General features: G+C 37.6%; 1 protein-coding gene and 1 long non-coding RNA gene across 2 annotated transcripts; both read right to left on the bottom strand.

Annotated features, from left to right (window-relative positions):
• Window positions 1-1,885: 1,885 nt before the first annotated feature.
• LOC111197425 (induced myeloid leukemia cell differentiation protein Mcl-1) lies at window positions 1,886-17,455 on the bottom strand. Its single transcript, XM_049473548.1, has 5 exons — window positions 17,198-17,455; window positions 13,466-13,537; window positions 13,101-13,364; window positions 5,191-5,441; window positions 1,886-3,138 (listed from the first exon to the last, which is right to left on the bottom strand). Exons 1-5 carry the CDS (start codon window positions 17,319-17,321, stop codon window positions 3,025-3,027), a joined length of 825 nt encoding a protein of 274 aa, XP_049329505.1. The 5' UTR covers window positions 17,322-17,455; the 3' UTR covers window positions 1,886-3,024.
• Window positions 17,456-32,087: 14,632 nt separating this feature from the next.
• Window positions 32,088-40,161, bottom strand: LOC125794082 (uncharacterized). Its single transcript, XR_007433589.1, has 2 exons — window positions 40,072-40,161; window positions 32,088-32,175 (listed from the first exon to the last, which is right to left on the bottom strand). It is a non-coding gene; the product is annotated as an uncharacterized LOC125794082 (long non-coding RNA).
• Between the last annotated feature and the right edge of the window lie 22,052 nt (window positions 40,162-62,213).

Below are 62,213 nucleotides of genomic sequence, written 5' to 3'. Positions count from 1 at the left end.
TCTGCTTCCCTCTAGTGGTAAAAACCTCACAGATCAGATCAATAACCAGAATAATTATTACTTTAATTATTCAATACAAATTCACTTCAGAAAAAAAAAACATTATTATTATTGTATTTTTAATATTTTAAAATTTTGAATATTTAGGATATTCATTATTTAGTTCTCAATTTTCGTTAATAACAGAAAACATCAAACTAAAATCTAAACCTTTTCTTTATATATATATATCAGTCTTTACTGAACTAAACTTTTATATTAAATGTTATATAATCTGAGCAACACTGAGCGGCACTTTAGGGAGCGTAGAAAAATTACCAGACAAAATGAATAACGAATAAACCTTTTAACTTTCTTAATACAATATAAATATATTCACATTAAAGAGAATCACATTAAAGAGATTTACATCAAACAGATTTACATCAAACAGATTTACATCAAACAGATTTACATCAAACAGATTTACATCAAAAAGCTATTTGTAGCATTTTTTAATTAAACAATAAAAAAACGCATTGATAAATTACTCAGCATTTTTACATAAACAGACAGAATCAGTCAAAAGTTTGGACACAGCTTAAATTCAGGGATGTCAGTTAATGCCTTTTGTTAGTTTCGTTTTCGTTTTGTGCCCTCGCTAGGCCTGGACAATAATTCCATATCGGTATTTATCGCGATAAGAAATGTTTTAATAACGGTAATATCACTTTAGTGGCATATCGATATGTATTATTTACAGAATCTATCACAGACAGGCATTTTAGATGCAGAATGAGCGACCTGACGCTGCCACGAGTGATTAAACAGGAGAGATAGTTGAGGAATCAGGTTTAATTCAGTGGTTCGGCGTTCAAAGGTTTGATAAACTTCAGACTTCAGCTTGCTCCAAATTGTTCCGGAGAGTGGAGCCGACCAGCAACAGTAATACATCCATCCGTTCCTCCACCTCAAGCAGATTCACTACACACAATATCTTCCTTATTCTGGCTAAAACACTTGTAGTTTATGTTGTATGTAAGTTATTTATAGTTTATATAGGTTTGTTTATTTGACAGGGATATCATGTTCCCTTTATATATATAAAGGCTTTTTCTATTCCCTATTCTGGTTGAAGCACTTTTGTTTTGATCTGTTAAACATGTTTACAAAAGAATAAGAAGCTCTGCCTCTGTTGTAATGTAAAACCATGTAAATAAAAGTGAGCATTGATTTATTCTGATTATTTTTTATTTCTAAATTATTATATAGTTTTTGTGAGAGGAGGCTTTAAAGGCCTTCAAAGTATTAATATCGATATCGAAATTATATAATATCGACCAAAATCAAGAAATATATCGTGATATAAATTTTGGCCATATCGTCCAGCACTAGCCCTCACTATATCAAAGACACACCGACACGCCCCTTTCCTTAATACTACGAGATCAAACAACAAATACATTTCAGCTCTTATTATATTTATACGTTTATACTATCATTGGGATTAGACATTGTCTTGACATTGATACATTTTGGTATCAAACTACATTTAACTAGTACTATTCTTTTGATTTGATGAAGATATAATATAAAATTACTGTTGGTGATGTAATTCAGGTTTCATATAAAAATCCAACACTGACTTAACATCAGCCTTCAGTGTTTTTAAATATGAATTATCTAGTACCATGATTTAAAACAAAAACAAGAAATATCAACGTCTAAATTATGTTAGATTGTCATTTCAAGTAAAGCAGGATATTGCGATGTAGACCTGATTTTTAATATCGGTCCAACTTTATAATGTGTCTCTAAGTACTATGTAATTACACGGTAACAATCCGTGTAACTACAGTGTAACTACTGATGAAGTACACATTGTTACAGATTAACTACAGAGGAACAGATAATGTAATTACACATGTGTATTAAGGTTCATTTTTGACTTGTGTAATTAAACACGTGTACCAGGGTGAGTGTATTTACACATGTAATAGAGCACATGTACTTACAAATGTGTAACAATGTGTGTGTACTTACACATGTGTAATAGTGTGTGTGATAAGTTGAGTATAAACTTATCCAACAGCTATTGTCTAGTATGTAATTAGGGCTGATTGAGTACACACACATTGTTACACATGTGTAATTACATAACCTGTAACTGTGTAGTTAATCTGTAACAATGTGTACTTCATCAGTAGTTACACGGATTGTTACTGTGTAACTACATAGTACTTAGAGACACTTATTATAAAGTGAGACCTTAATATCTCATGAACGAGTGATATTGGCTGTGTGATCAGCAGTGTTGGGAGCGTTACTCTGAAAAAGTAATTAGTTATAGTTACTAGTTACTTCCCCAAAAAAGTAACAAACTGAGTTACTCCACTACAAAAGTAACTAGTTACCAGTAAAAGTAACTATTGCATTACTTTTGTGTTACTCGCCCCCGTCACATTCCCTATAGAACACAGTACAGATATAATATTATAGGATGTAATAAATTATTGTAGTATATAACGGTATGGAACAGAGTAGAGATGTGTAGAATAGAATTGTGTAAAAAAATAAAGGAATATCTGAGCTGATAAAAAACTTTTTTCTGCATTAAAATAACTTATTTATATTCTGAAAACTCTTAATAAACTTAAACTAAATAATTCTCGCGAAATCATAAAGAAACAACAGGTTTAAAAGAACCAAACGAATCGATTTGTATTTAGAAAATATATTGATATAAAAATAAAGCTCAGGAAAATGCTAATTTAATGATTTTATTCATTATATTTTAAGATCAGTTTCAGATTTGCTTCATCATCGCGACGTTGAGCAGATGTTGGGTTTTAGTTGTCGTATCTCATGAACACGTGACTTTTGGAAATTTGGAAAACGTTGGATTTTGATTTCCTGCTTTGGTTCCGAATAATAAATCAACATTACTGATGATGTCAGGAAGTCGGAAGCTGATTAGCATATTACGTGATAATTCTCTCAGATTAATGTAGTGTATTACTGGTGAGTGCGCCTGGCTCCGCCCCTTTACCAGTGCAGCAGGAACATACTGAACCCCAGCCCTGCAACTCTTGATACAGCCTTCAGAGATTTAACCAGCAGATTCTGACCTTTCACTTCAGAGAACTCCACAAATCCCTCCTGCAACACAAAAACACACACATTATACACACACACACACAAATATAAGTGATATAAGTGATGCAAAGTGATACAAGTGGTCTGTAATACACCACATTAGGCACTAATAGTCAAATTTAAATAATTTAATTAAGATATATATGTAATGCCATCTAGTGGCTTTTTTTGGTAGCAGCAGTGTGCACTATTAAAACAGCAATGTGCAACATAACAAATTAAATAATAAAAAAGTACAGGAACAGTCATGTACAAAATAATAGAACAATTAGAGCCTTAACAAACTGAACTCTATCCTACTATAACAGTTAAACATGAAAAATAAGACTTTAAGACTTTTTCGGACGCTGAAAATGACCGTTTGCGTAGCGCGAGTGCTTGCGTAGCCTAGAGGGAGGGATTGACTTTGAGGCTCGAGACCATGAAATAATTTCGATCGATTCTGATAAAATATCGAAATCGTGACACCCCTACTAATAACAGTCTTTACAATGTTATATATTACTTTACAACATGTGTAATAATGCCCTGCTAAGTGCAGTTCAGCCTATACTGACCTAGTCTTAGAGTCTCTGTAAAACACCAAATCCACCGGAGATCCTATTTAAAAATTTAAAAATTCCAACCTGGGGTGGATTTTTTTTTTAACCAGTGTAAACAGAACTGTTCTAAACATCTAAACACCTATCTATCTCAATTGTACTTGGCTGGTGGTGTTTTTCCTCCATAGACTAATTCTAACCATTTGTTTCTTAGCTCTGAATTACTGGGTAAAGTATATAAACACTGATGTGTTATTCGCACAAATAACACTGGAATGAACTGCATGCTGTTCCTAGAGCTGTTAGTTATCTCCTATCTGACGAGATGGCGTCGCCGCCCGGCTTCAGTTCTGTCTGTGGGCGGTCCCGAGCCGAGGTGGGCGGGGCCATGAATACTAATGATTCACGGGTTGATGTAGACAAGGTGCTTTTCCTGATCGACTCGTTTTGTTTCTGAATATTTTCTGCTGCAGAGAATGAATGTTTCATCATGTGCAGCATCATAAACAACTCATTTAAAGGCATTTTACTGAAAATTTAAGTAATAGATCAACACAAAGTAACATCATTTTTATGCATCTCTACTGATGTGTGTAATTTCGTTGTTTTTATCCACTTGTTTTTACATGTTTGCTTCTGATTTTTTACGCTGTAGCACTTTGAGATTTCTTTGAAATAAAATAAAATAAAATTACAAATAAAATGTATTGTTAACATTATTATTACATTATTGTAAAGTGGAATAGAAATGATACATGATACATTAGAGAACACTAGTGAACAAACAGCATCATGAAGGAACCAAGGAACTCTGTGGAGAAGCGCTATATGTAACAATACTCATCACCCTGAACACACCCTGATCCCCACTGTGAAACATGGTGGCGGCAGCATCATGCTGTGGGGAGAAGCTTTTCTTCAGCAGGGACAGATTTAGGAAGCTGGTCAGAGTTGATGGAGGGAAGATGGATGGAGATAAATAAATACAGAACAATCCTGGAAGAAGAAAAGCTGTTGGAGGCTGTAAAAGACTTGAGATCTTCCAGCAAGACGATGACCCTAAACATGCAGCCAGAGCTACAGTGGAGCTATAATGATTTAGATCAGAGAATATTCATGTGTTAGAATGATCCAGTTAAAGTCCTAAAGACCTAAATCTCATTGATCTTCTGTGGAGAGACATGAAAACTGCTGTTCACAGACCAATGCTCTCCATCCAACCTGACTGATCTTCAGCTGATTTATAAAGAAGAACGGAGGAAAATCTCTAGATAAAGTCTCTAGATGATCAAAGCTGGTAGAGACAAACCCCAAAAACCAAAGACCTGCAGCTGTAACTGCAGTGAGAGATGGATATAGGGAGGGATAAATACTTTTGCATGTCACATTTTAGTAAAATATTAGAAAATCATGTATTATTTTCACTCTACTTCACACTTATGTGGCGCTTTGTGTTGATCTATCATTTAAAATCTACTTTTGTTAGCTCCTGTAGACGCAGTGCAGAACTCACCCAGGCGTTGTTGTTGATGAGCCACTGGTGTTGGTGGGTGTTGAGGTAGGCGGAGATGTGATGGGCGACGTTCTCCACGCAGTGATCTCGACTCTTCTTCTTCAGCTGATCACACACCACCGCGCCGAACGCCACCAGGCCAACGATCCGCCCCCAGTCCGTGGTTCCGTCGCTAAACAGAGTCTCAGCTACGCTGCTAATAATGTTCATACTGTCGTCCTGCTCCTCCAAATTCAGCTTCTGGACCATACCTGTAGAAACACACAGGTGTTGTAGAATGAAACTGAAACACCTGGTTTTAGAGCACAATAATTGATTGTGGTGACGGACAGTTCTGGTGGAAACAGGAGAGTTGAGGTGCACATTGAATTCTGCGTGATTTGATCAGTCGTGGTTTTATGTTTTTTGGATACAATCCGGGTTAGCACCCGAACATCCCTTTCAGACAGCTTCCTCTTACAGCGTCCACAGTTAATCCTGTTGGATGTGGTTGGTTCTTCTTGGTGGTATGCTGACATTACCCTGGATACCGTGGCTCTTGATGCATCACAAAGACTTGCTGTCTTGGTCACAGATGCTCCAGCAAGACGTGCACCAACAATTTGTCCTCTTTTGAACTCTGGTATGTCTCCCATAATGTTGTGTGCATTGTAATATTTAGAGCAGAACTGTGCTCTTACCCTGCTAATTGAACCTTCACACTCTGCTCTTACTGGTGCAATGTGCAATTAATGAAGATTGAACACCAGGCTGCTCCAATTTAGCCATGAAACCTAAAATCCCACACTAAAATGATGACAGGTGTTTCAGTTTCATTGTTTAAACCCCTGTAGATCACACATTCTGTACATAATTTATAATAACTAGAAATACACATAATAACTACAAGCCTGAGAAGAAAAAAACATCAAGGTGTTGCATAAGCAACCCTACAGCAACACTGTAATGAAAGCGCAGCGAAAGTTCTACTAAAGACTCCAATGCTACGTCACCTAATTACCTATCCAATCAGCTGTTCCTTCTGCCTTTAAATAAGATCACTCATTCAGTACCTTTGCTGCCTTTCAGACGCTGATGGTCGTTCTTACTGACGTTGTCCGCAGTTCTCTCGCTTATGTCCCGTTCTCGCTTCTAGCGTGTCCGACCGGCGTCTCGTGTTGGCCTCCTGTTGCTAACCTCCTACTGCTGGCCGCTTTGTCGTCGGACGCCTCCCGCTCCTACTGACGGCTGCTGCTCCCCACGTCCGGTCGGCGGTGCACGGAAGACGCAATCTGATTGCCACGCGCCGCGCCGTTGGCTGGCGGCCCGCTTCTCTACCCCCTCCTGCTCTGTCCCGCCGCCGCCCCAGCCCACTGTCGCCGATGAGCCCCAGCTGTCCCGGTCCTTCAGGCGGTCGCTGTCTCGGCGTGGAGTTCGGACTCTGGTTTGGTCGCTGTCGAAGAGCGCTGTGGATCTGCTTCCAGGTTGCCTCTCCCTGTAACGCAGTGTTATGTCGTATTGTGCAACCCGTCGAGATGTGCTTCTCGGCGCCAGTGCCCATGCGCGGGACCATTGTTTGTTTTCTTATTTTGTGGTTTTCTGTTAAGTTGTGGTCTCCCTCCTTACTCTTAACTGTCCTCCGATATTTTGTTTCGGCTTCATTGTATTCCTGCTGAAGCATGTTTGAATATGGGGCTTTTTCTAGCGTTTTTACTTTTTATTTGTGTACTAGAGTAGCACGGTTCGAAAGGGTGGCAAGTTGCGACTGAGCACCGGTTCACCCGGCCCCTCTGCCTTCGCTCCGCCCCCCCTGGCCTCTGCTGCTGCTGGCGCGGACCTGCCCGTATCTTTCTCCTTCCGGCGCGCTCTCCCTGGAACTTTGACTTTTGCTGTGCTGCCTTGCGCGCTCCTGGTCCGTTCGCCGCTACTGCGCTGCTGGTGCGCTTCTGCTGGATCTGCTGCTACTGCTACTGCGCTGCTGGTGCGCTTCTTTCGGATCTGCTGCTGCTGCTACTGCGCGGCTGGTGCGCTTCTATCGGATCTGCTGCTGCTGCTCCTGCGCTGCTGGTGCCCTTCTGCCGGATCTGCTGCTGCTGCTGCTACTGCCCTGCCTGGCGCTTCTGCCGGATCTGCTGCTGCTGCTGCTGCTGCTGCCCTGCCTGGCGCTTCTGCCGGATCTGCTGCTGCTGCTGCTACTGCCCTGCCTGGCGCTTCTGCCGGATCTGCTGCTGCTGCTGCTGCTGCTGCTACTGCCCTACCTGGCGCTTCTGCCGGATCTGCTGCTGCTGCTGCTGCTGCCCTACCTGGCGCTTCTGTCGGGTCTGCTGCTGCTGCTGCTGCTACTGCCCTGGCGCTTCTGCCGGATCTGCTGCTGCTGCTGCTACTGCCCTGCCTGGCGCTTCTGCCGGATCTGCTGCTGCTGCTACTGCCCTACCTGGCGCTTCTGCCGGATCTGCTGCTGCTGCTGCCCTACCTGGCGCTTCTGCCGGATCTGCTGCTGCTGCTGCTGCTACTGCCCTACCTGGCGCTTCTGCCAGCTCTGCTGCTGCTGCTGCTACTGCCCTACCTGGCGCTTCTGCTGGATCTGCTGCTGCGCTGCCACGCATGTTTCTGCCTGGGTCCTCTGCTGCATGGCCTCTTCCTCCTCCTGTTTAGCTACTGCCGTGCCTGGCCCGGCTTTTGGTAGGCCGTTTGTTTCTCCTGATGCTGATATGGTTTTCCCCGTGCTTGCGTGCTGTCATCCCACAAGGTAAGGTTCTTCTTTTGCCTTCCTTCCGAAGCCCGTTTGCCCCCGGCGCGTGGATGGTCCTCTTCGCGGTCTTTTGACCTTATGGCTGGCCGCTCTTCTACCTCTTTTCTTTTTTTTTTCTGTTCTGTCTTCTGTTCGCTGTTCTGTTGATTTTTCCGGACTTTTAACTCCTTCCGTCGGGGGCGTGACGCTGCTGCTGCCTGCTTTTTGATTCAGTCGCACTTCTCGGACATTCTACCGCTCACTACTTCATTCTTCCGCCGTCTCTTCCCCGACCTCGCCTCCCTTACTGTCACATACAGTTACTCATGATTGGGTTTTCACGTATTCGCTTCTTCGACATATTTTGTATCATATGCATGTTTGTGTTTCTCAGTGCTTTCAGTCTCTTGCGATCCATGTCATTGCTCCTTGCACTTTGCTCCGTAAATTATTTGATGGCAGTTGGCAACATCTACTGCTCTGCCTAGTTTACGGTAATAATAATGATAATAGTAATAATAGTACTAATAGTGATAATGATAATAATAATGCCGATGTTACTCTTTATTTTGTAGCACCTTCATACATTACAATGCAGCTCAACGTGTGCTGTACATAGAATAAGCACGGAAAAATACATATATAATAGTTAATAATAATGCTGGTAATGCTAGTACTCTTAAGTAATAATACTAGAATACGAACTGATATAAAATAAATTGTCCAACTGTAATATTATTTATAAATATATTTATTTATATGATAATAATAATAATAATAATGATACTGCTGTTTCTCTTACGAATTATTGTACCTGTGAAATGGATTAGTTGTTAAAGCTTAGTTTAAAGATATATGTCTTACTCTGCGTTTTAAAACTGTTTGCTGCTGACCTGCTTCCCGACTTATCTTCTTATTACCTTTTCTGTTCTATTTTCTTATATCTTTTCTGTTCTTCTGTGTTTTGATCCGTATATAGTGTGTTTCTTTATTCTTACTGTTCTTTATTTCTTATGAATCGTGCTGTTGCTGCTGGATGTCTACATTTCCTTAGGGCTATTTACTATCTATGTATCTGTATCTTTATCTGTCTCTGGGTTCGTGATTTCGCTTGGGTGCTTTTCGTGTGTTCTCTGTTTGCTGTGTCGTTCGTGGCTTTTCTAGTCTCGCTTTCTTGGTTGTGGTCCGGTATTTCTCATTGTTCTCCTCGGCGCCGTTTCTTCGGCTGCGCTCGGTGCGAGCGCCGCTCTGTTTGTCGGTTTTGGGATTTATTTCCAAGGGCGATAGTTTGCCGACTGTTGGCTATTAATTTTGACCCTCGCCCCTGGATCTGCCTCTCAGTTCTGTACGAAATGATCGGTGGTGATCGCGTGCGTTTCATTACTTTTATTTATTAATAAATACATTGTGACCGCGAAGCTGTTATCACGATCCTCATTTAAGTTTTTCTTTCTGCACTCCGATCATGTCATTGCTCAATTTAATTACCTGGGAATCAGTAATTATAAATTAATTTCATAATTGGTAAACTTTATCTCATAAAAAATTATTGATGCCAATTAATAAGGAACGTCGTAATAGTCAGATTATCCGAGTTCGTTTTCTAATCCAGCTATATGCTTACTCCTCAAAGGCATTGCAAAAAATCCTCTTCCTCAATTTAATATAGCTTGCCATTTACAGAAATAAATCTAATTTACAAGTCTTATATATTCTCCCTATGTTTCCACTGCATACGGCAGCTTTTATGGATTTAAGCGCACAGGCATTTCACGAGCGCGCGCCGACAATATTTATTTGATCAGTTCAATGCCTCACGCTGTCTGATTTAAGCTCTACTCCTTCCTTCATTACTGTTTTCACGAAACATTCTGTTGCAGATAACAGGGCCCTGTTTTACAATTAAAATGCTAAAAGTGCACTCCGATTTCTGTCTTTACATTTCTGGGGCAGCTATCTGCTTTCACGCTCTTCTAAACTTTATGCGCCTCTGCTTGGTTTCACCTAATAGCTACCCTATGGCGAAACAGTGGTCAGATTTCACCTGTCAAATGTCAATTAGGAAACGCTGACCATCTCCATCCTGCTACGCTGGTCGCTCTCTTTAGGAACGACGCAGCCACATCCTCAGCGAAGCTGACGTCACCATTTTGCTACTTGAGAGACGGGTAATTTCAGCACACCTGTCCCACATTAGACCAGAACTGGACCTACTGCTGAACGCTCAGCAAGCTCATTCAACACTGTCTAAGTAAGTATTATTTATAAGCAAACACTGGAGGCGGTGGAAGTACTACATACTTTAGAGTATGTTAATTTGTGCATCAATCCGGCGATTTAAATGATCTATTATACATCATTTGCTTTTGTTTCAATGCTTCACTAACTAACACTAACACTGCTGATTATCACATGTCTATACCTATAGCTTAATGCATTATGGCCCGTGGTCATTTACATCAACACATGCCAGGAGACAATCTCCTCTTTATCTTGGGCTCACAGCCCAGACGACATGACATGAGGATTATTGCATGTTACTAACAGCATGTTTTCAGGGGTCGAACCCCACGCTTGTCAGGCGCAACGCCCAAGCGTTTTACAGGGCGCGCAGCCCGTTACTAACAGCAACGCATGCTTTGGGGGCGGTCCCCGCGCATGATGGGCTCGATGCCCAACCTAGATGCATGTTTTGGCCATGGCCCTCACTAACAGCAACGCATGCTTTGATTGGGCTCGACGCCCTTGTGTATGAATGTAGGGCCCGCGGCCCGTATGTTTGGGGGCGCACCCCTCGCCTAACACCATTTTCTTCCTGCTAACGTCTCTTCCTTCTTCCCCTTCTTCACTCCTCTGTCACACAACTTCCCTTTGATCTCCTTTAGGCCCTGTATTAAGTTTTTCTACCTTCTATTATTTCTGAACTTTACTATTTAAGTCGCTTTAGACAAAAGCGTCTGCAAAATGTTATGTATTGATCGGATGAATGCAGAACTAATTAAAGAACGAAAGAAATGAATGTTTGAATGTAGGCACATGGCCTGTATGTTTGGGGGCATTCCCCGCGCATGCTCTGATGAATAGATAATTGAATGAATATGTAATGATCTAATGAATAAATTAATGAATGAAGGGCTCGCCACCCGTACGCTTCGGGGGCGCACCCCGCTTAGGCTCGTAGCAAGCGAATGTATGAGTGAAGGGCATCGGCCCATACTAACAGCATGGAAAGTTGGCGCAATGCAAGCGCATCACTGGACACTACACCCACGTTAACTCTGCTTGTTACTGCACAGGTCACCCACATTTAGTTACATCAAGCATGTGCTCACTTAACACAATCCACGAGTTAAATGCTAATAAACTCACTCATGCATGGGGGTATCCAAGGTATAAAAGGTAATGCTTCACTGTCCACAGTCACCGGTGCTAAAGAGCTATCGTTCAAAAGTACGGTATCGTTTATTATTATGCTGATTATTAATCAAACGTTTCTTTTATTACAGGATGTAGGATAAAGTAAAGATCTACCGGTGGGTATATATATGTATATTAATTCTTTCACTTTTGGGGTTGGCTCCGCCCGTCTCCAATGTACGACAGGATCTGCAGAGCCCAGATGTATCAAGTCCTGGGCCGATGACGGGGCCTACGCCAAAGACTCTACTAGAAGACTGTTTCATTATAACCTCTTCATATATGTATCTTTGTTTTTGCTAAATATGTTAAAACATTAAATCGTGCAACTGACAACATTTCTTCCGGAGTCGTAATAGTAGAAATGCTGTTCTAACAAATATTGTAAATGATCTAGATCAAATTTACACAGACATCCCACAGGATTCATCACATCCTATTACAACTATTAGCATCAGGCAGGAGATACAGGGCTCTAAAAACCAGGACAGACCGCCCTAAAAACGTTTATAAAACCTTTTTATCCCCAAGCCATCATGGCCTTAAACTCACATTAATCACTGCTGAAATCAACGTTCTGGTCTAGTGTCAGTTTGGCTATTGTTTATTGGTTGAATCTTTTTCTATCTGCATAATTCTGCACAATTGCCAATTGTGTTTTCAAAAGATGTTTTGACATTTTTTGCAATTCTGTATATAGATATAGCTTTATTCTTTTCTTGCACATCTTTTAAGTTGAAAACACTGTAATTCCGTTGTTCTTGTTAAAGTGTCAATGACAAAGATCTATCTATCTATCTATCTATCTATCTATCTATCTATCTATTTTACTAAAGAAACAAGTAGTCAGAAATACACAAGAGGTTCGACAACAGAATAAACAACAGAAAGGGCAAGTCGGAAACAAATTGTTCACAAAAAGCAATCAACAAAGGAAATGCATTGTAGAAAAGTTAGATTATTACATTCAGTACTTGGCCAGGGAACAGAGAAAACAGAGGGGTATTTATACTAGTAAGGACAGGTGGAACCAATATGTGGGGGAGCGGGAACACCGTAGCGTCACGTGATCAGTAAAGATCAGAGGGCTGTACATACAGAGAGGTAATCAGAATAAAAAGAAAACATTGGAAAAGAAAAAAACAGTAAAAGTAAAATACAATTAACTATTAAGATGAGACATAATAGAAAATAACATATAATAATAAATATTGCGAAACTGTAAAAAGGGCAAATCAAATAATAATAGCAGGTTAAAAACATACAAAAGGTTGAGACTATGATATTAAAATAAATCAATTCAAACCAAAGGTAATATAAAAATGTAAATTGATACATATATCGTTGTTTAATAATACAAATGGCTCAATTATTAAAACGTTTATAAAAATATGTGTCTGCAGACGCTTTTTTGAAACTGTTTACTGATGCTGCTTGCCTGATCTTAACTCTTTCTGATTTCTATGGAGCATGAAAATTAAAAAAACTGCTTCCCCTCTTCTCTTCTTAACTGATGATAATCACAGCAGCCCTGTAACAGATCATGAGCAGAAAATGCTCCTTTCTGTCCCTCAGTGATCTGCTCTTAAACTGCAGCCCGAGCAGGCAGAAATACATTTCCTCAAAATATTCTACGACTTCATTCCTGTAATATTACGATTTTAATTACGACTAATAGATAAAGGAGTGATAAATCAGTAACTGCTTTGGTAAATCTGCATTTACAGTATATATGAGGAACATGAACAGTGCGGAGAACTGAAGATAACCGGACTGAACTCACCCCTGAAAGCCATGCTGTGCTTCTCGATGAGTGATTGGATCAGACTGTTCATTGTCCTCTGGGTTCTGTACTGGGTTCTATACTGGTTCTGGTTCTGATGGTCTATATAAACCCAGAGAACATCTCTGATGATTCTGGAGGTCTCCTCCACCAGGGTTCCTCCACCCGCTGGTCTGGGTCTAATCAGAACCGTCACCAGGCCGTCACACAGGCTGATGGAGGTGCAGTCTTTACTGCTGCTGATGCTGATGCTGCTCATTTCAACTGCAAATAAAACACATATTAAATATATATATAATATAGTGTACGAGGGGATTCTAGAGAAGATCAGCTGCAGAACCGGTGGAACCCAGGAGTTACTGTACCTTCAGTCAGAGCTGGAACTACAGGAGAACCTCCTGCATCGACTGCTGTGTTAACACTGGAAACTCCAGAACCTGCAGAGGAAATAAACAATATAAATAGATATATAAATATATATATATAACAATAATACTAACATCTTTCTTCAACTTTAATTATTCTAATATATCTTATTCTTACTAATATATCTTTAACCCAAGCATTAGCTCCTAGTGGTCCAATAATTTAGTTCTAGAACCCTTCTCTTAAGGGTCTAATAATTTAGTTCTAGAACCCTTCTCTTAATAGTCTAAGAATTTAGTTCTAGAACCCTTCTCTTAATAGTCTAAGAATTTAGTTCTAGAACCGTAATTTAGTTCTACATCCTTTCTCTTAATAGTCTAAGAATTTAGTTCTAGAACCCTTCTCTTAATAGTCTAAGAATTTAGTTCTAGAACCCTTCTCTTAAGGATCTAAGAATTTAGTTCTAGAACCCTCCTCTTAAGGGTCTAAGAATTTAGTTCTACATCCCTTCTCTTAATAGTCTAAGAATTTAGTTCTAGAACCCTTCTCTTAAGGATCTAAGAATTTAGTTCTAGAACCCTTCTCTTAAGGATCTAAGAATTTAGTTCTAGAACCCTTCTCTTAAGGATCTAAGAATTTAATTCTAGAACCCTTCTCTTAAGGGTCTAAGAATTTAGTTCTAGAACCGTAATTTAGTTCTACAACCCTTCTCTTAAGGGTCTAAGAATTTAGTTCTACATCCCTTCTCTTAATAGTCTAAGAATTTAGTTCTAGAACCCTTCTCTTAAGGATCTAAGAATTTAGTTCTAGAACCCTTCTCTTAAGGATCTAAGAATTTAGTTCTAGAACCCTCCTCTTAAGGGTCTAAGAATTTAGTTCTACATCCCTTCTCTTAATAGTCTAAGAATTTAGTTCTAGAACCCTTCTCTTAAGGATCTAAGAATTTAGTTCTAGAACCCTTCTCTTAAGGATCTAAGAATTTAGTTCTAGAACCCTCCTCTTAAGGGTCTAAGAATTTAGTTCTACATCCCTTCTCTTAAGGATCTAAGAATTTAGCTCTAGAACCCTTCTCTTAGGAAGTCTAAGCATTTAGTTCTAGAACCCTTCTCTTAAGGATCTAAGAATTTAGTTCTAGAACCGTAATTTAGTTCTACATCCCTTCTCTTAATAGTCTAAGAATTTAGTTCTAGAACCCTTCTCTTAAGGATCTAAGAATTTAGTTCTAGAACCCTTCTCTTAAGGATCTAAGAATTTAGTTCTAGAACCGTAATTTAGTTCTACAACCCTTCTCTTAAGGGTCTAAGAATTTAGTTCTAGAACCCTTCTCTTAAGGGTCTAAGAATTTAGTTCTAGAACCGTAATTTAGTTCTACATCCCTTCTCTTAATAGTCTAAGAATTTAGTTCTAGAACCCTTCTCTTAAGGATCTAAGAATTTAGTTCTAGAACCCTTCTCTTAAGGATCTAAGAATTTAATTCTAGAACCCTTCTCTTAAGGGTCTAAGAATTTAGTTCTAGAACCGTAATTTAGTTCTACATCCCTTCTCTTAATAGTCTAAGAATTTAGTTCTAGAACCCTTCTCTTAAGGATCTAAGAATTTAGTTCTAGAACCCTTCTCTTAAGGGTCTAAGAATTTAGTTCTAGAACTGTAATTTAGTTCTACAACCCTTCTCTTAAGGGTCTAAGAATTTAGTTCTAGAACCCTTCTCTTAAGGGTCTAAGAATTTAGTTCTAGAACCGTAATTTAGTTCTACATCCCTTCTCTTAATAGTCTAAGAATTTAGTTCTAGAACCCTTCTCTTAAGGATCTAAGAATTTAGTTCTAGAACCCTTCTCTTAAGGATCTAAGAATTTAATTCTAGAACCCTTCTCTTAAGGGTCTAAGAATTTAGCTCTAGAACCGTAATTTAGTTCTACAACCCTTCTCTTAAGGGTCTAAGAATTTAGTTCTAGAACCCTTCTCTTAAGGGTCTAAGAATTTAGCTCTAGAACCCTTCTCTTAGGAAGTCTAAGCATTTAGTTCTAGAACCCTTCTCTTAAGGGTCTAAGAATTTAGTTCTAGAACCGTAATTTAGTTCTACATCCCTTCTCTTAATAGTCTAAGAATTTAGTTCTAGAACCCTTCTCTTAAGGATCTAAGAATTTAGTTCTAGAACCCTTCTCTTAAGGATCTAAGAATTTAATTCTAGAACCCTTCTCTTAAGGGTCTAAGAATTTAGTTCTAGAACCGTAATTTAGTTCTACAACCCTTCTCTTAAGGGTCTAAGAATTTAGTTCTAGAACCCTTCTCTTAAGGATCTAAGAATTTAGTTCTAGAACCCTTCTCTTAAGGATCTAAGAATTTAATTCTAGAACCCTTCTCTTAAGGGTCTAAGAATTTAGTTCTAGAACCGTAATTTAGTTCTACAACCCTTCTCTTAAGGGTCTAAGAATTTAGCTCTAGAACCCTTCTCTTAGGAAGTCTAAGCATTTAGTTCTAGAACCGTAATTTAGTTCTACATCCCTTCTCTTAATAGTCTAAGAATTTAGTTCTAGAACCCTTCTCTTAAGGATCTAAGAATTTAGTTCTAGAACCCTTCTCTTAAGGATCTAAGAATTTAATTCTAGAACCCTTCTCTTAAGGGTCTAAGAATTTAGTTCTAGAACCGTAATTTAGTTCTACAACCCTTCTCTTAAGGGTCTAAGAATTTAGTTCTAGAACCCTTCTCTTAAGGGTCTAAGAATTTAGCTCTAGAACCCTTCTCTTAGGAAGTCTAAGCATTTAGTTCTAGAACCCTTCTCTTAAGGGTCTAATAATTTAGTTCTAGAACCCTTCGCATGAGGATCTAAGAATTTAATTCTAGAACCCTTCTCTTAGGAGGTCTAAGAATTTAGTTCTAGATCTCTTCACATAAGGATCTAAGAATTTAATTCTAGAACCCTTCTCTTAGAAGGTCTAATAATTTAATTCTAGAACACTTCTCTTAGGAGGTCTAAGAATGTAGTGCTAGAACCCTACTGGTAGTGTTTCAAGCTTTTAGTGTTAGAACCCTACTGTTAGGTGTTGGTGGTCTAGAATTTAGTGCTAGAACCCTACTGTTAGCTTTTAGTGGTCTAAGAATTTAGTTCTAGAACCCTTCTCTAAAGGGTCCAAGCATTTAGTACTAGAACCCCACTGTTGGTGTTTCAAGCTTTTAGTGCTAGAACCCTACTGTTAACTGTAAGTGGTCTAAGAATGTAGTGCTAGAACCCTACTGTTAGAGATCTAAGCATTTAGTACTAGAACCCTACTGTTAATGGTCCAAATAATTAATGTAAAAATCCTATTTTAATGGTCCAGGTAATTAGTGTTAGAAGCCAACTAGAAGCTAGAACCCAACTATTAGCACTTAGTACTAGAACCCTTTAATTTTTGGTCCAAGCTACATTTAGTTATAGAGGTGTATACCGTAGTTCCTCACAATTGTAATTCATTCATTAATATATATATAAAATATTAACCAATTTATTTACATAATAAAGCTCATTATACTCACATTAATGTTCTGTTTAGAGTTTTTATATAAACTGATTGTATACTATTTAATACTATAAACTAGACACAATAATAATAATAATACAGCATACTGTAAATACATACTAACTTATACTATACATACATTCATACACTGTTTTAACCCAAAGCAGATATAAATATATATATAAAATTAATCTATAAATTAAATGAAATATATATGTTTAAACTCCACTCACCCCCGTTTATGATGCACTTGAGAGTAACAGGGCCGAGTATTTTATTCCCCTGTAGAACCGGAGCGCAGACGGTTCCTCCAGTCTGAGCCAGCATGCTGATCTGGACCCCAGCAGGTTCTTCCATTTACCCAGAACCCCTGAAACCCGGTTCTAAAACAGTAAATTCTAATATAAAAGTATCAGAACCCCTGAAACCCGGTTCTAATACAGTAAATTCTAATATAAAAGTATCAGAACCCCTGAACCCCGGTTCTAATACAGTAAATTCTAATATAAAAGTATCAGAACCCCTGAACCCCGGTTCTAATACAGTAAATTATAATATAAAAGTATCAGAACCCCTGAAACCCGGTTCTAATACAGTAAATTCTAATATAAAAGTATCAGAACCCCTGAAACCCGGTTCTAATACAGTAAATTCTAATATAAAAGTATCAGAACCCCTGAAACCAGGTTCTAATACAGTAAATTATAATATAAAAGTATCAGAACCCCTGAACCCCGGTTCTAATACAGTAAATTCTAATATAAAAGTATCAGAACCCCTGAAACCAGGTTCTAATACAGTAAATTCTAATATAAAAGTATCAGAACCCCTGAAACCCGGTTCTAATACAGTAAATTCTAATATAAAAGTATCAGAACCCCTGAAACCAGGTTCTAATACAGTAAATTATAATATAAAAGTATCAGAACCCCTGAAACCCGGTTCTAATACAGTAAATTCTAATATAAAAGTATCAGAACCCCTGAAACCCGGTTCTAATACAGTAAATTCTAATATAAAAGTATCAGAACCCCTGAAACCCAGTTCTAATACAGTAAATTCTAATATAAAAGTATCAGAACCCTGTTCTAGCTCTTCGCTCACTGTCTTCACTTAACCTGTTACCTGTTCTGCTACAGGGACTTTCCAGCAACACCTGAAGCCTGTTTACACACTGCAGGGGGCGGGGCAACACGAAGCACAACCAATCAGCACGTGAGGGGCGGAGCTAGATAAGAGCTCAGGCTTGTCAGAGAAAAGGTCTGTTTCAGAGAAACCGCACTAAAGCTTCAAACGCACTAGAACCGTTCTATTACAGAATTTAGAGCTAGAACCCTTTCATTACCGAATGTAGTAATTTAGTGCTAGAACCCTTCTGTTAATGGTCCAAGCATTTAGTTCTAGAACCCTTTAATTAGCAGTCCGATAATATTAAGATTGAACCCTTTTCTTAGTGGTACAAACATTTATCATTTATGTCCTACTGTTAGTGGTCCAAGCATTTAATAATAATAAACAATAATAAACTTTATTTATATTGCACATTTCATACATAAAAATGCAGCTCAAAGAGCTTCACAATAAAATTAAATCAATAAGCAAAATGGAAAAAGTAATATAAAACAAATAAAACAATTATAAAATAGTAGGATATAAGACATTTATATTAAAATAAAATATAGAATAAAATTAAAATAAACAAAAAATATAAAATAAGAATAAGAACAACAAAAGCAATCAAATAAAAAAAGTAAAGTAGAAGCAGAACAGAAGCTAGTAGAAAGCTAGGCTAAACAGGACAGTTTTTAGCTGTGTTTTTTTCCATATTTTTGGGGCATAAAAGCAGAAAGCTGCTGCTTCACCAGTCTGGGAGTGTTTAATAGAGCAGCTCCTGATGATCTGAACACAGGATTTGGAACATATTCTGTCAGACAGTCTGAGGTGTATGTAGGTGCGGTTTAACCCATTAACCCATTCGATTTATTAACCAGTAAAATCATTTTAAAATCAATCCTAAAAGACACAGGCAGCAATGAAGTGAAGCTAAAACGGGTGATATACGGATCAGTTTCTCAGCAGCCTGCAGATTAAGACAGGGTTTAGCTCGCGCTACATTTCTTAAATAAAGAAAGCTGTTTTCGTTACATTATCAATGTGAGATTTTAAAGTTAATGTAGAGTAAAAATTACGCCAAGATTTCTAATTTAATCTTTCGATTTTGGAGCCAAACTTCCTCATTTATTTTAAACTTTTGCTCTTCCTGCTTCATTATCAATTATCATACTTTCAGTTGACTCTACAGAAATATTAAAATATGACCTAACAGAAGCATGTACCAGGAAAAAAGAGTCCTAGAACCCTACTGTTGTGCTGTTAGTGCTTCAAGCATTTAGTGCTAGAACTCTTCAATTAGCAGTCCAAGTATTTTTAGCTAGAACCTTTCTCTTATATTTTCAAGAATTTATTTCTAGAACCTTTATTCTACTGTGACGGATTGGCGGCCTGTTTATAAAGGTTTATAAGGGATTATAAAGGTTTATAAGGGATTATAAGGGTTTATAAGGGTTTATAATATTTGATGCTCTGCTTCCCTCTAGTGGTGAAAAACATCACAGATCAGATAAATCAATATTCAGATTAGAGTTTATTATCAGTTACAGTAGTTTTAATAATTTAAACATATTTTAAAATATTTAAATAAACCCAGTTCATTAAAAACTCAAAACAGAATGATGCCGTTTCTCATAACTGGATTCACCTGTGTGAATGCAGGTCAAAGGTCAATGAGTTCACCTAACTAAATTACTGTTCCAATAATAAGTGATAAAGGTAAAAGAGCGCTCACATTGATGCACCTGCTTCATTTAGATTTATTTACAATTATTGCACACTTTCTGTAAATCCTACAAACTACAAACACACACAGGAAAAACTAAAACTCTTGAGTTTTTCTTTCACGTTGTTGTTTATTTAATAATTTTGTCTTTTTATTTATCTAATTTTATGTTTTGCCCTTTAGCCCTTTTATTTTATTCATTTCATCCTTTTATTTGTTTTGTTACTACTTTTTATTTTTGGCCTTTTACCTTTTTATTTCATTTATTTTCTTCCTTTTATTTTTTATATATACTTTTACTTATTATTATTATTATTATTATTATTATTATTATTATTATTATTATTATTATTATTAGTTCCATCATTTACTTTATTTATATAGTTGTTTTTTTAGTCCTTGATGTTTTTAAAAAGTGTTCATATTTTATTATTCTACGTATTTATCTCTTTGTTTTATTGCTCTACATTTTAGCCTGTTTGCATATCCTTTTATTTTGATTTATTTATTTTTTTTTATTTAATCTTACATTGTTTGCTTGTTTTTATAATTTAGACTTAAGTTTCAGTCCCTTTAACTCTGTGTAAGCTCAGCTGCATTAAAATGAGGGTTACCCTCAATGTATTTACAGAGTGAAAATAAAGGTTAATTGATTGATTGATTGATTGATCAGTGAGAGCAGAGCATTGAAGATTGAGTGGGTCTGGGTCTTCCAGCATGACAATGACCCAAAACACAGCCCGGGCATCAAAACAGTGGCTCTGTAAAAAACATTTCAACGTCCTGAAGTGGCCCAGCCCGTTCTCCCAGAGTTAAAATCAGTGTTACCCAGAGACATCCCCAAAACATGCACAGAAGAATGGGCCAAAACACCAGATACACACCAGATACAGTGTGTGCAAATGCAGCTATCTGATTATTTATTTATAATTGTTGATCAGAAAGAAATTAACAGTAAAGATCTGTAAATAATTAATCTACAGAAATGTTACAGGGATTATTATTAAAATCCTTTACTTCAGAATCATCTGCAGTTTAGTAAAGGGACAGTAGAGGGCGCTAAGTCACTGTAAAATTTATTTATTTATTTATTTGGAGCTCATATGAGCCAGGGCATTACTGTGCTTTAATGCTGTAAAACACAGCAGGGCTGTGCGATACTGTAAAATGCAATACCAAATAAATACAGGGCCAGTATTGCAGATACCGATATACCAATACCAATACTTTTTACTACTATCATCTACTTTTGTGTAGAGGAGAGCAATTTATTCAATGCATCACGCAATTTAATGCATTGAATGCATCATCAATATGCAAATTTGAATGAAAATTTTAATTTAATTATTTTGTAAATTTTAATAATTTATAATGTTTATGATGATATTTAAAAACAGGACAATGTTTTTTTCAGACAAATATAAATTTTAATAGAAATATTAAGTATCTCTAAAATGTTTTAGCTGCCCTTATATAGGGCCTGAGCAAAATTGAGGCATGGTCACTGGGCCCATTTTGGGCCATACCATTTTGAGGGGGTTCTTTAGGGTTTTGAAAGATTTTAATTATTCTTTCCTTTTCTGATTTTCATGTTTATTTTATTGGATTGTGGCCTATGATATGTGTTAGAAATTCGGCCTTCAGGAACCAGGTGTCCGATTCAGGAGTCAGGAGACAGCTTCAGAGTTGACTTGAGTTTATTCACGTGCAGACAGAAAATCTACACGGGCACAGCTTAGTCAGTCGATCAGAAGCAATCTGACTAAAGATATTTTGAGGGGACATTATATACTGCAGAGAACACTGCAGGGTGGTCACTAATGGGGGTTTCAAACGATGAGGGTCCCTGCAGAGACAAATGGTCAGAGGGTCCCTGCAGAGACAAATGGTCAGAGATAGTGGAAGATTGACACCTCAACTTTTGTAGCAGACATGATGGAGCCACAATTGGGGGAATAGGAAAGAGTTAAAGTATAATTTGTTATAATTTGTTATGGGCAGAATTCTATTAATTCCCCCTTTGATTCTCCCAAATGGAGAATCACACAACTACATTATTACTAAAAATTAAAAACATATGTACAATAAATGGTCATATGTATAAACAATTAAAGGGCTATAACTATACAACTGTAATTGTACCATAAATGTCAGAAAAGTTGATGTAACCAAGTATTGGAGCTGTTTATGGCTGTTACTTGGTCTTAAAATGTTCCTGAAGAATAATGAAGAAAGTTTCAGTAGTTGTCCATGGTTTTCCAAGAGGCTTGCTCCCATGTGGTGATGTCTCCTCTTACATCACAACTTCAGCTTTTGAGCAGCCACATTGTGTGTGTGTGTGTGGATGTCCATGGCGATTGCTTCAATGTCAGTGAAAGGCAGGTAATCTGGGAAGTCCACTTTGAACATCAGTTGTCTCTTCAACTGTTGAGGCTTGCGTCCGACACTTCACAAATTGTTCTCGCCATGCTGGATTGGCTGGAGCACTGTCTGGCTCCAACAGATCTGTAACAGAGGAAACACTGAGCAGTAAATTGTTCATTGATGTTGATTATGTATTTTTTTTTTTTTAGTTTATCTGCTTATCCCCACTGTCTGTCCCTCAGAAGAGGCTGCTATGATAATGTACAGTGTGTTGAAATCTTCATCCCAAAGGGTAACCCCCATGAAAATAGAAATCATGGTTCTTCCTCGGGACTCTGTACTATTACCCACCTCTTCTTTTACTGACCCTAGATCTCAGTTTTGGGGAGCAAGCAGAAACTAACAAAACCCAATGAGACATTCTCATCTAAATAGATTGTTTCATGTTTCCTCACCATGACCCATTGACCAGAAATAACAAGACATTTGCTCTAATCCCGTTAGTTGTCGGAAGTTTACCCTACTGTGACCAAATTGTGCTTTGAAAACCATCTGGATCACTTTCAACGTATCAGTTCAGCCATACTCAGAGTTCCACAGATCAGGAACTCAAACTACAGGTTGTAGCTGAAAAGAATATAAAACTTGAATCGTATAATTGATCGTATAGTGGTTTATTCAGTGTATAACAATTTTAAATTGATCGTATAGTGGTTTATTTTTTCCTAAAAATAACTATATCACCTAAAGTCTGCAAAAAACTTTGTTTGGTGCATTATCTCTAAAATTGTGCAACACAACATAACTTAATCAGGACTGGTCTCAAGTCCCTTGCTAGTAAGAAAACAAAATAAACAAAATAGTTAAAAAGTGCACTTAAATATATTATTAACATGCTACTTAGCTTATGGTAAGCTCAACCTGGATGGTAAATTCAACTTATGTTCATAAGAATCTTAAGATTCTGCTCTGAGATTTGAAACCATCAAAATCCAGTTCTTAAAAACAAAAAGCACAAATATGAGTTTAAGTAGCAGGACAAATTAACTTAAGCCAAAGCAGGAGAAACTGTTGAAATCCCTGTGACTCCCTGTAGAGCACTGAATATCAAAGATAACTGTCCTGTGACACCCTGTAAAGTCTTGATTATCAGAGGTATCTGTTCTTGTGAAATCCCAGATGGGCTTCCCTGTGAGAACCCACCAAAAGAATTTCCCATTGTGCTTTCTCTAGAACTAGCACCCCTTTTGCATCTATCTGCCTGCTTTTTACGACAAACTCGAGAAAAGTGACCAATTCTATGGCAGTAGTGGCACTCTTTTTTCTGATTAGTGAAGGTTTGAGTTGGACCCAAGTTTGATCCATTCTCTGTGAGGATGTGTATGGATGCAGGAACATGGTTTGGTTCAAGATCCACATCCAAACGGTCCAGTTCATTCTTAAGATCAACCCACTTAGTATTCCTCCAGTTTGGAACAGCAGTCACCAGAGCTTGTCTAAGATCTGTTTGTAGTGACTCAACCAGCTGTCTAAAATGGGGACCATCAGTTGTATTGTTAATGTTATCAGCATTGTAATGGCTGATACCTGAATGACGCAGAAAAACTTTTTCAAACCTCTCACAGAAGTCTGCGGCAGACTCTCCCTTTCTATGTCTGCAGTTGGTAATCTGCCCCCAATCAGTGGTTTTACGGCATTTGCATTTAATCCAGTCATCAAAAGCTTCCCACCCTTTGGCAAGGTTCTGGCCTTTGCCACCCAAAGCATTTGACACCTTTTTAGCAAGTTCTCTACCATCTGTGATGTTAAGAACTTGGCTAGCAATGGCTACGGCGTCATTTGCATGTAGTGAGTACAAATTCCTTTTCTTATGCATAAGATCAATGAAGTCAAGCCCCATTTCCCTTGGAGGTTTAAACTCTTTGGATATTGTGTCCAAAGTTGCTGCATCTAAAGGAATGTGCCCAATTTCTAGTCTGGTTTCACCACCTGCATTTCTCCTATTAAGTACCTCAGAGGATACAACAGTTACAGGTCTCATTTTAACACAGATTGGAAAGTGTGTTTTACCAGTAGCATGGTCAGAATCTTTATCTGATGACACAGATTCTGACCCATCAGAGAGGTCACTCTCAGACAATTCAGGAGACAGCCTGACTGCTACTTGAGGATTTCCATCCTCTTTGTAACACGGCTGACCTGGAGTAGGGGCAACAGTCAGAGAACACTGAGGCCCTGACTTTGACTTAAGTTTGGCATGTTGCTGTTCAACTTCTGTCAATGTTTGCTGCAGTTGCTTGCATGTGCTCTGGGCATGTTTGGTAGCAGTTTTATGCCTTCTGCACTCGCTAGTTAGCTCTAAGACCTTTCCTTCTGCTTCTTTTAACTTTTCATCCATAGATTTCAACTTGCATTCCCAGTAATGCTTAATAACAAAAAGACATTCCTTAACTGAGTTGTGCTTGAGGCTGTAACCTAAAGCTGTTTTACACTCAGCAAGAGTCCATTCTCTATCAGCAGAGAAACCTTTGGATGAAAAGTACTGAGTTAACTTTTGCTCACAAATATGTTTCTTCCCAATGTCACTGATTACGCTTTCAAAATCAGAATCAGACCATTGTGGCATTTCAGTCCCTCCCTTAACTAAGGTGCTGCTTTTATAGTTAAGAGGTTTAGCAAGATTCTTAATGTTTTGGCCTTTAGCAGACATGGTGAGAAAACAAGAGAACAAAACCAAGCTCTGAAACAATAGCAAAACAAAGACACTACCAGCAGATACCAACAAACTGTACTTCACAGAGGACTACAGCAGTAAGTTTCAACTCTAACTAAGAAAAACGTTTCTCTTTGTTAGAGAGGATCCCAGTTACAAATCCTAAGTTTACAGTTGTAACAAAACAAAACTACTCTCAGTTCAGAGAGGATAACAGTTACTAATTCTGAGCTTCTAGCAGTAACAAACAAGCATCTCTCACTTCAGAGAGGAAAACAGTTACTAATTCTGATCTAGCAGTAACAAACACACATCTCTCAGTTCAGAGAGGATAACAGTTACTAATTGTGATCTTCTAGCAGTAACAAACAAGCATCTCTCAGTTCAGAGAGGATAACAGTTACTAATTGTGATCTTCTAGCAGTAACAAACAAGCATCTCTCAGTTCAGAGAGGATAACAGTTACTAATTCTGATCTTCTAGCAGTAACAAACAAGCATCTCTCAGTTCAGAGAGGAAAACAGTTACTAATTCTGATCTAGCAGTAACAAACAAGCATCTCTCAGTTCAGAGAGGATAACAGTTACTAATTCTGATCTAGCAGTAACAAACAAGCATCTCTCAGTTAAGAGAGGAAAACAGTTACTAATTCTGATCTAACAGTAACAAACAAGCATCTCTCACTTCAGAGAGGAAAACAGTTACTAATTCTGATCTAGCAGTAACAAACAAGCATCTCTCAGTTCAGAGAGGATAACAGTTACTAATTCTGATCTAACAGTAACAAACAAGCATCTCTCACTTCAGAGAGGAAAACAGTTACTAATTCTGATCTAGCAGTAACAAACAAGCATCTCTCAGTTCAGAGAGGATAACAGTTACTAATTCTGATCTAGCAGTAACAAACACACATCTCTCACTTCAGAGAGGAAAACAGTTACTAATTCTGATCTAGCAGTAACAAACACACATCTCTCAGTTCAGAGAGGAAAACAGTTACTAATTCTGATCTAGCAGTAACAAACACACATCTCTCAGTTCAGAGAGGATAACAGTTACTAATTCTGATCTTCTAGCAGTAACAAACAAGCATCTCTCAGTTCAGAGAGGATAACATTTACTGACTCCTATTTTATCCAGCCAAAATTTCTCTTCAGTTCGAAATGGCGTTTACTCACCAAGTAGGTTTCAGTAGGCCATCCGGGTCACGGCACCAAGTTGTTAGAAATTCGGCCTTCAGGAACCAGGTGTCCGATTCAGGAGTCAGGAGACAGCTTCAGAGTTGACTTGAGTTTATTCACGTGCAGACAGAAAATCTACACGGGCACAGCTTAGTCAGTCGATCAGAAGCAATCTAACTAAAGATATTTTGAGGGGACATTATATACTGCAGAGAACACTGCAGGGTGGTCACTAATGGGGGTTTCAAACGATGAGGGTCCCTGCAGAGACAAATGGTCAGAGGGTCCCTGCAGAGACAAATGGTCAGAGATAGTGGAAGATTGACACCTCAACTTTTGTAGCAGACATGATGGAGCCACAATTGGGGGAATAGGAAAGAGTTAAAGTATAATTTGTTATAATTTGTTATGGGCAGAATTCTATTATATGCATAATAATTATTTTGAGAATTAAATTTTCCATTGTTTGTTTATTTCATTTATTGTTTTTGTTTATAATTGTATCCCCCTGTAGTGAAAAATCTGTTGGTTTTGGCTGGGTTGGGTAGACCAGTGGTGGCCTATTTAAGGCCTAATTTCTCTTGTTTGTAGAGGATGGTTAAGGTTGATAAAGATATGGTATGTTTGGTTGTCATATGAACCAGTGTAAATCGATTTTGTTTGTTTATTTTTTGTTTTCTTTTTTTTTTTTTGTATTTTGTAGTGATGGGAAGATGATACCTCAAGGAGTGTATCGACACACTACACGAACTGTGTCGACACTGTATTGACACGGTGTTGATCACTCAGTAGTGACCCCTGCAGTAGTTATAACATCATTGCAGGTAAACAAAATTAAAATAAGTTGGAAAAGCATCCTGAAAACACTTCAACTTGTGAAATATTTAATCGACATTTGTTTACTGAAAATATGAACTCATCATTTTATAATTTAATTTGCACAATTTGTCTGAGTTCAGTTGTTGAGTCTAAAATTAGCTTAAAATCTTGTGTAAATGCTAAACTAACTCTGTAAAATATAGCAAATTTGTCTAATACAATTCAGCTAAAATGTGCAACGTATGTATAGATTCTCATTAAAGAAAGTGTTAAATAGTATAAAATAAAAGACAAAAAATGACAATAAAATGCATTAATTTCTGTTTTTATTGAGGCACAAAAGTTTTTGAAGTGTCTTAGCTCCAATGTGATTTCTCCTTTTAGATACAAGTTCTCCTGCCTGAGAAAAAAACTCTTTACAGGGTATAGATGAACAGATGAAGATGGTCTGCATAAATATCTAAGTGCAAGTAGATAAAGGTGTGGATATGTTGTGTTTTTTTGCCTTATTAAAGTAATAAAGTTTACAAACAATAGAACATAGTTACACAAAACCTTTTGTGTGTGATAAACAATTTTAAATTTAAACATTTTAATTTTATTTGAGAATTTTAACTCACCTGGGGTACTCAAACCAGTATCTGCCGATTCTTCATTGCCATGCCGAGCTCTATAATGCCTCAGCATTGATGAAGTACTCTTGTTGATGTAAGAAAGCTTGATAAAGCGACATGTCGATACAGTTTGTTTCCTTATAAACACAATTTGGCGCAGCACATTGAAACGATACACTTCCTGTATCGGTCACGTGATTTTTGTTCAAAGCAATACACGCTGTTACGACCCTAGATAAAAAAGTATAGCCTAGGGGTCTAAGGGTTGCAACATAAATAAATGGACCAACAAGTTTTGGATGCAAAAATAGAAAAGTGTATTTTATGTTTTTAGATTGGAGGGTCAGGCAATACAAAAATACATGGCAGATCAAGAAAATACAAATAATGTTACAGCTCAAAAAGAAATAATAATAATAATAATAATCAAAGTCATAAACAAATATAAACTAAGTCACAAAACTTCAGGGTGAGACAAAGGCCAAAATAACAAACAAAAATGTCTAACCAGTCAAAAGCTATCTTACCTGTGCATCAAAAACAAAAGTTCAAAGGAAAGACAAACAGCTTACCTACCTCCCTGTTCATAAACAGAAACAAATGTAAGTAAAAACAAAATGGCAGCTCACCCCTACAGTGACATAAAACATCATATACATAGCTTAACCAAGACAGAAACATAAGCTAAACAAAGGCAAGTGTCAATATGTCTGCCATGGACCGCATGGTGGAGACACCATGGGCCACCCCACAATGGAACTTCAGGTCCTTTTGTATTCTTGGGTCACATGGCCACAGTGATCAGCTGACACGTTCCCACCAAGATGTGACCTAAGAGCTTGAGAGAGAACAAGGGATACACAGAAAGAGCAGCAGAGGGCAGCAGCACTACAACAGAAAAACAACAAAAGCTACTTAATACCTTGCTCAATCTACAAAAATAATAATAAATTCCAAAATAAACGTCTAGGACGTAACAACGCACCAATACGAGGTTTCACGCTTGTGTGCTCGGCGCAGTGCTGGCGCACCAGTGTTGTTCGTCCCATCCCAAACTAAAACAATGATTGGGCATTTTGCCAGACCAGGACAAGAGTACAAGTGAGTGTGAATGTATGTGAACACCTGTACAGGCAACTATTCAAAGAGAAGTGTGAATCCCAGTGGCATACTTTTAACTGTAAAATATGTGAAATGTCTAAAGCTAGCAGAATGTTTAACGTTTTAAAGAGGAATTAGTATTAAATGGAAAAATAGCTGAGTAATGTGTATGCATGAGTAGGGACAGAACAGGACTGGAAATTTGTTTTTTTCTGTCACACAGAGACTCTAAGACTAGGTCAGTGTCTGAACTGCATTTAGCAGAGCATTATTACACATGTTGTAAAGTAACATATGACATTGTAAAGACTGTTATTAGTGTAAAAATGTAAAAACTGTTCGTCTCGCTGCCTCCTGTTAGCCAATCAGAGGAGACATGTTTGCGTGTATGAATATTCATGAGCAAGAGCCAAAATCCTTTCGTATCTCCAAAATGATCTTTTTTCAGGGGAAGGAAAAAAGTCTTACATTTGAATGGGAATATTTTACAATCTGAGAGTTAAATTAATATTTACAATATTTATATAATGCTCTTTTAAGATCAGTTTCAGATTTACTTCATTATTGTGACGTTGAGCAGATGATCCAGAGAGACATACAAGCTTATTCCCGTTCCAGAGTGTCCAATCAGGAGAATCCAGCTTCCAGATTCAGTCACCTGACCTCCTTCTACCTGCATGAACACCTGGAGACGTGCAGAAACATGATCAACATACCACAGAGACATATCAGGACACTTAGCAGTTTCTACACAAAAGGAAAATAATAAATCTGTGTTCTACAGAACATCATGAAGAACCTCTAGAGTAACTCACCACCGAAATTAATCTTTCGTCCTAAACTGCTGCTGCTCCTTCTTATTCCAGCGCTCTGTTTCTCTCTATTCTCATCATCAGCTTCTCTCCTATTGGCTGTGGAGGAGAATAAAGAGAACAGCATTTATCTATTATTAACCCACATCATTTATTTATTTATTTATATAACATTAACCTGTGCTTACAAATACCGATTAATCACAGATCCTGACTGCTCTATGGAGGCTGATACTGATATTAAAATACTCTCTTTTATTAACAATAATATACATATCAATAACATACAATCAAATAAACAAATCATCCTGTTGACTAATATATATATATATATATATATAAAATAAGTCAGGGCATCATAACTGTATACAACCCAAAGCCAGCTCATTCGAACTGTATATAACCCAAATCCAGCTCATCCTATCTGTATATAACCTAAAGCAAGTTCATACTAACTGTACATAACCCCAATTTAGCTCAAAATAACTGTATATACCCCAAAGCAAGCTCATACTAACTGTATATAACCCAAAGCAAGCTCATCCTATCTGTATATAACCTAAAGCAAGTTCATACTAACTGTACATAACCCCAATTTAGCTCAAAATAACTGTATATACCCCAAAGCAAGCTCATACTAACTGTATTTAACCCAAAGCCAGCTCGTACTAACTTTATATAACCCAAAGCCAGCTCAAACTAACTGTATATAACCCAAAGCCAGCTAATACTAATTGTATATAACCCAAAGCCAGCTAATACTAATTGTATATAACCCAAAGCGAGCTCACACTAACTGTACATAACCCAAAGCGAGCTCATACTCACTGTATATAACCCAAAGCGAGCTCACACTAACTGTATATAACCCAAAGCAAGCTCATCCTATCTATATTTAACCCAAAGCCAGCTCATACTCACTGTATATAATCCTCATACTAACTAAACTGTATATAACCCAAAGCAAGCTCATCCTATCTGTATAACCCAAAGCCAGCTAATACTAATTGTATATAACCCAAAGCGAGCTCACACTAACTGTATATAACCCAAAGCCAGCTCATACTAACTGCATATAACCCAAAGCAAGCTCATCCTATCTGTATATAACCCAAAGCCAGCTCATACTAACTGTATATAACCCAAAGCCAGCTAATACTAATTGTATATAACCCAAAGCGAGCTCACACTAACTGTATAAACCCAAAGCAAGCTCATCCTATCTATATTTAACCCAAAGCCAGCTCATACTCACTGCATATAACCCAAAGCCAGCTCATCCTATCTGTATATAACCGAAAGCCAGCTCAAAATAACTATTTAACCCAAAGCAAGCAATTCATATCTGTATATAACCTAAAGCAAGTTCATAGTAACTGTACATAACCCCAGTTTAGCTCATGATAACTGTATATAATCCAAAGCGAGCTCATAATAAATGTATATAATGAAAAGCCAGCTTAACAGAACTATATATACCCCGAAGCCAGCTCAAAATAACTGTATATATTCCAATGGAAGCTTCCATGCCACACGCTGATGCTGGAGACTCTCCACCACACATCTGTAAAAGGTGATTCTCAGCTTTCTGAGGAAGTAGAGCTGCTGATGTGTATATAAACGTGTACACACACACACACACACACACACACACACACACACACACACACACACACACACACACACACACACACACACACACACACACACACACACACACACACACACACACACACACACATATATATATATATATATATATATATATATATATATATATATTACACACACACACACACACGTTTACATAACTTTATATATCGGGGCACCAAAACAATTCATATACAAACAATTCAACAGTTCATATAACCTTGTAGTTGCTGCATGAAGTCTTCGTCCGCCCGCGGGGAGTCGGGCAGAGACCCGCCGCACATGGAGGCTCCTTTAGCGGTTCCGGAGGCGGACTGCAGCCCCTCCAGGCTGATCGCGGCTGGGTTCATCTCTGCTGCTTGTGCGGGCGAAGTTCTGCTCGGACTGAGTGCGCAAAACTTCACGCGGGGAGGTGCGCTTTTTATACTCAGCAGCAGCAGCTGTGATTGGTTGGTTACCGCGGTGCGGAGCGCTTTCATGTTCAAAAGCAGCAGCTGTGATTGGTTGGTTACCAACTACAGATTTCTAAATATTTCTTCCCTAAGCATAAATAACCTGATCATTGCTTGCTGCTGCTGCTGCTGCTGGCCGTTATGTGACTACTTATTAAAGTAATCAGTTGACGTGTCACGTCATCTATTGATCCAGTCTGTTAAAGTATAAAACATTTAAATAGCTATTTTAATTAAGCTCACCACATACACAGAAACATGTAGTTATGGCCAGGCCAGAAGCATATAAAAACATAATTAAAAAATGTATTTATTTCATGATTAAATTCAAAATGTGAAACTCATCATAAAGATTCATTACATAAAAACTGATCTAATGAAATATTTATTATGAAAATTATGAATATATTCTAATTTGATTAATATACAAAATCAATTGGAACGTTTGGAAGCGCGGACAGGTACCAAGTGGAGAAATAAATCCACATCTCCATAAAGCTTGTGTGGCGGCTTTCCTGCTGCCCTATAGCACTTGTTAGACCCTTTGGTGGGAAGTTAGAAAGACGCGGGGAGGCAGGCTGTCTCTTTCTCTCCTCTGGTCTTTATTACTCTGCACATCTGCACATACAAACAAACAAATAATCCCAGCCGATTATTTAGTGACTGCAACTGCATGTATATCTCCTGCGCTGCTTGCAAGCTCCTCTGGAGCCCTTTACATACACAAACAGTATGAAAAAGAACTGAATACACATATAGCTGCACAAAAAATTAAGAAAATAAAATAAGAAAATAAAATAAAATAAGCAGCTTAATCTGTTACATGTGATCGTATAGTTTTTTTTTTTATAGAGAGAGAGAAAGTTTTTTTTTTCTCTTTATATATATATATATATATATATATATATATATATATATATATATATATATATAACAGAACAGAACATTTACACTAATTAAATGAACAGAATCACAACATACCTGCACATACAAACAAACAAATAATCCCAGCCGATTATTTAGTGACTGCAACTGCATGTATATCTATAAAATACGAAACAAAGGAAAACACAGCACATGAGCATACATTTTCAGGCACATGTAGTGCTTTGGCGCCAAAACGGCTGTAACTCAGAACTGAAAACCCAACTGGGGCAGAAATAAGTAAATATAAGGCAAAATATGCTTCAATACTCAATACAAATGTATAGAAGTGTTACCAGAACTGACATAAAACCTAATTTTGCCGGTAATTTGTCTTAAAAATATTTATATCTGCTTAAAACAGCACTTTTTACGGAGCTTCTCAGCTCTGCTTACCTCCTGCGCTGCTTGCAAGCTCCTCTGGAGCTACGGGGGGCGCAGGGGGATAATTAATAAAAAAAAAAACATGCAGTTGCCTTGCTGGTGCAGGGATTTGTCGTTCAAAATAAAAGCACAGAAAAATAACCACCTTTTTACTGTTAAAACACATTAACCAGCCTCCAACAGGAGTAAAAAAAAATATAACAAGAATCCCTTTTGTTTACTAAAGGTTAATATAATAATAATTTTGTGAGAATTCATATAATTTTATGCAGTTCTTTTTAACTCTGTTACACCCTCCCTCACTGAATTCTGACAAAATTGTCCACACACCAGGAATTGCAATACATAAAAAAAACACAGTTTGGGTTTCAATATATAAAAATATATATATATAAACTGACTTTAAAGTATCCATCAAGGATGAAGTGGAAAGAGAATGACGTCAAGTTCTCCAACCAGCTACCAGTTGTAGGATGCCTTAAACATCCCACACTAACCCATAAATTTTAAACAATAAATGCCTATGTACTGTGTATGTTTCTCAGTGTGACAGAGTGCAGATAATTACAGTAGATACAAAAAAAACAAAAAAAACAAAAAAAAAGTACAGCAACAGGGAAACAAAAGAGACAGAAAAAAAAAACATAACTTTGTTTTGAAACTCATTTTAGCCTTTTATAGTCTCAACCACATATTTTTATAAACTGTTTGAACATTCTACCAAAGATTATTAATGACTTTCTGTCTTGACATTGTGTAAAGAAGTTTGTTTACAGGCCTAATGACACGTCCCAACCGAGTTCTTAACTGATTAATTGTGTCAGAATGCTGTATCTGATCATTAGAAATTGACACATTTGTGTGCTGTGAGTCTCTACTGCTGACAGACTGAGCTGATGCTACAGGAGGACACTCTGGTCCAGATAAGCTTGTACAGTCCTGAGTTGTCTCACAGTCATATCTAGGACTGAAAGGGACAGAATCAGAATTGTCAATCTCACTATTAGGTGGTGCTTGGTTTGTCAGACCAGTTAATGGACTAACTGTGCTACTGTCACAAGCATTTGTGGGCTGTCCATTGATGGGAAGCTGTGTGATCCACTCTCTTGTTCTTGCTTCTGGGTCAGACTGGGCAGGGACAGGTGAGGCATTGATATCTGCTCTGTCTTGAACAGTAGATACATCCATCGTTTGCACGGATCTGTCAGAGTCTGTGTGTTCATCTTGAACATGATCAACTTCAGTTCTATCACTGCTTACAGATGAGCAATTTTCTAGCTCAGCATGTGAGTGATCATGTGGCATCACTGTGCAATCATCGGAGATGGACGGGTGTTCAGAGGAAACAAAAGATGCAGGACTTGAGGCTGCAGGCACATCCTGAACAGGTAAGAAGTTTACCAACATGAGAAGATTTCGATGCACTATTCTTTCAAGACCAGTAAGTGTGTTTCGTATTTTATATGTGTGTGTTCCAGCATTCTTGTCAGTGACAGTGTAAACTGTTGATTCCCAGCGATCAGCCACTTTTCTCTTGCCTCTTTCTCTTCTGTTGGCTACAAGCACACGGTCACCAACTTCAATTGTGGCACCCTTAACTCGTCTGTTGTACAGTCTGGCTTGTCTGTTTTGTTCTTTGTTTGCATGTTCCTGTGCAATCAGCATAGCTTTCTTCAAATCCTCAGCAAGTCCTGCTACATATCTGTCATAGCTGCTTATGTCTGGATCATTCAAGACATTCTTGAATAGAATGTCTACCGGAAGACGTGGAATTCTGCCATACATGAGAAAAAATGGAGCATAACCTGTCGTTTCATTAATTGTACAATTGTACATGAATGTCAGCGTCTGTAAGTGTCTAGGCCAATTCAGTTTTGCCTCAGGTGTCAGGGCTCTGATCATGTTGCCAAGTGTTCTATTAAAGCGTTCTACGGAGCCGTTTCCCATCGGATGATAGGGAGTAGTGTGTGATTTTCTGATGCCAGACAATTTTAAGAGCTCAACAATCAACTCGCTCTCGAAGCTTGGCCCTTGATCACTGTGGATCCTCTCTGGGAATCCATAGATGCAAAAATACCTATCCCAGAGGACTTTTGCCACCTGCTTGGCAGACTGGTCTTTGCAGACAAAAGCTTGGGACAGTCTGGTGAAATGGTCAGTTATAACTAAAACATCTACAGACTTATTGTGCAAGTCCTCAGCTGACCAAAAGTCAATACACACAAGTTCCAATGGCCTAGAGGTGACAATACTTTCCAGGGGTGCTCTTCCATCAGGCTCTAGCACTTTGCTCACAATACAGCGTTGACAGTGGCGGACGTGGTCACGAACATCTCTGTCCATGTGCAGCCAAAAAAATCTCTGCCTGGCAATACTGAGGGTTCTAGACTGGCCCTGGTGACCAGCACTTTCATGAACTCCTTTCAAAACTTTGTCTTTTAGAGACTCAGGAACCACATACTGATGTCGTCTCACCTTTGACATCTGATCACGAGAGATCCTATACAGGATACCATTGTGTAAAACGAGCTTTTCCCAGTGTTTCAGAATTCTCAAAACTGGGACTGTCTCCTTTGACCGCTCTCTCCTTGAAGGTCTGCGGTTTCTTTCTACGTAGAACAACACACGAGAAAGGGTTCTGTCTTGGCACTGAGCATCACGCAGTTCTCTTGCTGAGAAAACAGGCAAGTTGTCCATTCCATCAGGGACAAGTTGGGGCAGGTGGTGTACCATATCTACTCCACGAGTTCTCGCTCCCAATTCCCATTCATTGTGAGAGTCAAAAATGGCGGAAACTTCCTGTGCTGAAACTGACTGAGACAGATTGAATACTGACTGGGCCTGGTGTACAGAAGTGATCTTTTGATTATTACGCGAACATGCTTGACTTGTACTTTCATTCGAAGACCTGAATGTTTCTTCAACCAAGGAGTCTGACATTCCTCTGACCTCACTGAGCAGCGTTTCAAATGGTTCGTGTAACAATCTGTAGCTCACACGTGACTTGATGAAGGGGACACGACTTAGGGCATCTGCTACAACATTCTGTGGACCTGGCACATATTTGATGTCGAAAGTGTAGCAAGCCAACTTAGACACCCAGCGCTGTTCACAACAATCGAGTTTTGGCTTTGTCATTATATGGGTGAGCGGATTATTATCTGTCCAAACTGTGAATTCGTGCCCCTTTAACCAATGGCTAAATTTGTCACACACTGACCATTTGAGAGCAAGAAACTCCAGTCTGTGAGCTGGGTAGTTCCTCTGAGAGCGGGTTAGTGTCTTACTTGCAAACGCTATCGGCCTAGCTCTTGTCTCCCCTTCCTGAACCTGTGATAAGACAGCACCAAGTCCATCCAAAGAAGCATCAGTAGAGAGTAGAAAAGGGCGACTAAAATCTGGATGAGCTAACACAACAGAGTTGACAAGGGCTGCTTTAAGTTCATCAACAGAACGGTCATGATCAGAAGTCCAGTCACATGAGCTCAGTTTTCGGCTGGTTACAGCACTCTTGTATACTTTACGGCCTTTCACCTTCCTCTTTTGGCCAGTCAACAATGAAAAGAGGGGTTTAGCGAGAGATGAGTAATTTGGGATGAAATGCTGATAGTAATTTAGCATTCCTAGGAACGAACGAATGCGCTTCTCAGAAGGAGTTACACCATCAGCTTCCATTAAATCTGCCTTGGACATATTTGAGACACTATCTACTTTGCTTGGGTCAGTAGACACACCCCGTTTGTCTATAATGTGCCCAAGGAATTTTACAGACTTTCTTAAAAAGTGGCACTTCTTGGGAGCCAATTTTAGATTATGCCCACGGAGCCTGTTGAACACCATTTCCAAGCGTTCTAGTGCTGTTCTTTCATCAGGAGCGAAAATCAGCAAATCATCGAGGTAACATAACAGACTTAGGAAATTTTGGTCACCAAAAATAGCAGTCATCATGCGCATGAAGCTTCCTGGGCTGTTTGAAAGGCCTTGAGGAAGGCGGCAGTACTGATATAGGCCCATTGGGGTGGTAAAGGCTGAGTATTTTCTGTCATCTTCGTGTAATGGCATATTATAAAAGCCAGAAGTCAAGTCCATTGTACTGAATAAAGAATTTCCGCCAAGTGCAGCCAGACAGTCGGCCTGGTGAGGCAATGGGTGTGCGTCCTTAAGAGTTCTCTTATTCAGCCAACGAAAATCTGTACACAACCGCAATTCCCCGTTTTTCTTCCATACGAGTACCAGAGGTGATGCATACTCGCTGGTGGATTTCTCTATGATTTCTTTCTCCTCCATTTCATTTAAAACCTGTCTCAGTTTTTGGTACTGGCTTGGTGGAACTCTCCGGTAAGGTAGTCTGAATGGTTTTTGATCAGTGAGATGGATCCTATGGACAAATCCTTCTGCTTTTCCACAGTCCAGATGATGGCGTGAAAATATGTCTTCATACTGGACAATTAGGTCAGATAGCTCAGTTCTACACTCCTCTGATACATCACATAGACTTAGGTCCACTTTGTCAAGACCAAGAGATGCTAGCTTCTCTTCAGAGGATACTCTACCCTTCGCTTGATTAGGTGCTGCATGGCTGGGTGGAATGCTCTGAGGGCAGCTTGTCAGTTCAAAATCTTCTACTGCGACACAGGGGAAGACATCTGCAAGCTTTGCGTTGCGTCTCAGTAAAACAGGTTTGTCAGAAATGTTCATGATCCTCAAAGGAACCCATCTGTCACCCCACAAAGGAGTTATAACTCTGGCTACCATAATGCCTCTTGGAACTGAATGAGATGACGTGCATTCAGTCATGACTGCACTGCCTGGTGAAACTGAAGTGGTCTTCGGCAACTTTCCCCATACAAGATATTCTTGACCAGGTTCAAGGTAGGTGGCAGAATTACACTTCACCGTACCTATTTTGTCTGGTACGTTTTTACCACTCCAGCGGTTTAAACCGGCCAACATGGACAAGAACTGCTCTGTTTCAGGGTCTGGGCAACGTGGCTTGGAAACGGCTCTCCAATAACTGTCACATTTCTTGGATTCTCTTAAAATGTGTTTTATCACATTGGTTCCCAGAATTAACTCATCGTGCTGCCCTTCTACTACTAAAGTAGGCACAATCATTTTGCAACCATACACTTCCATTTCAACACTAAAGGCTGATTTTGGACTCACACGTCGACCTCCAACGCCTACTAATGTGACATCACATGAAAACCTGTCAAGCTCAGTTACAGCACCTGCGTCAAGTAGAGTGCGCTCAGCGAATTCATTCATCGTGCATGCCATTGAGCCACTATCCAACATCGCACCCAGTGTCACTTTGTTGCTAATTTTCACAGGTGTATAGAATAAACTGTCACTCTGGCCAACAATTTGTGTGTTCTGAAACACAATGTCTACATTTCCATCTGTACAAACAGAGTCAGTAGTTTGTAGAAAATCTTCAACATCTATTTTGTCTGAATGGGAGTTTACATTATGACCTGTACTTTCCCCCACTGAATACAGGTCGCCTAGTTTCCCTGAGGTAGTCTTGAACTTGTTGTAGGTCTATCTGGGCATTGCTGTTTGGAATGACCAGGGGCTAGACAGCTAAAGCAGAGACGATCAGACTTGCAATGGGACAGTGTGGTGTGACTCCCATCTTTACAGACCTTGCATGGGGTAGAGTTTAAGCCAGGACGAAATCTTTGCTGCTGAGCTCGAGAGGCACTATTGCGTTGTTCCACTTTCAACAGAACTTGCTCCAACATATTCATCATGCGTCCAAGTACAATTCCATCTGACTGATGCGCACTTTTTGAAGGAGAAGGTGACTGGATGTGCTGATCATGAGCCTGAAAGCAAGCTGGAACTGGACAGGTATTAGCAGCGTATGGCATGGCAGGAACATAAGAAGGACATGGAGACATAGGCTTAATATCCATGCCAGCCGGAGGAGTGACATATGCTGTTTGATGTGACTCAGCATCAATAACTGAAACAGGGTGACTCTTAAAGTAGCTGTGGCTGTTAGGTTTAACCGAAGCCCTCAATTCTCTCTGATATTCATCAATTCTTGCTTGAATATCCCTTGATGTCCAGTCACCAATTGGTTTACATTTAAAAACACATGAAAGTTCTGGATCAGAGCAGTGTTTGACAAACATGCGAGCTACTTCTCCACTAATATTTTCCATTTTCCGTCCTTGCCGTCGTAGTCCTTCATCTGCTGTGTCTGCAGCTTTATTAAGCCTGATCCAGTAATCAACAGGGCTTTCCTGAGGCTTGGGCAACGTGGTATAGAAGTCTTCAAGAGGGAGACATGAGGAGGACTCACTAAAGTAGCGTATGACAATGTCATAGATGAGCTCTGGATTCTGTGTCACGTCTAGTGATTCGTTGCTCCTTAGAGCGATCTTCACTACATCTCTGGCTTTGCCCATTAGTCTGCTTAAGATCTCTTCCGCTTGATCAGTCAATGCACAGTTTTGTTTTTTTAGACATGTCTTAGTCATGTCGACCCACTCTTGTACTGAGAATTTGTCAGAACTGTCACCTCTGAACACTTTAGGCTCGTGTTCAGTTTTAACATGTACAGTTACTTGTGGTGTGTCTTGTCTGCTTGAGCATGATACTGTATTATCCATTGTTTTTTTCTTGTCAGCATCTTTGTCAAAAAGCCCTGCTGTCATCAGCCTAGTTGCTATTGAGTCACCTATTTGTATGCCTAACTGACCTACAATATCGGCTAAGTGCTCAAGACTAGCACTGTCACACACAGGAGTTGAAGTGTGTGGACTGTCTCTCAAGTACTGCCCCATAGGAGACCAACTTGGGCTATGGCTAAATCCTCTGCCTCTGCCCAAATTAGGTCTTGAATACTCATTTGTTTCACTTTTACTCATTTTCTGAGCCATTTTTTTTTTTCTACGCTGAACAAATTATGTAGTCACAAAACAAATCAAATTATTAACATAATACAATAACAATCAGCTTCTCATTAAATAAATAAAAAAATTAACTGGCACTAAATTATTTCTGACCACCGTTAATGATGCTTGGCAGCTCCCTCGGCGATCTGCGTTGAGCTGATCCTGATGATCCAAATGAAAAGGTCACGGCACCAATGTGGCGGCTTTCCTGCTGCCCTATAGCACTTGTTAGACCCTTTGGTGGGAAGTTAGAAAGACGCGGGGAGGCAGGCTGTCTCTTTCTCTCCTCTGGTCTTTATTACTCTGCACATACAAACAAACAAATAATCCCAGCCGATTATTTAGTGACTGCAACTGCATGTATATCTCCTGCGCTGCTTGCAAGCTCCTCTGGAGCCCTTTACATACACAAACAGTATGAAAAAGAACTGAATACACATATAGCTGCACAAAAAATTAAGAAAATAAAATAAGAAAATAAAATAAAATAAGCAGCTTAATCTGTTACATGTGATCGTATAGTTTTTTTTTTTTATAGAGAGAGAGAAAGTTTTTTTTTTCTCTTATATATATATATATATATATATATATATATATATATATATATATATATATATATATATATATATATAACAGAACAGAACATTTACACTAATTAAATGAACAGAATCACAACATACCTGCACATACAAACAAACAAATAATCCCAGCCGATTATTTAGTGACTGCAACTGCATGTATATCTATAAAATACGAAACAAAGGAAAACACAGCACATGAGCATACATTTTCAGGCACATGTAGTGCTTTGGCGCCAAAACGGCTGTAACTCAGAACTGAAAACCCAACTGGGGCAGAAATAAGTAAATATAAGGCAAAATATGCTTCAATACTCAATACAAATGTATAGAAGTGTTACCAGAACTGACATAAAACCTAATTTTGCCGGTAATTTGTCTTAAAAATATTTATATCTGCTTAAAACAGCACTTTTTACGGAGCTTCTCAGCTCTGCTTACCTCCTGCGCTGCTTGCAAGCTCCTCTGGAGCTACGGGGGGCGCAGGGGGATAATTAATAAAAAAAAAAACATGCAGTTGCCTTGCTGGTGCAGGGATTTGTCGTTCAAAATAAAAGCACAGAAAAATAACCACCTTTTTACTGTTAAAACACATTAACCAGCCTCCAACAGGAGTAAAAAAAAATATAACAAGAATCCCTTTTGTTTACTAAAGGTTAATATAATAATAATTTTGTGAGAATTCATATAATTTTATGCAGTTCTTTTTAACTCTGTTACACCTGTCAGAAGAAGGAAGCATGAAGCACCCTGAAATGTCCTGGTATAGGCTGCACAGACATAGGTCTTGATATAACATGAGACCACCACCAGCAGGGGGTTCTTGCGCTATTTTAAAAGTCAAATGTAATGCTTTTAAAGAACTTTTTAGGACCTCAAAAAATATCATTAATTTTTACACTTTTTTCTTTAAATTGTGTTCCCTTGTGATGCAGAAGAGAGCCAACATAGCATGTAAGTAAAACAACACACTGAATTGCATATAGGAAGCAAAAAAGAATAATGAAAGAACACTTTAAGCAGTCTCCATTATACATTATTAATCAACTCAAAATGAAAAGCCTGTCCTAAGCCAATAATTTAAAATGTATGTACGTAATTGTTTGCAAACAACAAAACTCTTAACAAGAGAAACCAATTAACAATGAACTGTTTTGGAAAAGCAGAGCACACGGGGGAAACCTGAACAGAAACCTGTGTAACCCGTTTTCAGTTTTGCTGTCTGGTTGTTCCTAATGTTTTGAGAGTGTGTGCGTATGCTCCACTTCCCCCTGTGTGCTCGCGGATCGGTCTCTGCTCCAGCGGAGCTTTTCACTGCAACAAAGCTGCCAAAAGTCTCCAGCCAATCCGACGTTGCAACAGCAGTTGACCAATTAAATTCCTAATACCGCTTGCTCAGCATTCTCATTGGTTGAAAAAAATGCGATGAAATCCCCCCGCCATCCTGCCCCCTGTAACTTCTAATATATGTATTCATATTAGTTTATATGATGTTCTGTGGAATATATGTAAATATATTATGGCATTACGAATGTGAAACAGATTTAGAGACTACCTAACTAACATAGCCGATCTGCCGTGTCAGAATTAGGTTAGTTGCCTAGCTGACTTAGCCATTGTGGAAATGGATCTCTAACGCTAAGCTAGCTAGCTTAACTAGCAAGCCGTAGGCTAGATAGGCTAACCTGCCAGGTGTTAAGGAACGACGTTCTTTACCTCAGTTAAGTAGAAATTTTGGAGAGAGGACTAAGGTTAGTGTAAGAGCTAGCTAACATTAGCGACGAGCTTAGCTAAAGTTATCGGGAAGAGAACCGAGGTTAGCAGAAATCTAGTCGGAGACCCCCTTTTGTCGTTAAGTACCACTGGGGCCTTCCACCCTACCCGGGGTACAAACCAATACCTGCACGCTTTATTAGTTTGTATTTGTGCATGGTTATATTCTTAGATAATGATAAATGAACACTGATAGTTATCTATAGAGAAGGAACTTTAATGTTTTGCATCATTATTATTATTATTATTTGTAGTAGTTAGTAGTAGAAGAAGCAATAGTGGTAGTAGTTATATTATTAGTATTATAAACAGCATAACAATTAAATTGATCATTTCCTCTTTTTTCCAAAACAGTTCATTGTTAATTGGTTTCTCTTGTTAAGAGTTTTGTTGTTTGCAAACAATTACGTACATACATTTTAAATTATTGGCTTAGGACAGGCTTTTCATTTTGAGTTGATTAATAATGTATAATGGAGACTGCTTAAAGTGTTCTTTCATTATTCTTTTTTGCTTCCTATATGCAATTCAGTGTGTTGTTTAACGTAATGCAACTTACATGCTATGTTGGCTCTCTTCTGCATCACAAGGGAACACAATTTAAAGAAAAAAGTGTAAAAATTAATTATATTTTTTGAGGTCCTAAAAAGTTCTTTAAAAGCATTACATTTGACTTTTTTGACGCCATTGGCTGCATTAATAAATGATGGACAGCTAACTCTGGCTGATGATTGGCTTAAATCTGGTTAGTCTGCTTTTAGGGGGCCAGACTAACATACTTTGCTCGGTTGACCTATACAGCATTTATAATAATCCTTAATAACACTTTTAATTTTCACTTTGAATTTCATGTAGCTGCTATCTATTTTATCTGTTTTTTTTGTCTTTATATTTATTTATTTCAACAATTGCTCTTGGGTGTAAACTGGATCGTGAGAATACAATTTCCTTCCCCCACATGTACCACATGTGATGTGAAATGACACTAAAATCTCCTCGAATCCTTGAAATGACAATAAAATCTCCTTAAACTATCTCTTTAATGTTTGTTAGTTTATTAGTTTCACCATTTTAAACACTGTAAACTGGACACCGGACAGGAATTCACAGCGTGTCATGCACCTTTGACAATAAATGGTGCGTGTCTTTCACAGCCTCCAAACTAAAAACAAAAGGGTTTATGAATTAATCCTGCTCATTCTCTTTCAGCCAACCTAAACACTAAAACATTAAAGTTTTTCTGGCAGTCTCTCGGTCTCACGCTGGATCCTCCTCAGTAAGAGAGGTGACACTATGAAGCTGCTCAGCTGTCAAGTCAAGTAGTTTTATTATCAATACTGCATATGTACAGGACATACAGAGAATTGAAACTACGTTACTCTCCTTCCCAATTTTACAGCAGGTACAGATATAAGATTATAAATATAAAAAGAATGGGAGACACTATGTGTACAATACAACAAGGATATAAATAGAACCGCTATAAAACAGTAGTGCAAACATGATATAATAGCATAAGGCTGGTAAAGTGAATGAGTGTGTAAAGTACTTAAAGTTCAAGTTCTTGGGGAATTTAAGTGTGTATTGACAGTGCGGTATAGCAGTAGTGCAGGTATTGGGTGTGTACTGCATGTCTGTTTGGAGAGGCTCAATTACTGTTTGTGTTCTAGTACAGAGTTTCAGTACTTTATTAGTGGGGGGTCAGGATGCTGAGTGAGTGTGTGCTGGGGGCAGGATAGGGATGGGGGGGTCAGGATGCTGAGTGAGTGTGTGCTGGGGGCAGGATTGGGATGGGGGGGTCAGGATGCTGAGTGAGTGTGTGCTGGGGGCAGGATAGGGATGGGGGGGTAGAGCAGGAAGAGAGTTCAGCATCCTCACAGCCTGATGGATGGGGCTGTCTCGCAGTCAGCTGGTCCTCGCCCCGAGACTCCGCAGTCTCCTCCCTGATCGCAGCAGGCCAGCACCTTCTACCCCTCTGTAGAAGGTGGTCATGATGGGGGTGGGGGCTCCAGCTCTTCTCAGCTTGCGGAGAAAGTAGAGACGCTGATTTGCCTTCCTGGCCAGTGACGCTGAGTTGGTGCTCCAGGAGAGGTCCTCTGTGACGTGCACACCCAGGAACTTGGTGCTGCTCACCCTCTCCACAGCAGTTCCGTTGATGAACAGAGGTGTGTGCTGTGTGTGAGTTCTCCTGAAGTCCACAACAATCTCCTTGGTCTTCTCTGTGTTCAGAGAGAGATTGTTGTGTTTGCACCAGGAGGCCAGGCGGCTCACCTCGCTCCTGTAGTGTGACTCATCGTTGTTGCTGATGAGACCCACCACCGTCGTGTCATCCGCAAACTTGACGAAGAGGTTGGAGGTGTGTGCTGGTGTGCAATCGTGGGTCAGCAGAGTGAACAGAAGGGGGCTCAGCACACATCCTTGTGGAGCCCCTGTGTTCAGGGGTGAGTGCAACTGGATGATAGTCGTTGAGACAGGATGGCGATGCCTTCTTTGGGACAGGGATGATGATGGTGGCTTTGAAGCATGTGGGAACCAAGGCTGCATTTCTAGTCTTCAGGAGCTTGTGGACCTCTCCTGTCAGCCATGGTTTCTGATTCGCTCAAACAGTGACGGTCTTGAGGTCGGTTACATCATCAGTGCACTTGGTGATGTAGGCAGAGACAGTTTCTGTGTACTCCTGAATGTCCGTGGAGTTGTTGTGGGTGGCAGCCTCTCTGAACATATTCCAGTCTGTTGTGCTGAAACAGTCCTGAAGTGCCTCTGAGGAACCCTCTGGCCATACTCGTACCTGCTTAAGAACTGGTTTGGTGACTTTAACCAGTGGTCTGTAAGCTGGCATTAGCATTATGGTGAGGTGATCAGAGGCTCCCAGGTGGGGGAGGGGGGAGGCTCTGTATGCTCCTCTGTGTGTAGTAAAGACCTGGTCCAATATGTCGTTTCCCCTGGTTGGAAAGTCTATGTGTTTAAAAAGTCCAGAAAACACACTCTTTGGGTCTGCATGGTTGAAATCTCCAGCCAGAATGAGAAAAGCATCTGGGTGCGCTGTCTGCTGTTCACTGATGTACTGGTACAGTTCATTCAGTGCTTCACTCCTCACGCTGTTGTTGGAGGTCGGAGGGATGTAAACAGCAGCGATCAGCACGGCGGAGAAATCTCTCGGTAGATAGAACGGACGGCACTTGATAATCATCAGTTCCACTACCGGTGAGCAGTGTTTACAGACCACAACAACGTTCCGACACCAAGCATCGCTGATGTAAACACAGAGCCCCGCTCTTACCTCCGTCAGCTAGCGCGCGGTCCGCCTGATAGCATGTTAGCCGCTCCAGCTGAACGGCGTGGTGCGGGACTCTGTTGTTGAGCCAGGTTTCAGTGAAAACATAAACACAACAGTCTCTCACGGTCTCTGCTGGCTTCAAGCAGAACAAACGGCTGTAGGTGCGTTTCAGGATGTGAAAGCACGACAAAGACGTACAAAAACACTGCGAATTACGGGACAAAAAACACGAAAATGCTGTGTCCTTGGGAGCCGCCATGTTGTTTAAGAAAAGCTGCACAGAGCCTCTAAACTAGCTCGGCTAACGTAGCAAACTGAGATTCATTTCACTCAGTATTATAAAACACTGTGTTTCTTAGTTCTAATTCATTGTTAAATACCCGTTAGTGGAATAAATGTTATGATAAACGTGGTAAAATACATTTTAAGTGGCCGTGAAAGTTTTTCCCACCCCATTTACATCCCCATGCAGCATTCCCCATCCTCCATTTTCAGGTCATGGTGTTGGATGATCCCTATTTCAAGCTCAGCTTACATTGTCTCACCAACCATTTTAATGAACACAGGAATATTGGACAATGTTCATTATATATACACTCACCAGCCACTTTTATTAGGTACACCTTGCTAGTACCAGGTTGGACCCCTTTTGCCTTCAGAACTGCCTTAATCCTTTGTGGCACAGATTCAACAAGATACTGGAAACATTCCTCAGAGATTCTATATTCTACATCCATATTAACATGAGAGCATCACACAGTTACTGCAGATTCATCAGCTGCACATCCATGATGAGAATCTCCTACAATTCCACCACATCCTAAAGCTGCTCTACTGGACTGAGATGTGACTGTGGAGGACATTCCAGTACAGTGAACTTATTGTCATGTTCAAGAAACCAGTCTGAGATGATTCTCTTGCGCTTTATGACATGGAGCATTATCCTGCTGGAAGTAGCATCAAGAATTCAAGGATTCAAGGAGATTTTATTGTCATTCGCATCACATGTGGTACATGAGGTGGAACGAAATTTTGATCTCACGATCCAGTTTACACCCAAGAGCTGTTGTTAAAATAGATAATATAGAAAAAATAAGATAACAAAATAAAAGAATACAATAAAAATAGAATATAACAAAATAGATAAAGATAAATACACAATAAAATAAAAATAAATAGTGAGTAGACAGGTAGCAGCAACATGAAGTCCAGAGTACAGGTTTTGTTAACCTAACAGGTAACTGTTATGCGGGTTTGCCCACACACTAACACGTTAACACACACACAACAACGACACACTCAGTTTCTGCTTTGGCACTGTGGAATGCAGTGTTGGTGCCTTCACCCTGAACGAACAGGTCAGCTGACTCCAGGTGAAATGTTTTATATTTCGTTTAAAGCCTGTTGCTATGCAGGACAGACTAACTGCAGCCAATCGGGGGTGCGTTTCCCGTACAACGACGGAGCCTAGCATTGAACTAATGTGGTACGATGCATCGTTAAACTAACTAACATCTGAAGTACGATCGTTTCCCGAAACCATCGTATTGTTGGTACCACAGAAGTCTGAACTATGTTGGTTTGAACCACCGTGGTCTTAACTAAGGTGTTTCCAGATGTGTTCGGCCAGACTTTCCCAACAGGAAACACGCAAAACTCACAATCTTTAAAAATATTATGCAAAAAATAATAATGTATCATTTAGGCTATTTATATTGTAATTATCACCAGAACATAACGGACAACAATACTATTGATAAAATAACAATGAACTACAAGTAAAATGTACACAATAATTGCTACCCACTGTGCAAAAGGACACTGGGCCAGATCCGTTTTGAATTGTGCCGGATCTGGGCCAGATCCTTTTTGCTATCTGGGTATATATTAATTATTATTTGTAACAGACAGTGTTACTTAAAAAAAACATACACATATTTGCTATTGCAATATGTTTTTAAAATAAAATAATCACCATTCTGAATGAGTCTTATTAAAATGAGACCTGAGAAATGTGTGTTACACAGTGGTTCAGCAGAGCGCCTACGACGGTGCAGCGCTCAGTGTTCTGTCGAATTGTGCAACCCATCGAGATGTGCTTCTCAACACCAGCGCCCATGCGTGGAAACATTTTTTATTTATTTATTGTTTTTTTAATGGTAATTCTGTTCTTTTTGGGTGCATTAAACAACCAGAAACCCCTTGCCATTATATCTGAGTATTACAAATGCGTAAATGACAGCTGATGATAATGAAAGTAATTATAAGTTAGCAATAATAAAAAAATATAAGGTTTATAATCACCTATAATAACCCTAAACTGTCCCCTGATATTTTGATTCAGGCTTTCCAATTATTCTACCGAAAGCATGTTTAAATATGGGGCTTTTTCTAGCAATTTTATATTTAAAAATTAAATATGCACTAGGGTATCACTATCGTGAACAGGTTGCCCAAGCAGTCACTTGGTGCCAAAATAACAATTTACAGCTTAACATATTAAAAACTCAGGAACTCATAGTTGATTTTTCACGCACACCCATATACAAAATACCCATCTCTATTTTTACGCAACCCATTATCATCACCAGTGTTGGGAGTAACGGCGTTAAAATAAACGGCGTTACTAACGCCCTTACTTTTTTCAGTAACGAGTAATCTAACTAATTACTCTGACTGTAACTATAACGCCGTTACCATTTTCGACACTCCGTTACTGCACGTTACTTTAGCAGCTGAATGAACTTTTTTTAACTTTGCGCATACAGACAAAGAGCCCTATCATACACCCCGCACAAGGCGTGTAGCGTGGCGCTTTGCCACCCGTCAACAGTCTATTTTTAGGCCTTGCACGCGTCCTTAAAATAGCGTTGGACTTTGGAATATATTAACACCGATGGGCGTGGTGGTCTGGAAATGATGTGTGTTGAGGTAAATTTCTGGCGTGTTTTTATCTTGGCGGCGGAAAAAAGCTTAGCGCGATTGCTCACCCTGCGCTCCAAAATACTCCATACCATCACATCTTTACCACATAAAAATAAACCACACCCAGAGCCTTCAGCAATCAACTATGAAAAAATATATATACTTAAAAATCTGCACTGTAACTATAAATTATTATTAGTTATATTTATTTCTGTCAGTTATAAGGATTTATATTTATGTTTAGTACACAGACTAAATAACTGTAACTAGGCATTCTGCTGTTTAAAAATTTCAACAGATGCTTATTCTCACTCAAATGCTGGAGTTTTGAAATGGAAAATTAAAAGAGAAAATAACTTTGACTGAACATAAATTTATTTTAGTTAACTTTGCTATTATTTAACTGAATTTCACTTTTATATCTGAAAAACAAAGCACATTGTCAATCTGGCGCGTGGTGCTGCCCGTCAATTATATAAAACTTAAAACATTTGAAATACACAGAAATATAACGCTATATGTTAGCATTCGTTTCTTATCACCAGGGCAAATTTATTAAAATATTAAATATATTAATTCATGAATTAAAATCTCGTCCAGCGCTCTGAAATGTCAGGCATGCAAAGTGGTGCTTGGCGCAGCGGCGCGCATTGCGCGCAGAATAACCTCTGTCTTCTAAAAAAAGTTTTTATAAATAAGATCTGACAAGTATACTAAAATTAATGTTATTAAACTTACTAAAGCCAACAAATGTACTGTTAATTAATAAAGAGAAATCAGGCAAAATGCGCTGCGCCTCTCTCTCTCTCTCTCTCTTTCGCAGGGCGGAGCTGAATTCAGCGCGAGGCTATAAATAATTTACAACTCAGTTCAGTTAAATAAAAATAAGTAAGGACCTGTAAGTTAATCAAATATTGTCAAATATAAAGGATAGGTTGAGGTTTTGGTGAGCTGTTTTCATGATTTGAAACTGAAACTAACCGAAACTTTTATTATTCTGCGCAAAAAGCCTGTGATTGTTTTAAATGAGTTTTTTAATGGATTTAAATGAGTTTTTTTTTAACGGATTGTTGTTTTTGTCCATTCTTTTGTTTTGTTTATATATACATTTATTTCTTTGAGTGTGGTTTGGTTTGTTTAATTTTTATCCCCAGACGTGTATTTGTTTTTTCCGTTTTTTTTTCAGTATTACATGTCTTAGTAATTTTCTTTGGTCCTGTGGAGTTTTTCGTTTCTTATTTTTTTTATTCGTTAGACTATATTTTTGTCAACATTTTGGGTTTATTTTTGTTTGTTATTTTTCTAATAATAATAGTAATTACATCATTTATTTTCTTTATTTATTCTTTATTTATTTATTTTTACAGGGCGAAGTAACGCAATAGTTACTTTTACTGGTAACTAGTTACTTTTATAGTGGAGTAACTCCGTTAGTAACTCAGTTACTTTTTTGGAGAAGTAACTAGTAACTATAACTAATTACTTTTTCAAAGTAACGTGCCCAACACTGATCATCACTGATTCATTCAAATTTCTGGGAACCCATATCAGCAACACACTTAAATGGAAACTACACTCACAACAACTCTACAAAAAAGCCAATAAAAGGCTATTCTTTCTCAGACAACTAAAAAAATTCAGAGTTAGGAAAAATATCCTTCTTCAGTTTTACACTGCCATCATTCAAAGCATACTCAGCTCATCCATAACAGTGTGGTATGGGAATTTGGATACCCATTCACGCAAAAAACTGCAAAGTATAGTAGATAAATCATCAAAAATCACAGGGCACATCCTCCCATCCATGACACTTTATATTACAGACGTATCACACAACGAGCAATAAAAATCACCTCAGACCCCTCCCATCCTGCATATCATCTATTTACACTTATGCCTTCTGGAAGACGTTACAGGTCACTGTCAACCAAATCTGTCAGATTTAAAAATAGTTTTTTCCCAACCGCTGTACGTCTACTAAACCAGGTTTAACTGTTTATGTATGTATTTGTCTATTCACTGTTATGTGTTGTTTGTTGTTTTGATACAGACAGAGATGTGAGCATGTTATGTTATGCTGTACCGTAAGTAAATTCCACCAACTTGTTGTGTGGTCATTATTAATAATAAATGAATGAATGAGGTACGGTTTGACAGGGTAGCAAAACTCGACAGACACTGGATGGAAGCCTAGTTCGAATCCCAGTCGTGGTTTTATTCTCTTAATGTTTTTTTTATAATGGCAATTAATGTTATTTTTTACATATATATTAATGTAGCCTACATATTTCTACGTATTTTCTGTAATATATTATTTAACAAATACTAATTGATAACATTTGTATAGGCCTAGAAACACACGTTGGCTAAATAATAAATTTTCTTTATTCACACTCTGTCTGGCCCTGTTACCTTCAGAGGATAATTAGGTAATTCAAAACACCTGCTTATTGCATATCTTATTCACAGAGTGCATATAGCACAGTGGGTTTAAAAAAATAATTATTAACTATTTCATAAATGTGCACAGCACAAGTTATCTTTACTCAAGAGATGCCTGCTTGAATAATTGACATACATCTTTCCAAGACTGTAAAATACATTTTAGCTAAAGAGCACTTCTCTTGAATTCATTTTTGCCAAATAAAGCTAAATGTTAAAGACAGACTGGATTTTATTATTTTCCCTGGGCGCACATGGGTAAAAGTGAAGTGGCTCAATTAATGTAATTAACACAAACATAAAAAATAGGTACACTTGACATCTTAAATCCTCGTGCAGCAATATTAATGTGATTTATCAGCTTTCTGAGTACCGTCCATCGTCTGCACTAATCACCAGGAACTAAGCTCCTAACGACAGGCTTTTGGGAAACGTACCCCAGAGCAGGAGGAAGGAGGAAGTGGAAGAGGAAGCAGGAGTGCAGGAGGAAGTGGTGGAGGATAGCCTTTGCTTTTGATACAGTGTGAATGTGAATTAAGAGCAGAAACTTGGTAAAGTGTGTCAGTGCGGTTTAAAGTGACAGTGTTTTGTAAACAGTAATTGTCCTTGTAAAATGTCGGTGCAGTGTTTTACATTACATTAGATTACATTAGATTTGGTAGACGCTTTTGTCCAAAGCGACTTACAATAGTGAAGTATAAAAGTAATAGAAGTTAAAGGTAAAACATCTTTATACAGGGCTTAAAGGAGGTCAAAGGGTAGAGAAGTGAGAGAAGTGAAAGAGGGGAAGAAGTAGTTAGCCACAGATCAAAACAAATCTAAAAGGAGATTGAAAAAAAAACACACCATTTTCACCATCATCCTTTCTTTTAGTAAACTTTACTTAATTTCTGCATACAATATTACCTAATTACAATGACATAATTTATACAATATTACTCAAATCATTTATGATACATAATATATTATAATTCCTGAAATCTAAATATGTTTAGTTAAAACACACATATTACACTCTCAATCTGTCTCAACACATGGATGGATGTTTTTAGTAAACTAAAAAGAATATATTACATGTCATCCATGTGTTGAGACAGTGAGACTTGGTCTGTTTACAAAATAAATCTTTGAGATTATGTAAATATTTTAATGTGTGTTTTAACTAAAAACAATTACATTTCATTTTAATTTAATTGTTTTTAGTTAAAACACATATGTACACTGTAAAAAGTGAAGCATGGAGCTGTTCATTCAAGCTAATAAATATGATTGAACACATAGTACAATTATTGACTTTATTGTGAAACTCAACCTTTTTGAATTTTGATGTGTCAATTTTGATTCAGACTAAATTAATTACAATTCTGAAGGAAATAAACCAAATGTTTTGGTTCCACTGAAATCATACTCGAAGAAAAGAGATAAGGATGTAATATTTTTAATTTGAATCAAACATGAATTGCGCATGCGCACTGTGGAGCACGGGAGAAGTTGTAGAGAAGTGCTTCAGAGCTCTGAGGGAGAGAGGGAGAAAGTGCCTGAACGCGCTCGCGAGAGAGAGAATGAGAGAGGGAGAAAGTGCCTGAACGCGCTCGCGAGATAGCAACGCATGCTTATGGTATTGTGGCGTCGGGACTGGAGGGGGGGCGCAAGGAATTATGGGAGCTCACCCTGTTGGGGGAAGTGGGTGTATTTCTGCGTGTTTATGTTACTGTTTATCCCAGAGTTTCATGTCATGTTTTATTATCACTGTTCTAGTATTATTCATGTAGTTATCAGTTATGTGGTTGTTTTGTGCCTCACCCTTTGTGTGTTTTCTGTGTGTGGGAGTGGGGTTAGCTGCGTTGGAGCTGTAGTTAGTTTTACTTTCAAAAGTGGAATCCCACGTAAATCCAGCTCTTAGTGTCCTCCTCAGAGCAAAATAAAAAGAGCAAGAGAGCACTGAAACGAATCTCGCTGGTAATCCGTCCTCTTCCACGCCACAGTAACTTCTGGAACTTCTGAATATGCTGCCATGTTTTTTTTTTTTAAGTTCGGTTCAATTTAAATGTATTAGTTTGGTTCCGAAACTGAAATGTAAAGAATTTAACTTGGATCAAGGTGAATAATTAATATTGGGTCGAGTGAAGTAATAGGGTTTATGTCAAAATAAAATAATAAGGTTGTAACAATTGACTTTATTTAGATTGAGTGAAGTCAAATAGTTTAGATGCAACAAATGGACATCAATTTTTTTAATTTGAGCAGGGCTACACTTTTTACAGTGTATCATAAATAATTTGAGTAATGTTGTATACATGAAGTAATTGTAATTAGGTAATATTAAATGCGGAAATGAAGTATAGTTTACTAAAAGAAAGGATTGATTCAGTAAAATAAATGAAGTAAAGTTTACTAAAAGAAAGGATTGATTCAGTAAAATAAATGAAGTAAAGTTTACTAAAAGAAAGGATTGATTCAGTAAAAATAAATGAAGTAAAGTTTACTAAAAGAAAGGATTGATTCAGTAAAAATAAATGAAGTAAAGTTTACTAAAAGAAAGGATTGATTCAGTAAAAATAAATGAAGTAAAGTTTACTAAAAGAAAGGATTGATTCAGTAAAAATAAATGAAGTAAAGTTTACTAAAAGAAAGGATTGATTCAGTAAAAATAAATGAAGTAAAGTTCACTAAAAGAAAGAATTGATTCAGTAAAAATAAATGAAGTAAAGTTCACTAAAAGAAAGGATTGATTCAGTAAAAATAAATGAAGTAAAGTTTACTAAAAGAAAGGATTGATTCAGTAAAAATAAATGAAGTAAAGTTTACTAAAAGAAAGGATTGATTCAGTAAAAATAAATGAAGTAGATTTTACTAAAAGAAAGGATTGATTCAGTAAAAATAAATGAAGTAAAGTTTACTAAAAGAAAGAATTGATTCAGTAAAAATAAATGAAGTAAAGTTCACTAAAAGAAAGGATTGATTCAGTAAAAATAAATGAAGTAAAGTTTACTAAAAGAAAGGATTGATTCAGTAAAAATAAATGAAGTAAAGTTCACTAAAAGAAAGGATTGATTCAGTAAAAATAAATGAAGTAAAGTTTACTAAAAGAAAGAATTGATTCAGTAAAAATAAATGTAGTAAAGTTTACTAAAAGAAAGGCTTGATTCAGTAAAAATAAATGAAGTAAAGTTTACTAAAAGAAAGGCTTGATTCAGTAAAAATAAATGAAGTAAAGTTTAATAAAAGAAAGGATTGATTCAGTAAAAATAAATGAAGTAAAGTTTAATAAAAGAAAGGATTGATTCAGTAAAAATAAATGAAGTAAAGTTCACTAAAAGAAAGGATTGATTCAGTAAAAATAAATGAAGTAAAGTTTACTAAAAGAAAGGATTGATTCAGTAAAAATAAATGAAGTAAAGTTTACTAAAAGAAAGGATTGATTCAGTAAAAATAAATGAAGTAAAGTTTACTAAAAGAAAGGATTGATTCAGTAAAAATAAATGAAGTAAAGTTTACTAAAAGAAAGAATTGATTCAGTAAAAATAAATGAAGTAAAGTTTACTAAAAGAAAGGATTGATTCAGTAAAAATAAATGTAGTAAAGTTTACTAAAAGAAAGGCTTGATTCAGTAAAAATAAATGAAGTAAAGTTTACTAAAAGAAAGGCTTGATTCAGTAAAAATAAATGAAGTAAAGTTTACTAAAAGAAAGGATTGATTCAGTAAAAATAAATGAAGTAAAGTTTACTAAAAGAAAGGATTGATTCAGTAAAAATAAATGAAGTAAAGTTTACTAAAAGAAAGGATTTATTCAGTAAAAATAAATGAAGTAAAGTTTACTAAAAGAAAGGATTGATTTAATAAAATAAATGAAGTAAAGTTTACTAAAAGAAAGGCTTGATTCAGTAAAAATAAATGAAGTAAAGTTTACTAAAAGAAAGGCTTGATTCAGTAAAAATAAATGAAGTAAAGTTTACTAGAATTGTTATATTTTTCTGGAACTGATCATTTTTGAACGTATAGACTTTAAATATATTCACACCTAAGATATAATCTTTTCAAAAATGTTTAGACTAGAGTGTTTATGAGTTGAAAGCATAAGAATATTGATGATTTGAGTTCATCACACGGATTATTAATTATTACTGTGATAAAATACGTGGAGAAACAGCATACCTAGCTTTAGTAAAGCAGGTAGTTTCACACTTTTGAGTCTTTATTTACTGATATTATTTGGTTTGAAACATCATATAAATATGTTTGAAGCACTAAAGGTAAATAATATTGGTTGGGGAAGGAGATTTTTCACTTTTTTAGGTGTTTTTCTCTCAATGGGTTTCTTGTAGATTTAGCTTTACCGCACTGGGATGTGATCACCATTTTTAGAAAGAGTAAGCTCCGCCCTTTCTAACCATATATGGATTATGTTAATGTGTGATAGATACAATATATATACAATATACAAGAGTCCAGCAGGAGAGATATTGCACATTATTATTATTATTATTATTATTGCACTCAGTAAAAAAAATATTGCACATAGTTTGGGTATGTTTTAATCAGTCTGTCCTCCTGTGACCCCTCCTCCCCTGCAAAGAGGAGTTGTACAGTGCGATGGCATGATGAACAAAAGAGTTTTTGTACCTGTTGGTCCTGCACTTGGGGAGGAGCAGTCGATCACTGAACAGACTTCTCTGGTTGCTGATGACAGTGTGCAGAGGATGACTGGCATCATCCATAATGCCCAGCAGTTTGTCCAAGGTCTTCTTCTCTGCAACTGTCACCAAAGAGTCCAGCTTCACGCCGACCACCTCTGGAAGTGTGGGATCCTCCCACTCCCAAAATCACAACCAAAATCTCCTCACTCTGGTGGCAGTTTATTTTTGCTGAAGATAAAACATCAAATCATTTCAAAGTGTAAGGAGACTGTTTGAGCTTATCATCGTGTTACTGGAGTTTGTTACTCCCACATACAGGTGATGGAGAATGAAAGTGAAACACCTGGATTTAGAGCACAATAATTGATTGTGGTGACGGACAGTTCTGGTGGAAACAGGAGAGTTGAGGTGCACATTGAATTCTGCGTGATTTGATCAGCCGTGGTTTTATGTTTTTTGGATACAATCCGGGTTAGCACCCGAACATCCCTTTCAGACAGCTTCCTCTTACAGCGTCCACAGTTAATCCTGTTGGATGTGGTTGGTTCTTCTTGGTGGTATGCTGACATTACCCTGGATACCGTGGCTCTTGATGCATCACAAAGACTTGCTGTCTTGGTCACAGATGCTCCAGCAAGACGTGCACCAACAATTTGTTCTCTTTTGAACTCTGGTATGTCTCCCATAATGTTGTGTGCATTGCAATATTTAGAGCAGAACTGTGCTCTTACCCTGCTAATTGAACCTTCACACTCTGCTCTTACTGGTGCAATGTGCAATTAATGAAGATTGAACACCAGACTGCTCCAATTTAGCCATGAAACCTAAAATCCCACTAAAATGATGACAGGTGTTTCAGTTCCATTCTCCAACTCCTGTACCTGTTTAATACCTGGATCCTGTGAGATATTTCAGAGTAATTACGCAATACTCTCCTGATACTTATCATCTTATTACCCACAATACACTGAAAAAAGTGTAACGATCATGTAATTGATTTAAAGTGCATTTTTATGTTGGTCTAATGAAAAATTATGATTTCTGGTTTTATGAAACCTGTTTTTCTCAGTTTGCATAAAAGCAAATCCATTCCCGTCCACTATTGCACGTAAAGGGGCGTGGCCTCCTCTCTCACCATCATTGTGAAGATGTTCTCCTCAGGGTCTCTTATAGATACTGAGGGAAGTTTTATATAAAAGCTAAATGCTTGTATGCAGTGTTGTAGGCTGTAAGAGCAAGTTACTGTTTTATTTACTGTTTAGTGTTGCAGTGTTCACAGTTGTGAATTACAGAATAAAAGTCTGATTAGAAACTTAACTTTTAAAAAACGCATTTTCATCTTAAATCTTTACTCAATATTAGTATATTAATATTACATCATTTTAAGTTATTCTAACCTAGTTTAATAAGTTTTTTTTTGTGACTATATATGTGAAAATATATACATAAATAATGCATTTTGGTTGAAAAGGAAATTATAGAATGTTTATAAAATGTTTATAAAAAACAGAATTAAAGGTAAGGTAATTGATTTCATTAATTTATTCAAGGGTAAAACTACACATGACTTTATTTAAAATTAATAGGGTTTTCCAGATTTAAAAAAGTGTAAAAAAAGGGTATTTATTATAAATCATCTTTTTTATTTGTTTTATAGATTTGTTTGGTACTTGGGTTAAATAATTGTCACATATAGGCCTGGGGATTCTCCTCCCAACCACCAGAGGTCACTCTCACCAGAATACTGAATGTGGTTCTGCATTAGGCGGCCATTTTGTCTTTGTCCTTGAGCCTTTTATAAGGGCAAGCTTGTGTGTGATTCTTTGCAAGGTCTTGTATGTATCTCAGTTAATGTTTGCTGCAAGTCTGAGCTGGATTTTGTTTATATTTATCTGATCTCTCGTGTTTCTGAACTTTTGGACTGTGTTTTGGATTTTTGCCTTTGGATTACCCTCTTTTGTACTTTTGCTGTGTGTTATATTAAACCTGCACTTGGATCCTATAAACCTGGTCTGCTGGGTCTTTCATGACAATAATATAATAATTAATTTGAAATAATAATGTTAAATTCTAAATAAATCATAAATATAAGTAAAAAAAACTCATATATTTAGGTGTAAAAAAATTGAGTTTTATTTTAGGTTGGTTCAAAGTATCATGTAAAATGTAAAAGAAAGGTTTACAGATTTTTTGCACGTGGCTGTTTATCTCTATAAGTAAATATAATCAGTGTTACAGGTTTAATTCATTTCCACAGCTGGAGGAGGTTTATACACTTTATAAGGGTTTATAAAGGCTGTAGTGGTGAATATAGTGGTGAAAAACTTCACAGATCATCTGCAGGAATTGACTGATTGTATTCATTTCAGCATTAATGTCATTACTCTACCATCGCTAATCTGGATTTTAATCATTTACTCGTGGGTTTGATTGGTAAATTCCAATATGCACAGTTAGACCACAAGCTTGGCATTATAATATAATATAATATAATATAATATAACTTATCCGTTAAGGGTCGCGGGGGGGCTGGAGTCTATACCAGCCGGCTATACACCCTGGACAGGCCGCCAATCCATCACAGGGCAGACAGACAGACAGACAGACAGACACATCCACTCACACACTCACACCTAAGAGGCAGTTTTTAATTTTTATCCGACATCCAATTAGCCTGGAGGAAACCGGAGCACCCGCAGACACAGGGAATAATAGAATAGAATAGAATAGAATAGAATAGAATAGAATAGAATAGAATAGAATAGAATAGAATTGCTTCAACCCTGAAAATTGGCGGTCCCTGGTGTTTAAGGTGCTGAACTGAAAGCAGAAAGCTCTTTAAGTAGAACGTTAAGAATAACGACAGGGTCGGGTTACTCGTTAATCTGCGAGTGAGTTTACGTAGTTCTTTAGTTACGCACGGGTTTGGGAAACACTCTTTAATTAACGATCAATCTTAAGTACGAGTTAACGAAGTTCTTAGCGTTACGAAGCTTTCGGGAAACCCACCCCAGGCTTGTTAGAGAGAAGGTCTGTTTCAGAGAAACCACACTGGAGCTTCAAACGTACTAGAACCGTTCTAATACAGAATTTAGAGCTAGAACCCTTTCATTACCGAATGTAGTAATTTAGTGCTAGAACCCTTCTGTTAATGGTCCTAGCATTTAGTTCTAGAACCCTTTAATTAGCAGTCCAATAATATTGAGCTAGAACCCTTCTCTAATGGTTGTAAGTATTTACTGCTAGTGGTCCAATAATTTAGTTCTAGAACCCTTCTCTTAGGAGTCTAAGCATTTAGTTCTAGAACCCTTCTCTTAGGAGTCTAAGCATTTAGTTCTAGAACCCATCTTTTAGTGGTCCAATCATTTAGTGTTAGAACCCTTCAATTAGCAGTCCAATAATATTGAGCTAGAACCCTTTTCTTAGCGGTCCAACAATTTAGTGGTAGATCCCTACTATCCTACTGTTAGTGGGTCAAGCATTTAGTACTAGAACCCTTCAATTAGCAGTCCAAGATTTTTTTAGCTAGAACCATTATCTTAGTGGTCTAATAATTTAGTGCTAGAACCCTTCTCTTAGTGGTCTAAGAATTTAGTTCTAAAACCTTTACTCTACTGTGACGGATTGGCGGCCTGTTTATAAAGGTTTATAAGGGATTATAAGGGTTTATAAGGGTTTATAAGGGTTTATAATATTTGATGCTCTGCTTCCCTCTAGTGGTGAAAAACATCACAGATCAGATAAATCAATATTCAGATTAGAGTTTATTATCAGTTACAGTAGTTTTAATAATTTAATCATATTTTAAAAGATTTAAATAAACCCAGTTCATTAAAAACTCAAAACAGAATGATGCCGTTTCTCATAACTGGATTCACCTGTGTGAATGCAGGTCAAAGGTCAACGAGTTCACCTAACTAAATTACTGTTCCAATAATAAGTGATAAAGGTAAAAGAGCGCTCACATTGATGCACCTGCTTCATTTATATTTATTTAGAATTATTGCACACTTTCTGTAAATCCTGTAAACTTCATTTATACACACGACAATATCACAGAATATATCCTATATAAACTAAATGCATCTTTTTGATTGGCGAGGAAATCCACATATATATATATTTAGTAAACATATATACATGCATTTTAATTACAATGGGGCATGTATTTAGTCAGTCACTGACTGTACAAGTTCTCCTACTTAGAAAGACGACAGAGGTCTGTAATTTATATCATAGTTTCACTTCAACAAAATACAGAAAATCACATTGTCTGATTTTTTAAAGGATTTATTTGTAAATTATGGTGGAAAATGAGTATTTGGTCGCCTACAAACAAGCAGGATTTCTGTCTCTCAGACCTGTATCTTCTTCTTTAAGAGGCTCCTCTGTCCTCCACTCATTACCTGTATTAATGGCACCTGTTGTTCATATTCTGCACGAGTTTAAAAAGATCTAATCCCAAATCACAGACATTTTACTCACAGATTAAGATTTTATAAAGACTCTTATAGGATCACTAACTGCAGGACTGCAACTCCATTCTTTCTGAGATTATTTCCCATCATGCTTCAGGTGGAGTTTACATACAATACACATTACATATTAAATTACAAATAATCTTTATATTATCAATATATAAATATATATTTATATATCTGCCACACTGTTAGTTCTTTCATTTTCATTCAATAAAATACATTTTGTGTTTAACTACAAAAGCCTTTAAGCTTTTTTACATTTTTTTTTGTAAAGAATACTGCTGTATATTTGCCTTTGTTTTAGATTTTAGAATTAAAGCAATAAAGAAATACATCATCATTCTTGCAAGATGTGTATTTATTAAACTTGTTTGTATTAAAAATAACAATAACTGCACAATAAGACAAAGTAGTGCAAAATAAAATAACTTTAAATACAGTGACTTTAAAGTGCTGCCTGTGTTTAAAATACTCTAAAGTAACCATATTAAAAGGCATATTAACTGCAAAATGTGATTAAAAAAAAATTGTTTGTAAACAGTCACGTGAAATATATTTTTGCGGCCTCCCGTAGCTCTTCTCCTATTGGTTGTTGACGTTGTTGACGTCACTCTTTGCGTGAGCCGAGTCTCAAGACTTACGATAATATTAAACGCTGAGAGACTGAATCTACAATCGATAATCTCCCTCCATCTGGAGCTCCACGCAAGATCTCGTCCTGTGGAGCCAAAATGATCACGAGAACACTGAGTAAAACCCTGAAAACCACACGGTAGAACCTGATAAACCACCTGCAGAGAGCCGGACTACAGTACAAAAGTCACACTAACTATAGAGAGGGACTCGAACCTTTCTCCAGAAAGGAGGATCTGGATGATCTAGAAGAGGACCAGGAGAACATCATGTGGTCAGATTAAAACTGAATAGAATTTTACTGGTAAAAACTCCACTCGTCGTGTTCGGAGGAAGAAGAAAGCTTGAAGAGTTGAACACCATACTTACTGTGAAGCATGGGGGTGGAAGCATCACGCTTTATCATGTATCGTTCTTCCATCTTCTCACCTCTGCAGACTGTATTAAACAGTAGGCTGGTCCTCACCAGCAGCTCAGCCAGAAACACACTGGCTTATATATATTTATATATATTTATAAAGCCATCTTATATCTCATCCATGATTTCTATAAACACCAGTAATTATCAGACCCGCTCTAGTGATCAGGATCAGCTGTTTTTACTGAACTGATAAAATCTGCTTTTAGCTACAGAACAGCAGCAGTGATCTGAAATTATTCACTACAGGAAACTTTAAAACTCTCTAAAACTCTCTAAAACTCACTAAAACTCACTAAAACTCTCTAAAACTCACTAAAACTCATTAAAACTCTCTAAAACTCACTAAAACTCTCTAAAACTCACTAAAACTCTCTAAAACTCTCTAAAACTCACTAAATCTCACTAAAACTCTCTAAAACTCTCTAAAACTCTCTAAAACTCACTAAAACTCTCTAAAACTCACTAAAACTCACTAAAACTCACTAAATCATTTTAAACTATTAACTGTACCTGTGTTAGTAGAGATTTTCTTTTACCACATTATTTATTTTAGTTATTTCGTCTTTTTATTTATCTAATTTTAGGTTTTACCATTTATTTTATTCAGTTTATTCTTTTCATCCTTTTATTTGTTTTGTTACTGCCTTTACTTTTACATTTTTATTTTAATTTATTTTATTTTATTCATTTTTTACTTTTTATGTGTTATTTTACTGTTTTTTTATTTTTGACCCTTTACATTTTTATGTCATTTATTTTCTTCCTTTTATTTTCTAAATATGTTTTACTTATTATTACTATTATTATACTATTGTTTATTTGTAGTTCCATCATTTACTTTTTTATATAACTGTGGTTATTTTAGTGCTTTATTTTCGTTTACTGTGTTTTTATTTTATAATTCAAAGTATTTATCTCTTTGTTTTATTGCTCTACATTTTAGCCTGTCTGCATATCCTTTTATTTTGATTTATTTTATTTTTTTAAATTAAATCTTACATTGTTTGCTTGTTTTTATAATTTAGACTTAAGTTTCAGTCCCTTTAACTCTGTGTAAGCTCAGCTGCATTAAAATGAGGGTTACCCTCAATGTATTTACAGAGTGAAAATAAAGGTTGATTGATTTGTTAATTTGATTGATCAGTGAGAGCAGAGCATTGAAGATTGAGTGGGTCTGGGTCTTCCAGCATGACAATGACCCAAAACACAGCCCGGGCATCAAAACAGTGGCTCTGTAAAAAGCATTTCAACGTCCTGAAGTGGCCCAGCCTGTTCTCCCAGAGTTAAAATCAGTGTTACCCAGAGACATCCCCAAAACATGCA

This window comes from Astyanax mexicanus, unplaced genomic scaffold (assembly GCF_023375975.1).
Source record: "Astyanax mexicanus isolate ESR-SI-001 unplaced genomic scaffold, AstMex3_surface scaffold_39, whole genome shotgun sequence".
Taxonomy (NCBI): Eukaryota; Metazoa; Chordata; class Actinopteri; order Characiformes; family Acestrorhamphidae; genus Astyanax; species Astyanax mexicanus.
The sequence above is the reverse complement of the archived record's forward strand: the minus strand, read 5'-3'. Positions and strand labels throughout refer to the sequence as shown.

Excerpts from the sequence above, each read along its gene's own strand:
- LOC111197425 (XM_049473548.1), bottom strand. The coding sequence starts at position 17,321 with ATGGAAGAACCTGCTGGGGTCCAGATCAGCATGCTGGCTCAGACTGGA. Across the intron at positions 13,365-13,465 it reads AGTTCCAGCTCTGACTGAAG|TTGAAATGAGCAGCATCAGC; the intron begins GTACAGTAACTC and ends TTTTATTTGCAG. Across the intron at positions 3,139-5,190 it reads TCATCAACAACAACGCCTGG|GAGGGATTTGTGGAGTTCTC; the intron begins GTGAGTTCTGCA and ends TTTGTGTTGCAG.